This window comes from Aethina tumida, chromosome 1, assembly GCF_024364675.1.
Source record: "Aethina tumida isolate Nest 87 chromosome 1, icAetTumi1.1, whole genome shotgun sequence".
NCBI lineage: Eukaryota > Metazoa > Arthropoda > Insecta > Coleoptera > Nitidulidae > Aethina > Aethina tumida.
The window spans coordinates 17,249,214-17,310,161 of NC_065435.1; the positions used below are offsets into that span (position 1 = coordinate 17,249,214).

At 28.1% G+C, this 60,948-nt stretch overlaps 7 protein-coding genes and 1 long non-coding RNA gene across 13 annotated transcripts; 5 read left to right on the forward strand and 3 right to left on the reverse strand.

Annotated features, from left to right (window-relative positions):
• Positions 1-4,354: 4,354 nt before the first annotated feature.
• On the reverse strand, positions 4,355-6,930 carry LOC109608306 (protein C12orf4 homolog). Its single transcript, XM_049966716.1, has 8 exons — positions 6,723-6,930; positions 6,525-6,670; positions 5,974-6,155; positions 5,663-5,887; positions 5,238-5,539; positions 4,824-5,176; positions 4,643-4,768; positions 4,355-4,587 (listed from the first exon to the last, which is right to left on the reverse strand). The coding sequence occupies exons 1-8, from the start codon at positions 6,868-6,870 to the stop codon at positions 4,504-4,506; spliced, it is 1,566 nt and encodes a 521-aa protein (XP_049822673.1). The 5' UTR covers positions 6,871-6,930; the 3' UTR covers positions 4,355-4,503.
• A 4,702-nt stretch (positions 6,931-11,632) lies between these two features.
• Positions 11,633-13,186, forward strand: LOC126266550 (uncharacterized). The gene is made up of 5 exons (XR_007548868.1): positions 11,633-11,977; positions 12,039-12,226; positions 12,282-12,362; positions 12,413-12,643; positions 12,960-13,186. It is a non-coding gene; the product is annotated as an uncharacterized LOC126266550 (long non-coding RNA).
• A 38-nt stretch (positions 13,187-13,224) lies between these two features.
• On the forward strand, positions 13,225-14,399 carry LOC126264344 (uncharacterized). The gene is made up of 2 exons (XM_049961903.1): positions 13,225-13,246; positions 13,320-14,399. The coding sequence occupies exons 1-2, from the start codon at positions 13,225-13,227 to the stop codon at positions 14,366-14,368; spliced, it is 1,071 nt and encodes a 356-aa protein (XP_049817860.1). The 3' UTR covers positions 14,369-14,399.
• A 4,654-nt stretch (positions 14,400-19,053) lies between these two features.
• Positions 19,054-34,252, reverse strand: LOC109605590 (furin-like protease 1). Of its 3 annotated transcripts, none has more exons than XM_020022177.2 (12): positions 34,015-34,241; positions 29,704-29,772; positions 29,245-29,478; positions 28,841-29,035; positions 28,651-28,779; positions 28,422-28,584; positions 28,175-28,350; positions 27,581-28,116; positions 27,232-27,524; positions 25,393-25,514; positions 25,248-25,335; positions 19,054-19,485 (listed from the first exon to the last, which is right to left on the reverse strand). In XM_020022177.2, exons 3-12 carry the CDS (start codon positions 29,398-29,400, stop codon positions 19,067-19,069), a joined length of 2,277 nt encoding a protein of 758 aa, XP_019877736.2. In that variant the 5' UTR covers positions 29,401-29,478; positions 29,704-29,772; positions 34,015-34,241; the 3' UTR covers positions 19,054-19,066. The 3 variants fall into 3 exon arrangements, with proteins under 3 accessions (XP_019877736.2, XP_049818356.1, XP_049818358.1); XM_049962399.1 differs by lacking the exon at positions 34,015-34,241 and adding an exon at positions 29,850-29,895; XM_049962401.1 differs by lacking the exons at positions 19,054-19,485; positions 25,248-25,335; positions 25,393-25,514 and adding an exon at positions 25,628-26,344 and having other exon boundaries at positions 34,015-34,252.
• A 426-nt stretch (positions 34,253-34,678) lies between these two features.
• LOC109605594 (endoribonuclease Dcr-1) lies at positions 34,679-41,441 on the reverse strand. The gene is made up of 5 exons (XM_020022180.2): positions 39,882-41,441; positions 38,740-39,798; positions 38,457-38,670; positions 37,794-38,396; positions 34,679-37,734 (listed from the first exon to the last, which is right to left on the reverse strand). Exons 1-5 carry the CDS (start codon positions 41,160-41,162, stop codon positions 35,438-35,440), a joined length of 5,454 nt encoding a protein of 1,817 aa, XP_019877739.2. The 5' UTR covers positions 41,163-41,441; the 3' UTR covers positions 34,679-35,437.
• Positions 41,442-41,606: 165 nt separating this feature from the next.
• Positions 41,607-43,237, forward strand: LOC109605589 (Werner Syndrome-like exonuclease). The gene is made up of 6 exons (XM_020022175.2): positions 41,607-41,766; positions 41,831-41,946; positions 42,158-42,379; positions 42,509-42,650; positions 42,936-43,037; positions 43,095-43,237. The coding sequence occupies exons 1-6, from the start codon at positions 41,704-41,706 to the stop codon at positions 43,155-43,157; spliced, it is 708 nt and encodes a 235-aa protein (XP_019877734.1). The 5' UTR covers positions 41,607-41,703; the 3' UTR covers positions 43,158-43,237.
• Positions 43,238-43,518: 281 nt separating this feature from the next.
• On the forward strand, positions 43,519-50,186 carry LOC109605591 (dihydropyrimidinase). Of its 2 annotated transcripts, XM_020022178.2 has the most exons (8): positions 43,525-43,691; positions 46,178-46,457; positions 46,581-46,996; positions 47,436-47,668; positions 48,530-48,866; positions 48,918-49,124; positions 49,182-49,308; positions 49,365-50,186. In XM_020022178.2, the coding sequence occupies exons 1-8, from the start codon at positions 43,653-43,655 to the stop codon at positions 49,439-49,441; spliced, it is 1,716 nt and encodes a 571-aa protein (XP_019877737.1). In that variant the 5' UTR covers positions 43,525-43,652; the 3' UTR covers positions 49,442-50,186. The 2 variants fall into 2 exon arrangements, 1 of the variants encoding a protein (XP_019877737.1); XR_007548895.1 differs by lacking the exons at positions 48,918-49,124; positions 49,182-49,308; positions 49,365-50,186 and adding an exon at positions 47,991-48,202 and having other exon boundaries at positions 43,519-43,691; positions 48,530-48,671.
• Positions 50,187-51,000: 814 nt separating this feature from the next.
• LOC109605593 (palmitoyltransferase ZDHHC15B) lies at positions 51,001-59,617 on the forward strand. Of its 3 annotated transcripts, none has more exons than XM_049961125.1 (8): positions 51,003-51,149; positions 51,203-51,427; positions 51,485-51,606; positions 51,844-52,191; positions 52,244-52,373; positions 53,114-53,243; positions 56,699-56,779; positions 59,348-59,617. In XM_049961125.1, the coding sequence occupies exons 2-8, from the start codon at positions 51,298-51,300 to the stop codon at positions 59,463-59,465; spliced, it is 1,059 nt and encodes a 352-aa protein (XP_049817082.1). In that variant the 5' UTR covers positions 51,003-51,149; positions 51,203-51,297; the 3' UTR covers positions 59,466-59,617. The 3 variants fall into 3 exon arrangements, with proteins under 3 accessions (XP_049817084.1, XP_049817082.1, XP_049817083.1); XM_049961126.1 differs by lacking the exon at positions 59,348-59,617 and adding an exon at positions 57,047-57,179; XM_049961127.1 differs by lacking the exon at positions 56,699-56,779 and having other exon boundaries at positions 51,001-51,149.
• Positions 59,618-60,948: the final 1,331 nt, after the last annotated feature.

The following is a 60,948-nucleotide window of genomic DNA, read 5'->3' on the forward strand; positions in this document are numbered from 1 at the left end:
ATCTTAGAAATTAAGACGGCTCGCTTGCTATAGCAAATACCGGAGAGTTTGGTGATTAATTACATAAGATATCTCCTACCCGCAACACTACTGCTTTACTGCTTTGCTGCTGTACTGTTACACGCTCCTCTCTGTACATTTTCCTCATCCTGTCGCATTTCTTAGTAAATTTTACTCCCTTGAGCTGTAACAGTTATCCTATTGTAAGGGGTTTTGAACAGATTGTAATCATTAATTAGTGTGCCTTATTGTATTACTCTTTATGTTTGCATATCAAAATACACATTATACCACCGTATTATAATTTCCCTTAATAAACCTGTCGTCACACTAAATAAATTAAATCATTTTTACTTTTACTTTACTTTTTTTACTAAGAATAATAAAAAAAAATATTTTATATTTTTAATAATTATAATTATTTAATTAAATTATATATATTATTTAAACACCTCAATGCGTCCACATAAATTAAGTGAGGATAAGAAAATTAGGTGTTTTATAATTGTGAAATACAACTACCTCATCAATCCATCACCTCATCACCTCGTCACCTCATCCGCCATATACCATTAAGTTTAGAAAGAATTAAAATTATTTAGTGTGTCAGAGACGCTCAATTTTTGTATATGCGTGATGGACAGATAAGTCCTGACTGCAAAGACATGAAATTTGAATGCAGCACTTTTATAAAAATTTATATACTAGAAAAGTATACGTTGACTTCTGACTGTGATATTATCATGGAAATGGATAAATTCATAATCAATGCAATGAACTCATGCTCCATACAAACATCCACTGAAATTAGAGATAATTTAGATTAGAGGATTAACAGGATTTTTTTTAGCTTTTATAAAAATTAATTAAAGTATATTCTTGTCAAAATTAACTATTTATTAAAGCACAATATAAATAAATTTCGTTTTGTTTTTGACGTATTGTGTACAAGAGTATTATTTATTCATTATACTGACGTAAATGTTCAATATTATTTAAAAATCACGTTATTAACGTTCGATAGCAAAATTTGAAATTTAAAAATATTATTAATAAATCCTCGTATTAGAGTGGTTTATAACCACATGAAAAACATGAAAAAATTGTAAATTGTGATTGTCTGTGTTTCCCTATCAATATATGGAATTATTTTTGTCCTGCAGATGAAAACAAAAGACATCTGTGTCGTATGGCGTGTGTATTCTCGTGAAGGCTACAGTGAGGACCAGAATTTATGGGGTAATATTTCATAGGTATGTGCATATAAATCATATTGGTGAATTAATACTGAAATAACAGTCTGTTTTAAGACTACATAATCTCCATCACTCCGTTCTCAAACAAAATAATTCGTTATCTTTCCTCTAAGTAGGTTTAATCTGATCAATTTCATTTTGAACTATAATCCATTTAATACATTTATTCATTGACCACTTGATTAATCACCTGAAATATTACACATACAAAAAAGTACGTATATATTTATATGTATAAATGACCCTTTAACGTACCATTCTTAGGAATTTCAATTTTATTTTATAATTCTACACTAATACTGTTTTGTAAAAATAATATGTGATATCGTCATTTTGTATTGTTGTATTCTCTCTTTGAATGAATACCTTTCAAAGTAAGTAATCAAACATTGAACCCAGTTATAAATTATTATTATTATTTAATTATTATTATTATTATTATTACTTCTTCTTCTTCTTCTTCTTCTTCTTCTTATTATTATTATTATAATGAAACTCGTTATTTTTATACACTTAATGCATCAGTATTATAACAAATAGCTGAATGAAGCTGTGAATAATCTAATAAACAATAAACATTAATTTTTTTTAATTAGTTCAGATTGCGACTGCAAATTTTAAACAAAGAATACATAATAAGAATGGAATGAGTGAACGATATAAATTTGGAATTCGAACATAAAGATCAAACAATCAATTCTGTTCTATCTGGAAATTGCCAATATTACGTATTTTGGATTTATTTTTAACAATTGCGATAATAATTATTATAATATAATTATTATAAAGGTATATTATTATAAAGGTATAAAATTCCACATCTAGAAAATAATTTACTTGTTTATTTGTATGTTTGTTTGTAATAAATTTTGAATGAAATCAAATATACATCAAATATATAACCTACAAGAAATTTGTATCTTAACTATTAATATAATTTTTGTGATTAAATAAATACTGTAAGTAACAAAAAGTATAAATTGACGAACTTATTTAAGTTGTACATTTGGGTTAGCTTCTTATTTCAACAGTTTAATTGGTGTCAATAAAAGGTCAATTCTTATTAGAGATTGGGAACGTGAAAACAGTAACGTTACGTCATACAGTTCTAGATATTGCCAGATTTGTTTATTATATTTACATTACATTAGATACATACAGCTAACAAATTTACCACAATTCCACAATTTATTTATAATCTGTCTTCAAAAATTATTGATTTGTATCATTGTAATTTTAGAAAAAAATATTTATTATCTTTAACGGTCGATATAATACATCAATAATTATTGATACCTACATTTACTGAGTGCTAATAATTAATATAACCTAAAGAAACACAAATTTTAGTTTGTGTTTGTCAAAAAGTAATTTGTGAATTGTAATGATGATTTAATGAAATTTATTTATGTAGTAGTTTAAGAAATACAGTGACAATAACTTTTTGTTTTTAAAGAATTTAAATATGAAATTATAATATAATTATTACGTTGTAGAACAATTTTATTAAAATTTTTACGTAAACGGATTGGATAGATTTTGCTAATGAAAGGGGTATTAAAAGTAAGGGATTAATAATTTATGGGTATTCGAGTTGAGTATGGTTAACAATTCTCTTAGATTATCATAGACCGCATTATATTTGAAATAACGTTAGTACTTAACAAGTTTTAGGTAGGGTGCTCAAACATGCATTAAATATTAAAATTTTAAAAGCAGAGGCCATTCGTTTTATGATTACTTCAAACAAGTTTTACATCAGTAATTTCTATTAACTAATTAATTCAAATATCCATAGATGGAAAGTTTATTTTTTTATTTACTATTTAATTAAGACATATATTATAAGCTAAATATAAATTAATATTACCATATTCAAAATTTATTTAATTTAATTAGAAATAAGAGAAGTCTGCGCCAGTGATAGCAGAAATTTATTAATGGAGCAAACATGTTTTTAAATATTGCGAAAAATATGACGCAAAAAAACAGAAAGAAAAGTTATTAGATCATTGCATCATTTCAGGCTGTAGAATCATCGTGAATAGCAGCAGTCAAAATAGTGAAAACAAAAAAAATGTATCAGTTGTTGTTTGAGATAATAAAACTTTTATTTTCATTATTCCAACATTATTTAAAAAAAAAATAAACATTTAAAATTATTGTGTTTCTTAATACACATTTACCATTTTTCCCCTTACCTAAAAAGTACTAAGACTCTAAGTACCTTATGATTATCTGAACCTTTTCTTGTGAAAGTGACAAAAGTTGAATTAATAAAATAAATATTTCAAATGTCATAATTTATTGAAACATTTGATGACACAAGATCCAGTTTATACAATTTTAGACACACCGGAAAATATTTAATCTTAAAATAGGATATATGGAAAATATGTATAGACCATTATAAGCATATAGCAATATCAAACTATTTTAAATAGAATATAATAAACCTAGTATGATCTATGTGTTAACTCTGTATCTACGAATTACAAACCACAGAAATCTACCTATTTGTTTTATGAGGTAGGTGAAGAGGGCGTTGACTGTAGGCGACATCACAGAACACCCGCGACATTATACAATTCAAAATAATAATATTACTTATCTGCAACGTGGTGCATATGTAAGAATTTCTTTAAAACAGCTTTTAACTTTACTTTTATGATCAACGGACATACACTATCGCTCATATGTAGAGCAACTTTAGAAATTTTCATTTGTCTTAATAAAAGTGTACTATTACTATTACTATTCTATTACTATTTCTATTTCTGGTTTGTTTTTTTTTACTTATGCACCCTTCCCGAAATAAAATGTTGTATAAAAACTATGAAAATAAAAATATTCGTATATAAATTGAGGTACGAAATGTTTAAACACTTATTATACAATTAATTTTATTTAAGAATTGTTGTTTTAATAAAATGATGTTTTTTAATTTGTTAACCTATATATGAGCGATAGTGTATATCAAATTCATATATCTCAAAATTTGTAAATAACTAAAAAAATAGCTTTCATGATACTATTTATTTTATGTTTAATAATATAATAATTATCCTTTATTGTGAATATGAAATAATACAAATATAGAAAATAATAGTATATAATATTTTAAACATATTTTGAATGTAATATACAAATATAAATTTACAATTAGAATTATGTATCTATGCTAGCCGCGTAATGAAATATTTCTTACATAGTTTAGACAATCCAATCTCATTTTGCATAAATGAATTTATTTTAAAATTTTCGGATTAGATACTTTAAATATTCGGGGCAACATTTCCGTTAGTGACTGGAACACTTGACTAGATATTCCCTAAAAAGAAAAAAAATACTAATATACAATATATAATGTATGTATATTTAAATACTTGTGGCAACATGAATTGTAAATTGTTTAAATCAGATCCTCCCCATGACGCCATTTCAATCATGAATCCCTTAACACATTTGAACACAAGTTCCGCCCTTTTTTCACACCAAGAGATTGTCATTTCCTAAAAATAAACAAAGTCAAGCTTTTAATTAAAAATTACAATATTAAATAAATACTTCAGTCATTTCATACTGCAGTAGCAAAGGTATTGTGAGTGATGTGATATCATTTGAACAAGCTGTTTTTAAAATGTTCCTCAATCCCAAGACTACAGGATGTCTACTGTTAATTTCACCACCTCTTAAACTATCATCAGAAACCATGTGAAATATGACGTGAACCTGAGCTAGGTTTGAATGCCTGGTCATATAAAAGTCTCCAGGCAATAGAAGTTCACTATTTTTGTCTCTGTTTACACTTTTATCTTGCTCTTTCTTAAACTGATGGACTGTCATTGAAATTTTGTCCAACTGATCTTCAATGTGGGCAAAATGAAATTCTGTTGTATTTTGGCAAGTCTCCTGAAATTCTGTTAAATCATTATACACACTTATGTTCAGTCACAATTGAAATTTCTTTGGTTGTCTTACCTTGAGTAAGTCTTGAACCAATTTTATTATCGGTCATAAGAACTAATCCAGACAAATCATTAGAATATAAAGCTAAGGCGGTCTGTAATAATTGCGGAGTTGGTTCTGATGCTTCATCATTGTCATCAACTTTACATAAATTCATGACATTTGCTGATAAAATTCTAATGTTATGCATTTGTTTGAGTTGAGAACCAAGATGAATAGTAAAACTTTCTTCTAATAATGGAGTTTGTATTTCACTTCTACTCTTTTCAGAATACCTCGTCGGTGCCGGTAGAGGATTTGGAGTTAATGGACTACTGCAGAATTAAAAAGAATATTACCATTAGTAGAATTAGTATACTATATGTTTCTATATCATATAGTATACTATCTGAAGAAAATTACATATTTTAAAATGTCACCAAAACAGGATAACTTACGTTGGTGTAGGTAGAGAAGAATTAGCTTGGTTTTGTTCCAACATCTGCATTAACCATTCTCTATATTCTCTTCTCTGAGCTTCTTTTAATGTATCTAATTCACTAGTGAGTTGTCCTTGTAAAAATGTTAAATCCTCATAATGTTTAGCGACTAAATCATTTATTTTTGATTCTGTCATCCCTTGTTCCAATTTATCCACAGCCTTATTCATTTCTTCTGATTGTCTGCAAAGACATATGAATTTGAGTCAATCACTATGCTATATGACTAATATTTTGTCATAAAAGTATTAAAATGAAAAGCCAATTACCTTTCTGATAACTTTTTTACTTTCCCATTTTTATCAAAATTTTTTTGTCTCACTGTTTTTGAATACATATGTTCCAAATGAAGCATCGTCTCAAGAGCTGGTGAGTGAACCATCTTGTGATAGGCTGTAGCAAATAGTTCTTCATCAGAAGCACACCTTCTTTCTCCATATTCAGCCATTTCCTTGAACAAAATGAGGGTATCATTTCAAAAGCATAGTGTTCAGAAATTACTTAAATTTCATCTAGATTTTGCCAAATAATTTAAGTAAATTGATTAGATGATTAGCCTAATTGAAATGTCACATAAATAAAAAAACCTATTAAATCAAAATGATCAATTATAAACATTATAATTAAATTTCAGATTGTCATAACATTCAAAATATATTTCAGGTAATCATAAATAAATTGGACTAACCCCAGTACCTAATACTAGCAACATATATATATATATATATATATATATATATATATATATATATATATATATATATATATATATATATATAATCCTGAGATGAATTTTAATGTTTGTAATATTATTAATTACCTCCTTCATTAAATTTTCCCATTTCTTAGCGTAGATATCTAAAACTTGCTTTTTCTCTATTGCTTCATTTATAACTTGTGTAGTCTCATTATTACAATATTCAATGCTTCGATCATAAATAAACTTGCTTAAATCTTGAGTTAATTCTAAAATATACACGTATATATGTATACATTTGGTCTAAGATGTGTAAATTACCTTTTTCAGTATAAACAGGCAAATTATGTTGTGTTATAAGAATATGAGCTAATTCGGGAACAGATTCTTTGAAGGGAATTAAGATGTTTTTCTCAATGTCATATTTATCATTTCTGTATGTACAATATTTTTGCGAAAGATTCTGCATTTCTATCGATACTTTTTATTTATGTTGAAGTCACATAACCTATAAAATCAGAATCATCAAAAATTGTTTATCTGTCATACACAGTTTGGCCATTCAGGAAACCAACTTTCTATGAACTGGTTATTTTCATTAGACACATTCGGCGGGTCCATATCGTTCGCTTAAATCTCGACTTCAAACGAATAAATGCGAAGGCATCCGAAAGCCGACCGCGCCATGCCTCCGGGCGTTCAGCGGCTCGAGGGATTTGGACCGGGGCTGTCGACTAAAAACTGCGTCTCCCATAGAAAACCTAAGAAGTACCAACCCAATGTTATAAAAGAGAAACATTACTGGGCTCAAGGCTAAGTGGCGGATTGCCAAATGTAACAACACGCGGTGTTGCCATTTAATTTTATTACAGAAACCTTTTTTTGTGTCATTCAAAAAGAGCGGGAAAACTGCGATGGCGGGAGATCTTATAGCATTTAAATTTTACTAATATAGGTTAGGTTCAATTTATAATATATAAAAATAAAACGCTTATATATTTAACAAAAGTTTTATTATAAATACACAATGAGAATACACATTTGATATAAAATTGATACATATATTCCTAAAAACAAGAAACTTGTACAAAATAAATAACAATAATAATAATAATACAGTAAAAGACTTCACAATAATTAAAACATACTTTTTACTTTTGGCAACGTGCCTTTAACTCTCAGCATTATTTTTATCACAGATAGGAGATGTAGATTTGCAATAGGAATGATCTAACAGAACAATCAAGTGACAGTCTTTCGAAATATTAGAATTATTATTTGTATCTAAAAGAGAATTTGAACAAAGAGAAATACTTGAAGCCGAGGGAACATCAGGAACAGAAAAAGAATCAGAACATTTTAGTAAAACATTAGAATGTACAATAATTTGTTTATTAAGATTTATTAAATTATTTGATATCGAAGAGTAAGAACAACAATTAAAATCAGATATTAGACTTAGAACATTAGTCGAAGTGGAAGGAAATGCAGAACTTCAAATTTGACAAATAGAACGCCAGACTAGATTTACAATAGGAATTAATGGTGCTAAAAATAAAGACTTATTTTTAAAAGTGGGATCTTCGACATTAACTAAATAAGCATTGGAACATTTAGTATATCTACATCTTTTACTAATCCAACCAGGACGTAGAGATTGCTGAGGAAAAACCATTGTAAAATAATACTATATAAAACTATATCACAGAATATCACAGAAATAATAATTAAAATAGAAACTTACATGTTCCTACCACGCCACTCACACAAACACTATGCCATTTTACTGTCAATTTTAGGAATTTCTATAACCAAATTACTAAATGTAAATACTAAAATCCCCAGTTTTCTATGTTTTTCCCAGATGACAGAGGTTGACCTTTGACCCCACTTTCGTCCCAGAATCGTGCATTTCCGACGCCTCCGAACTAGTATGTTCGGCTGCTGCCCACTCGTCCCTATTCACTTGGCCCCCCATGGCGTCTCCAGTATAGCAAACCGTAGAATAAACAAATTTATCTTGGTAACTCTGGTGGAAATGAGTAGGTATTTTGTAATATGCGAAGTAGATATAAATCTGTTTTGGAGTAGGTACAGGGTTATTAATTTAGGTAACCTAAAATTAATTTCTAAAATAAATATGATAAACAATTTTATAATTTAATTAGATTCATTAATTTATTTAAATGTATATGATTTTACATTTGTTACAGGACTTATAGTCATCTTCGAGTACATAATAAAAATTAAGTATTGTTTATGTCAACAAAGGAAGAATCTTCGTTAAATTGATGACACGGTTTATGAAGTTTTTTAAATAATAATAATAATTTTAATAAAGAAATATTGAACTTGAATACTTTTAAAACATTATCTACAAACTGTCAAATATCTACAAACTTGTCTAAATTTGTCTTTAAAATAGCAAGTGTTTTATTTTTCAAATTTTGAAACAAATTAGTTATTAACAACACAACGTAACCAAGTAATTTTAGGTCACAATTTCTTTGAATAATTTTAATTATTATATATATATTAAGGAAGGTAATATCTCGTGAATTTTTCTCTGTTATTTTGTTAATATCTTATTTATATCCATATATTATCAATTTTCAAATCCATCAAATTAATCAAAATTAATATTCATTTTAAAAAACTATATTTTAAATATAAAAAACTACATTTTAAATATAATATTAAAAATTACACACGGGCTTGTAAATATATGTGATACAACAAACGTATATAAAATTAAAATATATGACTATTATTATCGTATATTCAGGATATATTAAATTAAAAAATTAATTGATATTTGTTACCTGTTTTAAAATTATCCAAAAATGTGGAACATTTTGGATTATGTTCTTTGTTTTTAACAGAAAATAGGAGCAGTTTAACCTTTTTAATTATGGATAGAAACATATTCTTTATTTTATGGATTGTACCATTAAACCTTACAAAATTATTTTGAGTATTCTTATTAGCATTGTAATGAATGTTTTACTATATATACATGAAAAATCTTTGTCAATTAATAACTATTAACACACATGTTTCTTCATAGAATGTCACGTGATTATAATAAATAAAATTTTAAACTTTAAGAGCGGCGTCTCCTTGTGTTAAATTCTCTATACAAACACCGTCGACGACTTGGAACAAATCTCAAAAACTTTGCAATCAATCTATTTCACATTTTGGGCGTGCATTAATATGTGTTGATCTAATACATGACATAGTTTTGAAGTCATAATATTCTTTAATAACAACAATAATGGTCAAACTTAGGTCATTTTCTACCATGTTTGTACAACAAATTCTAACCTAACCTAGCTTAACCTAACCTAACCTAACCTAACCTAACCTAACCTAACCTAACACATACATCTGTGACATCGAGATTAATTTCTATTTATATTTGATTGTGTACTAAGGATTAATCAAAACTACTATTGTGTATCGTATTTATTATATTTGTTTATATGATAAAATATGATTGGTTAACAATTAACCATACGACAAAAAATAAATAAATAAAAAGTTTAAACTGTATATATTATTGTATTTTTAATATATATTACTGTATTATGAATTTTTGGGTGGTATTTAAACTTTTAAACAAATAGTATATTTGAATTATTTATTACATTAATTAATTTACAATATATTTCATGTATCTTGATGAACAAAAATAAACAATATAAAATAAAAAATATAAAAAAATATTACTAAACCAATAATGAAAAATCAACATTACTTATTCCAAACTATTTTCAAAACATCTATGGCTTATGAGACTGTAGTTTTTTAATTCAAAATATCTTAATGGGACATTTTATTTAGTAAATCCAACATACAACCTCACTAAAATGTAAGACTCTTCCTTTTTAATACAATAGCAATTATATTTTATAATTTTGTATTTATATATCTCGTTTCATTTTAGTTGTTATTTATAGAATTATTTTGTATTATGTTACATGTTAAATGTACATTTAAGTTGTTATTTATATATATTTTACAATATATTTTGTTCAAATAGACATTTAATATTAACATTTTGTTTTGTTTAATATATTCTTATTTTTGAATTTATCTGTTTATTTTAATTATATATTTAACTTTTAATACGAATACGATATGGTAAAAACTATCGTATGATAGTGTATAATTCTTAATTACCAACATATAATATGATAATGGAGTAAAATACCTTTAGAATAAATATATTAGAATTAGGACAAGAATTATTACACGAATTAAACAATAAGAACTGTAACTATAAAAAAGTTTTAGACATTAATATTCGATTCAAAATACATAACGTGAACAAGCAATATTCTTAATTTGTCAAATTTAATGATGCGAATCTGTTGCAATAACACACTCGCCGCAAGCGAATATAGCCTTTGAAGGATGCAGATCTGACGCCGACCGTATATACATGAGATCTCAAATGCGGTCCGGTTCCATACAAAAAAATTTGCGCACGAACTGAATGTTTATTTGATTTTGTGGCGAAAGCGCACAAAGTGCGATCGATTCCTTTTCTAGTAACTGCCGCTCTTAAAAACATTTAAGTTGCGCATATAATTCATTGACAACTATTGTCAAACAGTTTGGTCAAAGTAGTACTTACAATCCCTTAAATATATACCGTCAAAATTAATCTCTATTTATATTTGTTTATTAAATTTAGGTTAAGTTGCATTACGAATGATTTCAGAACTACTATTGACTAGAATCCACATGATTAATAGTTGGCAACACTTAATTACTAGCAACCGGGCTCCCGAAATATAAACCTTAAATAACGAGGCGTTCTACCTTTCGCGCGATAATTTTGAATGGGAACACGAGAACTTCGGGCGCGTACGGGTACACTTCGCCTTTACTCGGATCATACTTTATTGGAATGATATGACACCCATTCGGCACATATGGACTCGGCACGGTTCGGTTTCTGAATCGGAACGCAACTGACGTAGACCCACATGTTTATATATGCTAATATTAGTAGCGAAGTAAGCAAGTGTTTTTTTTTGTCCTTTTCTCATATCATTATGTGGTACCCTGGTAATCGTGGTAAATAATACTCTAGATACTTTGGTAACCAAAACTTTGGTAAAGTTGCAGAATCCGTTACTCTAAGGAACATTATCTAGCGCATGCGTTGTGAGGCGCTAATTTCGCGCTTCTTGAACATTTTGAAGTGCAGTGCAGGAAACTCTAATGGGTAAAATGGTTCATGAATTTTTACTGCCATCTATCGGGACTGGCCATTACAATCATTTAAATTTCCACCAATCAGAAACAGGTCTCCCTTCTCTCGGTCTTCTATCCAGAAAGAAGCGTTATTCCCAAATTGAGTTAGCGTCGGTTTTGATAATCTTTGTTTAGCGTTGCTTATTTCCATCAGGTGCGCGTTTTTTAAGGATTTTCCCCTCTCAATTGTGTTATTTGTGTTGTTTGTGTTAGCGTCCTTTTTATTTACCGGTATATTTATATTTTATAACAATGGGAAGAGTAAAACCATGCTGTGTACCTGGGTGTAACGATAGAAAGACAAAAAGGTAATATTAACCATTAAATATTATATTCTGTAAATAGTAAACCATGTAATTTAAATTATAGATACAGCATTACTACTAATAAAAAAACTCGCCCTATTTGGCTTCAAAGAATTAATAATTAGAAACTTTTCCAATTGGATGATAAACAAATAGGAAATTACCTTATTTGTGGTTTACATTTTGAGGATAGCTGCAAAGAAGCTAATGAAAAACTACGAATTGGTGCCTTACCATCACTTCATTTACCTGGTAATTTTTAATATTAGAGTTAAGTTTTAATGTTCTTTAAATATATTTTTTGTAGGATACGTAAAAACGCAAAATGATAATTTTTTGCCTCCATCCCCTCCTGAAACCTTTACATCAACTCCTAAAAAAATAAAAGGTAACTTTTTTTTTCAAAGACATGACATAAATTAATCATATTTATTTTAGAAAATGTGGGTACTACTTCTAATGTAGAATTTAGTCCTGTAAAATCAGTATTAAAACCTACAAAAATTTATAGCAGAAAACGGGTATTCAGAATTATGGAAAATGATACAGAGTTAAATGTTATCCAAGAATCTGAAAATACTTCAACTTCAAATACTTCAATGGCATCCTCCATGCTGAATTATGATACAACAATGGCAGCAGAATATCAGCAAATTCTTCCCAAAAGAAGTAAGTGTAAAATATATTAATGGCAGGGGTAGATTGTAGATACCAATGTGTTTTTATGATTTGTCTCATTTTTCATTTTTTTTTTTTTATTTTTATTTTTGCAGCCTTAAACCACATTGTATAACAACTTTTTTGTTTACATTCTTAAAAATATTGGTATGTTAAGAAAAGTTTTTTCATAAAAATCATATAAATTAAATTTAAAGCCATAGATTAGTTAAATTTGTCAGTTGATCAGCTATAATTATCACATAATATTTTTGCTTCATTTAAAAATTTCTTATTAATTTTTTGTTAATTTAAAACTTATTTTCAGGTCCAAGGAGAGCAACCAAATTAAATAAGAAATACATTGAGTTGAAGTGCACAGTACAAAAAATTACAAGAGCAGCTAAGAGGGCACACAAAAAACATTTAGAAACAGACCATCGAGGGGTTGAAGAAAAATGATTTGGTGCAGGCGTCTGCAGTATGTGATCAAGGAGCAACAAATAATGCTGCCATTAATGTTTTATTAAATGAGACGAATACTTATTGTATAAAAGAAAATATTGAAAACAAATTTCAAGGGTATTTAATTGATGGCAAAGAAATCGTCCATTTGTTTGATCCCCTCCCCATTTGCTAAAAGGTGTCCGAAATTCTTTATTAAATAAATTATTATATTTTAAGCAAGATGGGTTGGATAAAGTTTCTTCTTGGTCACATATTATAGATATTTATAAAATGGACCAGAAAATGGGGAATTTTAGTCAGTTTTCAAAGTTAACAGACGAACATGTCTTACCTCACAAAATAAGAAAAATGAGGGTAAAAAACTGTACACAAGTGTTTAGTAGCACTGTTGCTACAGCTCTGAAAATTAGGGCTGAAATCAGTAAGGAACTGACACCAACTTCTCAATATTTTGTGAGCCCTAAGGCAACAGAAACAGCAGATCTTTTACTATTTTTTGATCAACTCTTTGATAGTGTCAATGGCAGTGCGATAAATTCTCATGTAGGAAAAGATTTAAGAAGTGTGGTGACATTCAAATCTAAGGATTTCATGTTTTGGCAACAATCCCTTCCAATTCTAAAATCAATGTATTTTAATTCCCATCAAATTTTCACACCATCACTAAAAAATTGGCATTTTACACTTCGTGGCTTCATATATTTATCGAAAAAGTTATTAGGCATGGGATTTAAATTCATTAGTCCCAGGTCTTTTAACCAAGACCCTCTTGAAAACTTCTTCGGTCAAATAAGAAGTCATGGAGTAAGAAATGTCAATCCAACGTGCACTTCCTTTATCTCCTCAACCAAAGCTTTAATAGTAAACAATTTTATGTCATCACACTCCCCAAGTTTTAACTGTGAAGAGGATTTATCGACTGGGGCATTGGATAGTTTAAAAGACCTTATTGCACAGGAAGACACTAGTGAGTCAAACAGCGAAATTGATTTTGTTTCAGAACACCATCACACTCTGTATAAAACATCAGATTTATCTACACCATATGTAGCTGGTGCAGTTATTAAAAAAATGTTTAAAAAACTATCATGTCTTAATTGTAGAAAGTTAATGGTAACTGAAAAAAATCTTCCGCAAAATAGGTTCATTAGGCGAAAACGTATAGTTTTTAACATCCTTCCAAACATAATTCATAAAATTCATTTAAAAAAAATTATATTATGTTCAAACAAGAAATTCAGTAGAAACTTTATTTTGTACGAGGCATAAAAATTTAAAATTGTTTTTTTATAAAATTGTTATAAATATTTGTTTATTTTATTATATAAAAATTATAAATAATTTATTAAAAGGAAAAGATAGTAGGCATAAGAATTTAGACAATTTAGCAATTAAAGCTTTTACTAAATGTTTAAAAATGAAAAAATAAAAAATGTGTATTAATAGTCTGAGTTTTTTATTAAAAATATTATTTTAATAAATAAAAATAAAAAATTAATATAAACCTAGACCTATGGGATTCCCCTAATACTTGGCGGGTTATTTTAGAACTGTTCAGTCCCAATAGATGGCGCTGTCCACGTTTATTTGGTTACCAAAATTTACTACAGAGTTAGCAATCTATATGTGTATATAGTCTTTGGTGCAGTGTTGTCGGTTTGCAACGGTCAAAATATTCGAATCATTTTTTATAGTTGAATTATTGTTGTGTTGTTGTGTATGTATTATACTTTTTATTTTTTTGGTAAGTATATTATTTTTTCTAATTTGATGATTATTGCTCATTATTAAAATATTATACTTTACAGATTATATTCTCATGGCGTTTTTAAAAACAATATATTATTCCTATTCTTCTGCTAATTACTTTCTTAATTGATTGGTATGCTCATTTAATATATTTTACTTTATAGATCTTTCTCATTTTTAAAATATTATACTTTTATTCCTTTAGTAAGATTATTTTTAATTTGTTAGCAGCCATATTTTAAGTTATCTTACTTTATAGATTATTTGTGTGCTGCATTTATTATTTTTTTTTGTACAATCTTAATTTATTGATATGAGTCGTTAATTAATTAATATATTTTACTATATATATATATATATATATATATATATATATATATATATATATATATATATATATATATGAGCATTTTAAATTGTATTAGGGAGCACTATCCAATGGAATAGATTTTTTTGTTTTAATTGATTTTGTTTTTTATTATAAAATATATAAATATATCTTTTTTGTTAATTTTATATTAATGTTGTAAATTTACCTAATTTACCATTGTAAATTTACTTAATTATTTAATAAAGAACTTTTAATTAGATAGTTAAACTACCAAAGAAATATAGAGTAAATAAAAAATGAATATACTAATTAATAAAGTGATTTGCCGAATTTCATCTCTTTTCGAATTCAACCACATAAATAATATAAGTCATACATGAAAAACATAATAAATTACATATATATCTTTCTAAAAATCATTTCTCTACATATTTCGTTAAAAATGAAATCTGGCAACTATGCTGTCTAAAATATCCGAAACAGACGATTTCAAATCAAGTTGACGCATGCGCTAAAAATATTCCTTAGAGTAACGGATTCTGCAACTTACCAAAACTTTTTTATTCAAATAATAATAATACAGATCAACAATATGTTATAATAATTAAATAACAACTCTAACCGTGTTATGTCTTCACCATGTGAGAATTGCCGTCTGAATGACTCGCCTTCAGTTTAGTAGCTCAGCGTTAGTTATCATTCATTATCGTTAGGTCTCCACATTCCCTCCATCTTTTTTAGCTTCAAAGAAGTAATCTTTGGAGTTTCTTCTTCAGGGCCCTGCTCTCTTTTTCGGGGGTCCTGGTTTCTTCTTCGGGGATTCTGGTTTCTTCTGGGTGACTGATGAATATCACAACTGCTCCGCTGGTCGATGTTTGATTGGGTCTAACTTCAGAATCGGTTGGGTTTTCTTGTGGAGTTGGAACTTTCTTAACATGAGTCACATGTTAACAACGTTAACTCGTTTCCTTCTCTTTTGGTAAGTTCGTATTCCTCCTTTCCAAATTTGCTTATGAATTTATTTAGTATAATTAAATTCTGTAGTAGTACTTGATCTGTATCTTATCTCGGATAGTTCTTCTAAACATTATTTGAGATGATGTTTTCCCCGTTGTACTATGTGATGTTACGTTGTACATGAGTACAAATTTTTGAAATTCCTTCTTATGGTCAGCTTCATTGGCATATGAAATCAGAAGTCTTTTTAAAGTGGACCTGTTCATCATTTCTACCTCTCCGTTTGTTTGAGGCCAATACGGTGTGGTTTGTATTAGCTTTTTGTTATTGTTTTCACAAAATTCCCTAAATTCCTTACTTGCGAACTGTTTTCCATTGTCCGATTGTGTACTCTTTGGGAAGCCAAGTCTAAAAAATAATTCTGTCGAAGTTGAAGATTTTAGAAATCTTCTTTCTTGGTATCGTGAAAAGTAAGTAGTCTATTATTACCGCTATTTCCTTGGCGGGAAGAGGATTCATTAAATCTAAGGCCAATATCCATATGCAATGCCTCCTTTAATTTCGTTCTATGAACGTTTCAATTGCTATTGGGACTCTTCTCGCTGTTTGACATACTGGTTTTACATGAGGATTTATTGTGAGTTTAACTTCAATATTATATTTTTCACCTTTGGGAATTGGCTTTTCTTTTCTATGTTGTTTATGTTAATTCCCAGCCTTAAGAATCCTAGTTGCTTTGAAGTTTCTTTACTTAGTAGGGAAATATTTCCCTGCTCTACCACATAAAATGTTATTATATCTTGACGACATGAAATGCATTTCATCATCGTGGTCTGGAATCTAATTTCAATTTGTACTGGCTCTCTAGAAGCATATGGTTTTAATAATCATTTGTTTCTAACACAAAATTCCATATCGCTGCATGTTACCACCGTTAAGATGTTTACCTTTGATCCCGAATTAATAAGTAATTTAATTGGAATTCCTCCTACTGAACAAATAATTTTACCATCATCCATGTTTGAACATTGGTTGTGCGTTATTTTAAAGTCCTCGAAATTATTTTTGCTATTATCTTCAGAGTCAGATTCTCGTGCCGCAAGTCGATTTTGTTCATTTTCTTTTTTATTTGATTTTCTAGATTCGCAACACTTATTCCCGATATTCTTGGTCCATCAGACGAGGTAAAGTTCAATTACCGTATAACTTTAATGAACGTAACCACTTCTCCCATTCGGATCGGATTGACGCTTTGTCAATGTTGTCGCATAGGAATGGCGTCTTATTATTAATTATTATTACTTTAGAGATTGTGTTTTTGTTTTGATGTATTTCGGGGCTTTTCCCCACTCGTATTCCTGGCCTATAGCCACTTATTTTTAAGTTCTCTGCCCTTTTTTGACTTTTTATAGAGGTTTACTACTATGTTACCTTGGTTCGAGTAAAATCCACGTCACCACTTGTGGTACTCTGATAATCGTGGTAAATAATACTCTAGGTACTTTGGTAACTAAAACGTGTTTATACAAATAACAATAATACATTATCAACAATATAATAATTAAACTATAACACGGTCTTCTCTTTGCGAGACTTGCCGTTTGAATGACTTGCCTTCAACTTATTACGTAGCTCAGCGTTTGTCATCATTCATTATCGATAGGTCTCCACACGTAGATAAACTTGAATATATGGATAGAATCTCCAACATTGTTCGACTAATACTAAAAAACTGGATGCGGCATTCGCGTTCAATTCATTCCGAACGTAGTAAACGAAAACGAGTACTCCAAAATCGTCTTAGACTCCAGAAAGTCGATTTACTGAATGGCCACATTGGTCACACATATACACATACACTTACACATAGTAAATCTACCACTTAAGAAGTACCAAACCATGTTAACACACTATAAGCGGGTCGGGTAAAAATACCCGTCTCGAGGACTGTTGATTGTTAGCGGGCTGGGTAATTTTTATCTTTTTGAATGTACTTACTTTAAAAGCGGGGTGAGATAACTTTACTCTATTGGTTTACATACGGAATTGAAAGAATTATTTCTTATTTTTTGTTATCATTCAACAACTTAGTTTGGACTATTTTGCTACCCGCCTATAGTGTGTTAACTGAAATATTGATATAGTCATGGTGCCTCTCCGATTTAACTTTTTTAAATTAGAAAAATACTAATTGTGATTGAGTAATTGCAACCCTATATTAAATTATATTATTATATCATTCTAAATGCTTGAATACGTTCCTAAAACATATTCACAACCTTTTCAATTATGAAATAAATATTTTAAGGCGCATTACAATGCAGAATACATAAATATGTTTGTTGAATATAACTAGAAACAATAATAATTAATAATAAAATTACATTTCGGCATCGATTTTAGGATAAGTAAAGTAAATAAGACAATTTAAAATATTTGATTTATAATAAAAGAGTCCTACCTTGAGTGTCAGCAGTGTTTCTAATAGAGTATGTGGGGTGAGCGCACCACCAGGTACCGACCGATCGATACGCGGATCAATAACAAACAGAGCATATTTTCATTAAATATCTGATTTTATATTAACAAATATTACCTACCACTTCCATCATCAATATCAATCAATAAATAATTGTTTAAACAATATATAAATAAAATTAGTATAGTACAACTACTTATACAACGCGCTTGTAAAAAGATTGTTTGATTCATCCTTACGTTAACTGTCTTAGCGTGTGGATGTGTTACTGAGATTATTTTGTCTACACAATTTGTAGCATTATTTAATTATTATTAACGAAGTGTATCAAATAAAAAAGGATCAAAAATACCATCCTTTTTAGAAGAAAAATATATTATTAATGCATCAATTGATCACTTAAATAAGTAAATTGCTTGTGTAATAAAAAACTTTTTAAAAATATTTGAATTTATTCAATTATATTGTTTACATCTTTTATATTACCTATAGTAATATCGCTGGGAACTTTTTTATAATAATATTCACCATATCTTCTATATTTACAATAAAAATAAGCTAATATAATAACAGTTAATAGAATAATAACAATAGTAAGAGCTTCGGACCACTTTTCTTCTATTATATTTGAAATTATTTTAATAGGGAAACAATAATTCTCTTCTGAGGATAAACTAAATATTGTACTGTCATTAAAACATTGACTACAGTGATAATCCAGCGGACCTATGCATTTCCTGCAAGTGTAATGACAAGGTAAACATCTGTTAGAACTTCGTTTTATAGGACCATTATTTGTCGAATAGTAAAATTTCTCTGGACATTCCTTCACGCAGTTTCCTTCAGAAATGACGTATCCCTTATTACATTCTGAAATATGTCACGTAAATAAATTAGTATTTATTAAATTATATTCCATTTGTAATAATAATAAAAATTAAGCAGACAAATTTCGTCTTAAAATATATATGAGGTTTGTTTTTTGCTGTTGCTGTTATAATTAATTAAGGTCATTAACTGATCGTCGTCATCATTCTATATACACAATAATATTTCGGTTTTAGTATTAGGAAACAGGGCATCTAGAGGTAAGTGCAATGAGCAATGAACAATGAACAATGAGCAATGACTTTTAGACTAGTGCCACACCGCCTTGGTATTTGTTACCAGGTTTGCGCATATATATATATATATATATATATATATATATATATATATATATATATATATATATATATATATATATAATAACATAAACATATGCATATGTCAGAGGTGGCCAATCTGCGGCTCTTTGAAGGATTATTTGTGGCTCTCGATAAATGTACCCGAGTTCCCTTTTCATTCCAGAATTATCAAGACAAGTAAAATAAATGTGCTTAATTTTTAATATTTAAATTCAATACACATATTTTGTACTTTTATTAATGTTTTCAATAAATATAATTTCTGTAAACAATGTATTTTAATACCTTTTTGCGTACCTTTTAAATACGTATTTAATTGCGGCTCGCGAAACATTCAAATTTTGACAAATGGCTCGGATTATCGAGGAGCTTGGCCACCCCTGGCATATGTAATTAAGCACAGAAAAACGTAAAACTGAAAATAAGATAAAAGTTTTACGTACAGTTTTATCTGTACACTTTTTTAAAATGACTTTCTATTTCTTAATAGGATAAAATCAAAAGCTATTAATTTTACGTAATCCTACAAATTCGTCAAGTAATTAGGCAAAAATTCAATGAAATAGAAAAAGTAATGTCTAATTGTAACTTCCTTCTTGTTCCTTGCACATACCAATGCATTTTTTGCAGTATGTTGGTTCTTAAAGATATTCTCGGAAAGTCAAAAGAACATTTTTTTCATAATTCTTTCAATATTTCAAAATTACAAACTACTTAAGACTTAAATAGAACAGAGATGATGTAGTTTACCAGTTGTATCCTGGATGAAGTGTATAAAATAACGTTAACATAAACCCCACCGAAATGTCGTCGAACAATCCTGGAAAACTAAACGCGTTTACTAAAAATAAGTGATAAGTGAATAATATTCATTAAAAACGGGAAAGCTAAATGATGATGAAACTAGAAATTTATGGAAGAAACTGCCAAACTCCCATACCAACAAGAAAAAGTTAATTAACATAGATTGAAGTAAAACAATAAATCAACTTCAGTCAAATTTTGACTAGCATTTAATATTAGATGATAGGTTATTTCATTAAATCATGTCGACAATTGTTGATAGATGTTTATCATTTAATCAAAAGACTGCAGTTATTGAAGATTAACGTTCAAACATATCGTGCAGATACTATAAGGCAATGTCTAACAACTCTGTTAAATGCTGTTTAAATAGATTTTAGTTGTCACACTGTCACACAAAGAAACACATAAAATACTGATGAACCGGACTAGAATAGGTACATGTAATTGAATATCAAATAATAATTGTTCTAGAACTAAGCTCGTTCTAACTATCCTTATTTGCATGCACCAGTAATTCTTTACGAATCATTTTTACACGGTATTAATCCTATTTTACTTAGGATATTAAAACATAAAAATAGATGACATAGAAAAACGGAAAAACAGATAACTAATGACAACCAATAAATAAATGAAAATCACTATCTATAATCTACTAATATGCTACTATAACATCTCAAATAAATCTGACAACAATTTTAACAAAACATGCATTTTACACTAACAAACTTACCTATAAAGTCTTGTATATTATTATATGTTAAGGTACCATATGTATATATGTATGTATTTATAATTAGGTGTGTCTGATTAGATCTTCCACATATTATGTTGGTATGAATAAGGTTTTTATGGCTTGGTTAAATTAGCAAGGTATTTGACATAATTTATTGTTAATAGCTTACAAACAATGTCTTACATTTTATTATAACATATTGATAGCAATCACATGGATATGGAAAATTTCATTTAAACAATATTATTAAGTAATGTTTCAATTTAAATATTCTAGGCCTTTCGGCATAAATAAATAAATAATATTGATAATACAATGTGTTTTTTGTTGTGAGATCACAAAAAGGACCAAACCGTATTTAACATAATTGCTTTTTCACGATTAAGAAATTGATTTATTAAATCATCAATAAATCCATCAACAGTTACAGTACTTCCCAATTGTAGGCCAGAACCAGCACAACAACTGGGATAGTAGTCAAATGCGAACCCGTATAAAAAGATTATCTAACTCTTAACTCTCCGAATAACTTACGACTTATAATATAACTAAATCTAAAACATCATGTTTAAAATAAGTACACCACTTTTTGAAATTGCCAAAATATGTTAAATATTCAAATGCGAAAATATTTTAATTAAAAAATATCTTCTTTGTACGCGCTCAATCAACATATTTATATTGAATATGTTATTAATAAATCAGACCCCAATATAAACGAACGATCCCTTTTTTCTGTTTATAATACTAAAATAATAAAATCCTCAATTATGCACAATGAATAATTTATTTGTAGAACATTTGGTATATTTTTGTATTATATTTTTTGACTAGAAAGAAAGGGCCTTAATTACATACATACACAGATTCATAGTTTAAATATAATTTTTTTACAATATCATTGACTCGACTACTGATTTATATTTTTCCTGTTTGTATATCGAAAATGGAAATTATTTTAATTATTATTGGTAAGAAGTACTCTAATTTATATGACTATATGAACAAATAAAAATATTGTCCTTAATATTGTCATCATTGTTGTGGTTGTACAACAAAAAACATTTTGTACAAAAGAACATATTACATTAATTTTAAGTATTTTACATTCACCCAATAATGTGCTGGAATAATTTTATCATTTCATTATAGCTCGGCATTTCCAATGGAAAAATATTTCGCAAGACATAAGACAATTTTATGTCCCAGATCTTAGGCTTAAAGACTAGAAGGCCGTACTTAAAGTTAAAAGCTATAACTTATAAAAGTATTTTTACAGAGGAAATACTGAACAACAATGAGTTAAAACATTGTTTAAAATAAATTATTTATAATTAAAGACTTGTGTATCCCTTATATTCCTTAAAATTAGTGGTTAACATATTTTAGGAACTACTTTTGAATAAAAACGTAAGATTCAAAGTCTATGTACAATAAATAATCACAGTAAAAATTACCATACTAGAAATAACTAAACTATGTATACTAAACAACAAATAAATGATTAGTGGTTGCTGAGATACGGTAATTGCACTTATAAATTCATTTTATTCTAACATACAACTGTTGTGCTACTTCACCCATAATCATAATCATTTGGCACACTTTCAACCAGTGTCGCGTGTTTACGCATAAACTAAATTTACCAACTAATTAATTGTGTCATTACTTGTAAATTACTGATGACATTTGGCACCTTGATTTAAGGCTTTCAATTCAATGAATATTTTCCAATAGGTAATAAGTAATAATTAACCACTTCCAAGTATTCGAAATTAAATTGTAATGCAGAAACCACGCCACATTTTATTTTAATTAGTATTTATGTTAACAGTAATATCACATTCTTCTTATTATTGTATAACTAGTTATAGTCTACCCGCAAAATACAATGTCGTGCACAAGTAAACCTTCACCTTGCTATGAGTGATGCAAAAATTTCAATCAACCACTTGATTTATGATGATCTTAACAAATAATTAACTCTCAAATAAATAAACTTAATCCAAAAGAGTTTTGGTTAGGTTGGTATTTTGATTTGATATTTAGGATAGCAACAAATTGTTGTTGAAATTTCTACACTTTTGATTAATGGCACCTATTAATATACAAAATTTAACTTATGCAGTGGGTAAATTCTTTCAATTTATTTATATCTTGGTGAATCACAATTCCATTGAGCATCTTGCAGAATTATTAGTTACAGTGACAACAAATTCCATTGTGAATTAATTGTAATGTAACTGCCACAAAATACTAAAATTCGCTTATTATGTTTTGAATATTGCTAGGGTAGATAATTCCCACCACTGTAAACTTATATATTGGATATTCTAAGTGAAATCATAACAATTAATAATTTTTAATAATAAATGAAGAAAGAATTTCATTTCGAAAATCAAATAAAGTTGACAAATTGCTGAATGTGAATATAATACATTTAAATTAATGAAAGTAGGTATTAAAAATTGTCAAATTGTGTAACATATTCCTATTTCGGACGTATTCCATTTCAAATTTTGAAGTCTATTCAATATATGACTTTATTTTTTAATAGAATTGATTGATATATGTATTGATGTATGCATTTTGTGAATAAAATTTTCAATGAAAAATTATTTTCTAGCCTCCGTCGAAGCAAATATAACTAACCTATTTTAGTGAGGAAAATAATATAAGATAAAAGAGTCTGTACATGTAGAATGCAATTTTTTTTTTGATTTTGAATCGTAGTTAGTAAAAATTTATTAAAATACATTTTACGAAAAAAATAAGTAAGCCAACAAATTTCACATCAGCAATCAAACTGTCAAATAAAAAATACATACGAATAAAAAATTATTTTAACATTTTCATATCCGAAGAACTTATTTTTTTTCACATTTTTTGTTATGGGCCACTTATAAGTATGCAATATAAGTATTACTCATGACACATTTAAAGACGTTTCCTCCTTCAAATTGTGGATGAAGTAATTATCCAGAATATGTTGTGCCTAGTTAAATGAAACATCTTTGTACGCATCGTGAGTATAATTAACTATGTGAATAAAATAAAATGTTTGATGATTGATAGTGTAAAAGTATTTTGGTTTATGCGTAAACTATTATTATTGTAATATATTATTGTCTACAACACTGATCCAAATAATATTTTCATTTGAAAACGAATTATAACCGCGTACCTTCAGTTTCTCTTAATAAATATCAAATATCATACTGTGAAGACGATTTTACTCTAAGAACTTATTATATCGACGCTTAACCAGATTTTAGGTATTCTAAGATATTTTGGCAGTGAAGTAATTAATGTACTTCTTAATCTCAAATTACTATCCATAAAAACAATAAAATAAAATATTTTAAACAAATAACAAATCTTAAAATTAAATAAGTAACTATAGGGCAGGTATATTCTTCTTTTGCGTATGAAACGTATGAACTAAATTTACTTAAAATAATAAGTTGAAATGAGAATTTACAATCTTGTTTTTAATTGCCGACCTTTAATACATATATGTATATGTATATACATCCATACATATATATATGTACATATATGTATAGACACATAACTTTTTACAAAAGATTTTGTCTTATTCAAAATAATTTCACTGTTGATTTTAAAATTACTGCAAAAATTGTTGTCAGAATTTAGTTGGTCTTGTAATACTAAATGAGGGTTATTCGTATTCGTATTTGTATTCGTATTCGTTTTCGTTTTGCACTTTTCAACTAGATTTAAGGCATCCCACAAGGTTCTAATGATCAAAATTACATAATTCAAATTGAATAAATTAATAAACAAAATTAGCAGAATAATTAAGAAGTTTGAAATATCGATAAAGAATTCATAAAAATGATAAGACGTTAAGATTAAAGTGGTAAGTGCGAAACACAAACCTAAACACACATTCCCATTCAACGTAATACATCCCGATTTAGTTATGCTCTTCTCTTCTTCGTCCACTTCTAACGTGTCCTTGCGATTCTGAAATTTATTTTATTCATTTTCAATATGAATTTCAAGAAATTTTTGTCAACTTACCTCGGCGCCCATTTTCCATGTCGATGATATTTCGTCAACAGAATTGGACCAGTGATCTACTAAATCGATTGCGGGAGGGGTGGCAGTGCCGTACAGCGTCATATTCCAGTTTCTGATTTCAGCTACAATTTCAACAGATTTATTTCATTTACTGTTCGTTTCTAAGCAACACAAAAGAAATTGTTCTAGCAATAAAACACTTAATACTTATATACAACAAACCTACCAAAATAAATAATTTTCTAGACAATTATGAGAATTGGTGAAAATTATATCTATAATAACATTGTGCTTTATTCAGTGACACTTTCATCAACAATAAATATAAGCAAATAATCGATTCATGCAAAATAAACCAAGGAAAGAAAATAGAAAATATACCAAATCATGCAATTAAAATTACCAGTGGTTATTCCTTTAACAGTTGGTTTTTTCGAAGTAGTGGTCAATACTGTAGTTTTTTGCACATAAGCATTTGAATTTCTATTTAAATTAATATCTCGACTTTTCTCTTTCATTTTTTGATTTTTTTTATACGTATTATAAGTTTTAATTACGTCTCTATGGGGAGTCATAACGGGATAAGTTATTGTATAATTTTTAACATTTTTAAAATATTTTACAACACTATCTTGATCAATTATGTGTTTATTGTTTGAAGTCGCATAAAAATATGGAGATATGTCTGTTGTGCTAGTTTGGGCGTCTTTTTTATTTTTGGTGTTCACACTAAAAGAAGTGGATACTTCTTTAAAAATATTTTTTGTTTTGGGTTTTTTTATTTTTTTAACTATTTTGCTGACGGTTAAAACATTTTTGCTTTTCAGTTTTTTATTCTTTTTTTTGGACATACTATTTTTCGACTTATTATTTATGTTGTTTCTATTGTGAACTGAAAGAAATGCTTTTGTACCATACAGTACTAACGACCAGTTTTGAAGAGTTGCCCTTCCTAAAAAATTAGTATATTGTTAGAATGTAAAACCTAAAAAAAATATGAAGCTGTAATAGATTGAAACCTGCAGTATAAGTCGACATATAGAAATTTATATCATGTCCTACAATCAATAAATTTTATTATTTTATATGGTATACAGTGCGAAAAATGCTCTCCGTATCTGAATGTTGTAAGAGATGGATGCACGACAAAGAGAGTAAAATTTTGCCCGGTAGTAGGAATCCCCACTCTCAGAGAAAATGCACAGTGCTAATGCGCGTTAGCGCACAATATAAATTAATCTTTGAGAATACACTTAGTAACTCTCCATATGCGTAGGGATGGAGTTCGAGTTCTTCGGATGCTTCATTTAAATTCCGTAACTTTGTATAAATTTCAATCTGTAAAAAGAAATATTTTTTGAGGGTATATTAAAAATAAAAATAAGTATTCCAAAAATAAACTTCTTTTTTCAAAATAAAAATGTATCCCAAAAATTAAATAAAATAAATAAATGCATAAATAAAAAAAAAAAAACTAAAAACAGTTAAATAAGGTATTCAATGACCTCAATACACCGACTCGTCTGTGGAGATGAACCGCATGCTAAACGCAGCAAAACCAAATGATTCCCTCCAGTCAGTCCGGCCCGCCCACTTAATTGCATGTATATCTTTCTTTTTTGTTTACAAAGGGGTATTGATGTTCCGTCTCAATACGCGAGTAGATACGTTCATCATTTTTGGCGCTGTATAGATATTCTTGAATGAAACAGCTTCATAGCAAAAACATTAGTAATTTAGTACAATTAGTAAAGGTTAATTTTATTATTATTATTATTATTATTATTATTATTATTATTATTATTATTATTATTATTATTAATATGCAACTTAACTTACCCAATAGTCGACCATCGTTATGGACATCCAGCTGCCAAACGCCTATAGGTGACTCACCCCACGAGTGTACAGACATAAACGGCCAAAAGTTGAAACCCTGCCTCGAAGTATCATGTTGTCTGTGGGCGAGAAGAGTCACATTGGTTCCCATAGGAGATGTCAACTGAATCTTTAGATCACCACGTCGATGAGAATTTATAGTCAACTTTGCTTGTACGTGTTCAAGAATTTCCACGCCAGGACAATCTGTTACTTTTAGATGCAATGTAACCTTACTCTTGGCAGGAATACTCCTAAATTAATTAATTAATATACTGTTTGTTCAAAATTGGTCTGCAATTTAACTTACTTGGCAGCGGATGACGCAGAGATTTCGCATTTATGTTGTTCAGGCACGGTTATCCATCGTTTAGCTAACTTGACCATCGCATGAGCGTCCATAAGTCCATATCCAAAGCTATGGGACACATTTCTGCCAACACCATTAGTTTGCCAGTCGTTGGCGTATAAATTTTCTGGTCGGGCAGTCCTAACCACGATATGCTGCATGTCTCTCCACGTTAAATTTTGATTGGCCTCAAGAGCTAAAGCGCAAATTCCCGCGGCTAAAGGAGCGGAAGCACTGGTACCCGTATGGCTACTCGTACAAGAATGTTTCAAATCCGTCGTAACAACTTGACGTTCTCCTAACGCACCACTACTATACGTTGTAGCCAAAGTTGAACTACAAGCTTCACTATACCACGGCACCGAACCCTTTTCAGTTGCACTAGATATTGACAAACTGTATATTGAATTCGTATAACCATCACAATTGCAATTATCAAAGTCCCTGCCGCCATTTCCAGAAGCCCAAACAAATATGGAGCCTTTACCGTTGCGTCCCTTAAACAATATATTCTATTTATAGACACAAAATACCATATTATCTGAGTACACTCACTCTTGTAACTCCTTCCATGAAAGCTCTGGTAGCAAGTTCTCCAGGACCATCTACAGTTTTACCGTCGTCGTCTGGGCCCCATGAGGCACTATAAATATCAATATGTTGGGGATTTAAACTAAGAGATCTTGCCTCTACTGCATCTGTTACGTCTCCATCTAACATTCTTACACCACCTATACGAAATCACAAGAGAAGATTAATTATGTCAATTATTGTGAAGTAATTATTGTGTGGTGTTACTAACCTACTTGCGCTCCGTGAGCAATCCCAAGAGCACAAATCGAATTATTGCTAGTAGCAGCCACTTCACCAGCACATCTAGTACCGTGTCTATTGGAATCTACAATGTCATATCGAGGACTTGGGTCCGAGTCCTGGTTGTTAACGTCATACGAAGCTAATGGGTCCTGTAAAATGCAAATTACGAATTTCGATATACTTTGATATACTTTGATTTTGTGTGTTGTACTCACATAATTCTGAATTAAATCTGGATGGTCTTTTTCCAATCCGTCGTCTAAAATGGTAACAACAGCTCCTTTACCAGTTATTCCCTCATTCCATGCGGGAATGACGTTCATATCTAAACCATTACCTCTATTCTATAAATAATGGACATGGTTAATACCATACTTATTATATGATGTATATACAAATACTAACCAAATACCACATTTTTGGCCATACTGGATCAGATACAACATAGTGTATATCTCGTTTAACTCGTGCTTTAGCTTTTTGCTGTTTAGCCCATTTTACCCTGGTATCTATAGCTAATCTAGCTTTCGTTTCCATATGTGGTTCTACTGAGCGTTTTGCTACTTTGTTATGAGAAAACATATATAAGTCTTCGAATATCTAAAACGATTAATTGTAATTACTGTCAAAATATTTAGATGCTCTAAATAACAAAAATAATTAATATTAATTGAATGTTTCAATTGATTAGTAGGTTTAAACAATCATGTATAAATATTTTAATTTTTATTTAAATTAAGTAAAAAATATTTGTTCATTTAACTGCAAAAACAACTTTATTTTATTTATCAGTACTATACTATACTTACCAATCCGTGATTTGTAAAGCCATGATCCCTAGCTACTTCCTCAGCGACTTGTTCGCCTCCTTCAATATGAACAGCCCATTGATGAGTGTAGTGAGTATTAATAACGTGTGGAATTATGAAGACATAAACTGCGTACAAAAATAATTTCATCGTCATCTAAATATTTTCTGTGGGGTCTTGGTGCACAAAAGAGTCTCAGCTAAAATGATTACAGATTGAAAAATCAGTCCCTCTCTGAAACAAAAAAAAAATTGATAAACGATTTAATTGGTTGATGATTCATTACATCACTTGACCATTGTACAGTCAAATGAAATAAATTCAAAATCCCAAAACACTTTGGATCTGATTAGTTAGTTAAGTAAACAAGAAAAGTTTTCTTCTTTAAAAGGATATCCTAAATATTTAGAATATCCTTTTATTTTTAACTATGTATTTTTTAATAATCAAAATACTTACCCAATCAAATTCGTATTTTATATTCTCTTGTTCCAAATGAACGATCAAAGAGACCATCATTTTTTAGTCCTATAAGAAAAAATATATTTATTACTACTATTTAATTATTAACAATATGTATATACATGTAACATATACACACTCACATTGTTGTGATTGTAATTTTTTAAATGTTAGCCACAAAATCAAAAACAAATAAAATAAAAATTTAAATTATTCTGATGGAATTTGTAGTCGCATGCCTTCTAGAAACACCGACTACGACTAGATATTTGCAATTAAATGTTAAATAGTTAATTAAAACCTATTACACGTTACGTGTTATTTTATATAAATTATGTTTACTTTAAACAAAATGTATTTACGTTTCTTTTTGTTTTTTATCAGAAGCTAATGATAGATATACATATACATATAGATGTTTAATCTTAAAGTTAAAAATGTAATTTGTAAATTTAAGCATTTATACTATACTATATAAATAGTTACGATTAGATTTATTAGTGGTCAATAATTTTTGTTAAAACAGAAGATATTGTATTTAAAAGAATTTAAATCAGAAGTTTTAAATTTTCTAATAGGTTAATTTAAACTCAACTTCCATTTTTATATATATATATATATATATATATATATATATATTTCAATTTTCAGAAATTACACTTTTATAATATGATATGTTTATTATTAATATTGCAGTTTGTAAAAAATGTTCTTATTTGGACTATTGTGATAATTCATTTTAATTGAATACAATTCAGTGATGTTGATGGCAACAATCCAAATCAACAAATCAAATATAAATAATATATATATATATATATATATATATATATTATTTATATTTATATATATATATATATATATATATATATATATATTATTTATATTTATATATATATATATATATATATATATATATATATATATATATATATATATATATATAAATAAATTTCCCTAAGGAAATAACCACTGATTTTCGGATTCGCAATTAGTTATTATCTTAAAGAGTACGACGAAGAATTTTATATTCAATTATTAACATTATTTTAAAATACTGTTGGGAATTGAATGTATACCGATAAAAACTTACCACATTATGCACCTATGACTATTTGATTGGAGAAGAGAAATGAATTTACTTTTATTTTTTATATTTATTTCTTTGTGATTTATTTTATAATTTGTCATATCGCTTTATCCACTTATTAAATGTATGTGTGTGTTTTTTATGATAAAAATTATTGCTACACACTCCTACACATACAATCAAATGTAAAATAAAATTAATTAAAACTATATCATTTTTAATCAAAATGAAAAAATGCAATTCATTCGAGTTTTATTTTATCTATGTCGTAAGCAAAATAAAATTTATATTAATAGTAATTGTACAACATGACATTTTGACTTTGACTGACAGTCAGATGTTGGGTTCCTATTCTAGTGGTATGAAAAACTAAACGTTTCAATAAACCAATCTGGGATATCTTGGACTTCGATTATAAACATATTATTTTCATTTTCTTTTGACAAATATCAATATTTGTATTTATTAAAAAAACATTTAATAGTGTTAATTTTCATTGTACTAGTATTTATTCCGCCTGCAAATTATGTAGGAAGTGGTCACAAATAAACAGACAATATTTTACATATCAAATTGCTATACTACTTATCACTTTCATGACGTAGGACTAATTTAACCAAAGACGATGATAAACGGGAAATTATGATTAAATTGTGGTTAATATAATTGCGCATCCAAATCATATCATACGTACTCCCAATGTTAGTTTATACTTAGTGACAATAAAGAATTTTTAAAAATACTCAAACTCCATTTGAAATATCGAAGCAAATTAAAATAAAAATAGAACAGTCTCTTCAACACAAACACAAACATGATCGTTTCAGAAAATTCTTCAAAAAACAATACAACAAACTCATTTTACATCCGTATATGACGCAATGGCTCGTCCATATTAAGAAAAATTGTTGTTGATATTCATCATTATTTCCTTAATATAGAGAAAATAATAATTTTTAACGGCCGTCCAGTAGGTCCAAAATTTCCATTAAAAAAGTAACAAAACAAAACAGTGTTGAATCAGTAAAATTCTAACTCATTTTAAACCTTTACATACAACAATTTTAAGTAAGTGATTAGCATCCAACAATTAACTATACTACGTTAATTTTGTAATGGTTGTCATACTTAACGGCACTGCCTGCTACCAAATAGAAACATCAAATATAAGACTGAATTGTAACTGTACATCTAATTGTATATACACGTCAATAGGAGTAACAACAATTAGAAAAACTAGTTATTAACATCAATGGCTTCAATTTCAGTGAGAGAAATATAAATAGGTTAGGTTTAAATATATTCGCCCCCTATTCAAATATTGCGCTAAGAACTCTATAATTGTATAATACCCTTTCCAATTTTAATTGATGATTATAAAGATGTACTTCTCCATAAAACTACATCATATATTTGACTAACGGATTGTTTAGGTATACATAAAACATTTGGCAACAGAGCTTATATTATAAATAGGAAGCAAATTTTCAAATATATATTAAAGAACATTTTTACAAAATAAAATTAACAGATTTTCAAATATAAAAAGATCGTCTGATATTTAAAAAATAAGATTTGGTATTAAATAAGTTTCTTATTTTATAATAAACGATATTCTTAATAATTTATTGCAATGGAGAGTACATTTTTGACTTAAAGAACGATTACAAAAAATGTATTTGTTTAATAGAAAAATTCATTTCAATAGATTTTAGAACTTATTTGCTATATTTAAAATTGTTTTAAATTTCTAATAGGTTAATTTAAACTCAACTTCCATTTTTATATCTATATATATATATTTCAATTTTCAGAAATTACACTTTTATAATATGATATGTTTATTATTAATATTGCAGTTTGTAAAAAATGTTCTTATTTGGACTATTGTGATAATTCATTTTAATTGAATACAATTCAGTGATGTTGATGGCAACAATCCAAATCAACAAATCAAATATAAATAATATATATTATATATATATATATATATATATATATATATATATATATATGTATATATATATATATATATATATATATATATATATATATATATATATATATATATATACATATATATATATATATATATATATACATATATATATATATATATATATATATATATATATATATATATATATAAATAAATTTCCCTAAGGAAATAACCACTGATTTTCGGATTCGCAATTAGTTATTATTTTGCTATATTTAAAATTGTTTCTAATTTTATGAATTATATATAAAACTAAAAAATATATTGAAAGCTCTAGAAAGATAAAAGATACTTTAGCAAATTGTGAGAGATTTAAATTTAAATAAAAACAATTATGTGTGTTATTTCAGTAGAGATTATTACGTGTCTTTTTAAACTTGGTGATTCACATTGACGGGGGGATTTTTATTTATTTAACATTAAAAACGTTTGTTAAACAATAAAACCACAGAGAGGACGAATTTATCTATGGATACATTATTAAAGTACAAGAGGGTATGATTAATGTTTTTCTTAATAATTAAATCATGCAAAATATCTCAGCAACAGAAATAATACGTACGTAAACATATTTTATTATAAACAATGGAGAGTACATTTTTAACTTAAAGAACGATTACAAAAAGGAGTTATTTAATAGAATAATTTATTTCAATAGATTTTAGAACTTTTATTTGCTATATTTAAAAAATTGTTTAAATTATAATTGTTTCTAATTTTATGAATTATATGTAAAACTAAAAAATATATTGGAAGCTTTAGAGAGATTCTTTAACAAATTGATATATAAGATAACATATAAATATTGATATTGATATAAATTTAAATATAAACAATTATGTGTGTTATTTCAGTAGAGATTATTACGTGTATTTTAATATTAAAAACGTTTGTTAAACAATAAAACTACAGAGATGACGAATTTATCTATGGATAAAAGTACATAAATTAAGTAAACAAGAGGGTACGATTAATGTTTTTCTTAATAATTAAATCATGTAAAATATCTTAGCAACAAAAATAATACGTACGTAAACATATTTTATTGTAAATAATGTTGCATGTACAAAATTACAATTACAGTTAAAATTATCGCTATTTATATTTTTATACATTTGACAAATTTAACTTTTTTAAAAAACATTAGTTACGCTTACTTAAATATAAATATTTTCACAATTTTCAATATTGTTTATGTAATAAGATGTAGATTACTTACGAGATACAATTTGTATATTAAACGCAGCATCCTAGTTCGTTAACAATCTCGGAGTAAAAATATATACTATTATTCTACCGGATATTATAGCATATCATTATCAAACAAAATATTACACAACGTCACATTTAAAACATAAACCACTTAATCACATGTGCGAGTAACATCAAAGTCTATTGCAACCGTATCACCCTACATTTCTCATCAAAAACAACTAAATGTCAAATGTTTTAGGAAAACTGGTGTTCTATTGTGGTGACACTGTCGTGTGATATGTGCGGTATGTTTCTGTTTGTCGATATAGTAGTTTTCTACTTGTTCGCTTTTTCTTTAGTCTTGTTGCGGCACTAATTTGATATTTACTACAGTGGATTATTACGAAATAATAATAATAATATATTTAACTAGCACATTGTCAAAGATTAAACATATATATTATAACATATTTATTTAATCTTTGCCATTATTAAATTAAAATTTACTTCATATTTTATATTTCATCAAATTGTATATATATATATATATATATATATATATATATATATATATATATATATATATATATATATATATATAATAAAAATGTTACACCTTAATTATATTTTTTTCTTTGAGAAATAAATATATGTGATTTATTTTAAAACTAACTTAAATAAAAATGCAATTAATTTTTATGCGTATATTTAAACAAATAAAAAGTATCATCGAACTGAAAAGAACATTGTATAGAAATTAATCATTATTTAATCTCGTATCAACGAGAGATTACATACATTATTTATTATTGATTTATAATACATATTCTTTAATCAATTTATATTTTATAAATCACAGTTTTACATTTAATATTTGGTCAACCTTAACTTAAATACCCATTTAATGGTTTATTTTTTTAATTAAATTAAAAAAATTACAATTGTACTACATTTAAAACCAAATATTTAATATATTGCATTACAAAAAAGGAAAATAATCATAAAGGAACTTATTGACACTTACGACACTCACGTCAATGTTTCGAATATGAGTGCCAATGCCAGTGTCAATGCCAATGCCAACGCCATGACATGGGATGTAATACACTAAGTACTCAAGACTAGATGTGCTTGCAAGTGCAAACATGAGATCAATACTGAAAATAATAATAAAAAATGTTTTTCCACATACATATAACACAATTTGTAAATAAAATTGACAAGTTTTCACATTTGATCAACACTCATTTCCTTTTCCAGAGGATGAATATACCCTTTGTGCGGCAAAGTTTTAGTTCTTTCATGTCAGATTGCAAATGAAAATCACACTAAGTAAAGCGTATACGACTTAAATTCATGCCGATATGAGGAGAAAGATTATAGTGAACATTTACATATATGCAAGTATAATACATTGTGATAAGAAGATGTTGAATTGTTAAACAATATTATACGTCAAGTCGTTTAATTAAGCCACGCCTTTTTAGATATTTAAGAGCGCATTTTGCGGCAGTACATTTAGCTATACGATAATTTCTACCTATACCCCTAAATATTCCTTTGCCGAAAATTTCCACGGTCACCCTGACTCTCCTTCCGTCTGCTAATTTTTCTGGTTTACCAAATTTGGCAGTTTCTGGTTCTAGTTCGAGTAGTTCCCTAATAGGAGACTTCGGTACCCTATTACTAAATTGTTCAATTTCTTTCTTCATCATTTTATAATAAACTTTCCAAACTGCATCTAAGGACATACCGGAATCCAAAAAGATGGCACCAGCAACTGATTCAAAGACGTCGCCAAGCGCCTTTGGCACTTCCACATCTTCAACTTCATCAGATTCCGTTTCAACAACCAAATACAATTCGTCACAAAGTGCATGTCCACTTTCTTCTTGAAGTCTTATAAATTTTTCAATAACTTCATTTAATCCTGGCGATAAATGTTTAAAATATTTATGAAAGCCATTTCGAACGGCCAACGATGCAAATATTGTATTATTCACTAATGCCGAACGCAAGTCTGTAAGAGCTCCAGGAGAATGCATTCGACGATCTTCATATAAATGTCTAGTAATTAAATAGTCCAACACTGCATCGCCAAGGAACTCTAATCTTTGATAACAATCAGTCAATTGATTTGGTGAATATGAAGCGTGTGTTAAAGCTTGTAGCAAATAAGATCTATCCCGAAATTTATATCCGATATGTTTTTCAAATTTATCATAACCATCTAAGAGTCTTTCCAATTGTTCCTCGGGATTATTGATGTTTCTTCTAAGAGGAGAATTTGGAACGAGTACTTCTCCATAACTTCCATCTGGTTTTTTGGGGAGAACTCTAATTCCTAACCACGCCATAAAAAGATGGGCACCTCTAGGGCCACATTCAATTAAATATGCTCCAATTAATGCTTCAACACAATCTGCTATGCTTTTGTCTGGTATACTGTGCTGCGTAACTAAATTATATGGTATAATGCTTGTTAAAGACATGGATGCTCCCTTTTTTCTTACCATAGAGCAAACTTCATCCAGTGACATGTCTCTTGTAGCAGCCCTATCTGCAACAGTCCAACAATTTGCAGGATACTGTGCTTCCATTAAAGCCTCCTCTAATTGTTTAGGTACATAAAAACAAGGAGGAAGCCAATTGTCATGAGGATCAAACTTTGTAGCAATCATGAAATCACCTAGTTTCTTTCTTTTGCCTAATCTATACAAATTTAAATTACTGACTTGTTTTGAACGGAGGTGAGAAAGCTTTCCTTCATGAACATTCTCATAATTGGCATAGAGGTAATTTGTTATGGCGTATTTCAAAAATGAATCGCCTATAGTCTCTAATCTCTCTAAATTAATGCCATCATTGGCATTGGACATTGTCAAAGCTTGCAATAATACGTTTGGACTAGGTCCTGGATGATCTTGTAAGTCGGGTTGGAAATCAAAACTAAACTTAAGTGGTTCAGATATGTCATAGCTGTTATAATATTCCTTGTCATGATCTTCTCTTGTAGTTTCAGTTAATAAAATATTATCCACATATAAGCTGTTTAGGTATTTCAAATCAATATCAATAACTACATTTTGCATGTTATTCATAAAAACTTGATCATGATGTTTTGTGAAATTTGATTCTGGTGGTACAACTAATCCACTTTTAAGAATGTGTTCTTTATTTTTAGCACAAGCTTCATGAAATTGGCGTTTTAATTTTTCCGTGTATTCACTGTCATCGTTGTCTTTCCAAGCTTGCAAACCACCTACTAATTTGAAATCATTATTTTCGCTGTATTCGTCGTCATCCAAAGCTTCAGCAACATTATCCTTAAATTCAATTCGCAAACCTCCCAAATGAAAACCAGATCCATCACTAATTGTGTCCTCCGAATCGCTAAAATCATCGTCATCAGCGTAATTTGGCAGCCAACTTGTCGGAGAGTGGTATCTTATTTCGTTTGTTCCAAGATTAGATTTACTATCAGCCATTTCATTGGACCATGTTCCTATAGACCATTTAGTTTCATCGTCATTGTCATCATCATCATCATCATCATCATCATCTTCATCCTCGATGACACTAGATTCAATACTGTTACTCACGTCTTGATGTATTAAATTCTCAGACTTCAATAATTCTTCCAATTTCATCGCTTTAGTTTCTAATTTCTTCATTTCTTCCTCTCTAGATTTTTTTAGAACATCTGACAAACTCCATCCAAAATTTAAGGCAGGCCATTTGTAATCTGAAATTTGATGTTGATAATAATGACATTGAAATGAATACAATGTTTAATGTACGTACCCGACTTTAGATCTCGTCGTCCCAGATTTAAATCTATAGCTACAGTCTTTCGAATTTCATCCGTTAATAGAAGGGCGTTTATTCTATACAAAATACAAGGAAGACAGACGGCTTTTCTCCATAAGGATGCTGGAAATGGGTGTATAGCACATAATTCTGGAACTAATATCTGTTTTTGTTCTAGATTTTCTCTCTTTGCCTTTTTCGTTTCTTCACTGCTTGTGGGTAACGCGACACCTTTTCTATTAACGTATCTTGGAGTTAAAAAGTTCAGTCTAGCCGATGTGTGATCTACATCTAACAACTGTTGCTCAAAATTTTGTATCTGTATGTTATATTTTCTTTTATAATATTCCTCAAACGTAGCATATTCAGATCCTGGGAATGCTGATTTCGGATGCAAATTTGAGCAGATTTGAGCTACATAAAAATATTGTGGCTGGTCTTGATTTCTATACCAGGGCATAACTACTGCATCTGTGTAATCACTTACGTTAAACTTGTAGTTTTTTCGAGTTTCATTGGGTATAAACTCGGGCAAAACATTTATCTTTTCAAAAATCAAATCTAAAAACGTCCAATCTACCAACGTCTCATTGTTATCTAAAAATGAGAATATATGTATTTGGAATATTGGAATATATTATACATGTATGTACATACCTTGTTTGGTTGGCACTATAAGGTAATTATTAGATGATTCTGACGCGTCGAATAACATCAAGTATTTTTGTAGTCTTAAAACACTAGTGAATGTATAATTGACAAACTCTCTAATCTTTTCTATTTGTTTTGTTGATAATACTAAATTATTATTACATAACTCTAGATCCACACTAACTTCTCCTGATCTAGTAAATATCGGAAATGCGCTGACCTGTGATATAATAAATATAATAATATGTAAATAATATATATTAATTTATTTAAGTAAATAATAACTTGCCTTTGGAATCTGTTTAGATGTAAGGATGCCGAAACCTTGAGGAGAATCTTCTGGAGGGTAAATTTTTCTACCTCGAGTATTCTGTTCTTCAGGAAGCGGACATGTGAGGGTCATAACGATTTTGTAAAAATAAGTTTTCTCACCCGGAGTTGGATGACAATCTGTTAAAGCATCTGCCATCCTCTTATAATAATACTGACGTCTTTTCGTAGTTCCAGGTCGTATTTCTAAATTCTCATCATCACTTTCCTCTAAAGCGAAATTAATCCAATCCTCTTCGTTGGCCTTAAAATTTTCCTTGCCCACTGGTTGCAAATTATCATCTAGTTCTCCAGCTTTATGTAGTAACTGACACATCATAAACGCAGATGCTGCTCTACTAATTAACGGATTTGGCATGGGAGGACCAGTAATTGTTTGTTTTACTGGAGAATTAATTGGAAGTCTTAGGGAGCATACATAATTTCCATCATCTTCTTTTTCATACCACCAAAGTGGTGTTAGTCTTGTAAACGTGTCGCTGGGTAACTTGGCACAATATTTATTGATTAAAGCTATAGAGTTTGTTAATGTTACAGCTGGTGCACCTTCATCTTGTAACGGTTGGTATGGTTTACATTTCGAAGAATATGCTTCAGCCAAAAATATTTCTTCAGCACTAGGCTCAAGACTACAGCACCTTTTTAATAAAGTATTTTCAACTTCATTATATTCAGCTAAATTATTTACAAATATTTCTAGTTCACTTTCATTAGAGAAAAGTATATAATGGGCATCATTGGCTCTGGCCCTAGCTTTGCACTGTATGTAACTATGGAAACTTTTAGGTAAATCAAATCGAATAACCAAGTTACATTTTGGTAAATCACATCCCTGTTCAAGTAAAGAGGTAGCTACTAAAATATTGCATTCATGACTACGAAATTTTCTAAGGACCTCTTCTTGCATCTTATGCTCTTGTTCAGCCTCTCTAACTTCTTTAACAGGGTCTGCAACTTTTTCTACAGCAAAAAGTGCTGATAACCACCAATAATTATCTGCATCACATTGTGTTAATGTCTAAAAATAAAAATTATAATTAATAATAATATTAGAGCAAAATTAAAAGTAATAATGGATATTTCAAACTAAATTACACTTACACATAATAAAGCAAAAATAGCCTTAGCTGTAAACCTGTTATTTACAAATACCAGTGCACATAGAGCATCATCAAAATTGTTTCTAGGTACAAATTGCCTTCTGGGACCTTTGTAACCTTTTCCTTTTGTTTTTGGAATGTTTGGAGGATTCAATTCTGTTTCTACTTTCTCTGGAGGCTTTTCACCAGGTGGCTTAAATTGTTTAAGTACTTCAATAAATTTCAATACTTTTGGAGAGGAATATTGTAAAATCTTTTCTGATTCAGTCAGATTTGCAAACTCACTTTCACATTCTGCTCTAATTCTAATAAAAGTTGTAGATGTCATACAGTATAAAAGATAATGTCTTTCATATGGAACCTTTACTTTTAATTTTTCTATCTTTGATAATATGTTAAATGTTGCTTTATCAGCACACCATGGTCCTAAATCTTCTAATATATTTAAAAATATATTTAACAATTCTATTGGTTGTACTGTTGGGTCAGGAACATCATTGAATTCTTCTACTAGTTCATCACCATATATTTCACTTGGATCATAACGGTGATCTGACAAAAATTTCCTAGTTTCAAGTATAGTTAATTTAATTGTCTCACTTAATGTGAGTGACATCATTCGTGGACATACCATTATTGTTTCTTTAGGTCTGCATGAAAGTCTAATTAATGTGACTATTTCACTTGAGGTATCCACAGTTGAGTGAACTAATTTTTCTAATCTACATAGCTCAGCTTCTAATCGATCATGTTGCAAATCACAGCCCAATAAACCAGTAGCTAAGCCTAGAACACGTATATCATTGTGATCCACACTAATATAATAATTCATAATAGTGTTTATCAGTTCTTGTCGTTCTCCATAAAGACAATCATCAATAACAAGTAGATTGCATGTTACTAGATCTATGATGTGTTCATCTAAGAATTCTACACATAATTCGGCAGTTGTTATTATAACATGATTGCTTTTAAACACCTCTTCCATATCTTGGGTTTTCTCGATAGTGCTTTGCACATTCAGATCTGTCAACAATCTAATATGACAAGTCATGATTTCAACATTCAGTTCGTCCATAATTAACAATGCTTTCTTTCCCTTTTTTGTTCGCATTTGCCATGAAAATTCTTGCAATAATTTGACGACTAAAAAGGCTTTTGAGGAGCTTGTAGTTGAGCATACTACCGTGTTTTTCTTTTTAGCAGAATCCAAAAGTTCCACTTGATATTCTCTAGGTGTAAATGTGTGTGTGTAAACATTTTCATTTAAATAACAAGCCATTATTGAAATTATTTACCAGTTTTTAAGGTTATATTTACACCACATACACCATTAAAAGTTAAATGTTCGCAAGTTCATTTTTTATAATGAAAAATTATAAATTAATTTAGCCATCGTCAGTAAATTGTTAACGTAAATTCTATTTAATCACACCACAATACACTATTAAACATTTCATAAACAGTCTTAACATATCACAATTAATATGAGAAATAACAGAACTCTGCTAAACACAATTACTTAATGTGAGTTCTACAATTTTAGGAACGTTTTTTTAAATCAGTCATCCTGGACCTGTGGTGTGGTTTAATAATTTTTTCTACCATCAACTTTTAAAAATTATCGAATATGTTTTGAAAGATACACATTTTAAAGTCTTTTAGCAAATGAACCGTTGTACTTGGCAACGCCGTCTGTCAAAATGTTGCCGCCAAAACAATATATTGTATTTATATTTTGTAATACACGTATTTTCATATTTAGCAAAAAATTAGAATAAAATACTACTTCATTCAGTAAGATCTATAATATATATGTAAATATGTTACCTACACGTATGAGTTTAAGATCATCAGTGGATCCTCAAGAAAAAATTGAATTAGCGGTGAGTAAAAAAGTTAAAGATTTCATTTTTGATTAAATAACATAAATAAATATAACATTTTCAGAAAAAACAAAAATTGGAAAAAGAAGCTTATGAGAATAGACCGTTTGTTGAATATAATGGTGAAATAGTTTATTATACCACATTGATGGATTGTGCAATTGTTTGTGACAAGCTATTGTAAGTAATTATGCCTTTAGTGTCATTAATTTATCAATGTTATGTGAAATGGAATCATTCTATGAACTGATTAGTAAAAGGCTTGTTTAAACTGGACTTTAACTGTAGTTGTTATTGTTTAGATTGATCGAAGTTTAGTTAATGATCCAGGGAGATGCACTGCACTCCACTTTATTTTATTTATTTATTATAAAACATAAACGTATTTTAGGTCAGAGGCAGCAGCTTCTAATGAAAATTATATAGTGGGTTTTGATTTGGAATGGCCATTCAGTTTCAAAACTGGACCTGGAAAGGTGGCTGTGATTCAAATAAGTCCTACATTAAATAAATGTTATGTGTTACATGTTAGTACATTAAAAAAATTACCCAAAGCTCTTATAGAATTTTTACAACATCCAAATGTTAGACTGTCTGGAGTAAACATTAAAAAGTAAGTACAGAATACAAGAATATATGTTACATTTAAGGAAATATTTTATAATGTCAAATGTTTTGAATAAGGTGTTGAAGAAGAAAATAAACATGGTGTTAATGTCCTTTATTATTTTTTTAATTTCAGCGACGTTCGCAAATTAGCTCGTGATTTTAGTGGATTTAATTCTGACATATTAGTTGAGAGATGTATTGATATTGGAGTCATGGCAAATAGAATAATACCAACAGCAGGAAGATATAGTATGGAAAAATTGGTAGATAGAGTTGTAAGTAATATTATTTATTATTGATGGTTTACTAATTTAGACTTTTGGGAGACGCATGCCTTGTGTGATTAGTTGGTGACTAAAAAGTTCACAACATAAATAAATGGGAAATTTTTATCTATCAACCATGAAGTACCATCTTACCATAATTTAGATGAGCTAATTGAATTTGATGACATTATTAACAGCATTGATATTATTTTTTTGATACTGCGTCATTGAGGGAATTGTCGAGACAATTAGATTTAGAATAAAGTAATATTCTTATAACTTATAAAATTTTAGCTCGTGATGAAAATTAACAAAGACAGAAAAATAAGGATGAGTCAGTGGCATGTAATTCCTCTGAGCAAAGAACAACAAATTTATGCCGCTATAGATGCATACGTAAGTTTATTGACAAACAGAACAATTATATTAGTAATAATATATTCTAAATTTTAGATGTCTTTGTTATTATATTATAAATTAAAGGAAATGCAGGAGAAACTTCCAAAAGAAGAGTAATTTTATATATTTTATTACTTATTGTGTTAATTGTGCATGTTAGTGTAAGATATAACAATAAAATTTTATAAACATTTGAATATGTAGTTTGTTTAAATGTTTAAGATTACCAGGTAAAAGAGAATGTTTCCTGTTTTATATTTGTAATCGTTGAAATATAGTAAATTTACTGTGTGTAAATAGATAAAAGTACAATTAATTATTTATTATTGTAAAAGCACTAGCTGTAGACCTTCGTGGTGTACAAATCGGTTCAAATGTGCTGCCAACAGAAAGTCCCGTTTCGAGATAGTCGAAAGCACCAGACCAATAAGAAACAAGGTCGATGAATTGACAGTGACGAGGGACCGACACAGCGGTGGAGTAGCGTGGTGTGGTTGGTTATCTTTGTTTTATTCGGTATATCCTCACTACATAATATCCGCACAGTTCAAAACATTATAGAGGCATCGGTACGATCTTCATTGACGTCATTGTCGTCGAGTGTTTTGCACAATGAGTACTCCAGTGAAAAAAGTTCCAATTCATTTACAGGTACGTTAGAATATATTCCGATTGAATAAATGCGCTTAAACTGAAGTTGAAATTAAATATTTTATTTAAAAACTTTTGTGTAGCGTTGTAGCGGTTTAGCTGAGTACGCTAAAGAAATTTATTTGACATACTACACACTCCCTCTGATCTCTGTTTAACGCAACGCAGTATTGATTTTTATTCTAGATTTCGTATGTTAATTTAGAAACTGAGAATTGCTATCTCTAAAATTAGATCGCGTACGTGGGTTTTATTTTCAAATTATAATTGTCGGCATACATTCTGTGTAATTACAAATATAAATTTAAAATTCTGCGTAATTAATTAAAGTAGACTGTATAATTATTATGTGCGTGTTTGTTCTTTTATTCAATGAATATAAATATTTAAATAGTATTTAAAATAAATTTTAAGATATTCAATTCGTCAATCAATTTTTAAAAAACTACATTTTTCAATTAAGTATCCACTAAATATTCTAATAAATATTACAGTCAAATAAAAAATGCAAATAGTTATAATTAATTATATATACAAATTTAAATGTATGCTGAACACGTCAGTATTAAAATGATATGAATTTACTGTTGCTGCGATTAGAGGAAGTACTTTTAAAGCGTTCTTCCTATAAGAATTGAATATACTTATTATAGTATGGAAACCATACCACATATTATTTACATTTATTAAAACTACCGTTGACAAATAAAATAATTTAATTATATAATTAGTTATATATTTAAATTTGCTGCTTGGGTTTTTATATTTATTTATTTTTATTAAGGTTTTTAAAAAACAACCACGCCCTATAAATTTCACCGCATTTTCACGCAAGACATTTTATAAAAAATAATGGATATCAACATAGGAGAGATGAGATTTTTATTAAATCTTATATGATGTTTTCCTTTTTCTTATTGTTCAATCAAAATCGGTTGCTACGAAAACGGAAAATGTCAATCTCAAAAAGCATAAAGAATTCAAATGTTCAGTAATTAACGGCGATACCTACCTATTGGTATATACCAATAGATAGGTATCGTATATAATTTAATATTATATTTAATATTAATAAAATTTTAACATTTCGTAAAAAAAAATTAAAATTTTACAATAAATGGAAGGTATATGAAAAAAATATTAATATTGCATTGAAAGTTATTTAATATAAAACTAATTTTTGGAAAAAATGGTTAATTTTTTTCTAAAAATTCATGATGAATTTGTTGTTTATCCAATAAATTTGTCAATGAATATACAATGCGAACAATATTATTTGCGTTATTCAGGAAAATATAATATATATATATATATATATATATATATATATATATATATATATATATACAAAATTTTATAAGAAAAATATAAAATATGTTAATTATTGTATAATAAATGCTAAAGATATACAAAAAATGTAAATATTATAAAAAATGTCGTTTCTAGTGTAAAATTATAAAAAATGGTAAAAGTTTTAAAATTTCGTAAAAAAATAGAAAAAATATTTATGTTTATTATAAAATTATACAATAAATAGTAAAGATACATGAATAAAATTGTAAAAATTACAAAAAGTGTTTCTATTTCAAAATTATTAAAAATGGTAAAAATTAATAATTTCGTAAAAAAATACAAAAATATTTATATTTATTATAAAATTATACAACAAATGTCGTTTCTATTATAAAATTATTAAAAATAATAATAAAAAAAATATTTTTATATTTTATTTATTATAACATTTTACAATAAATTGAAGATATACGAAAAAAATTGTAAAAATTACAAAAAGGGTCGAAAGACGTTTTTTATAAAATTTTATAATTTTTATCATTTTAAGTGGTTTTCCACTGAGACAACATGTTTTTCATATAAATTTTTACTATTTTTATAATAATTTTATTATAACAATAATAATTGTTGACATTTTTTATAAAATTTCACAAATTCTAATTATTTCTATTCTATTTTTGTAACTGTATTTTAAATTTTTATTATTTTTGGATAATTTTATAAAGAGACAACCTATTTTTTTAATATTAAAAATGTCACCATTTAATTATATTAACTAATTTTTTAAATTTCTATTTATTATTATATTTTTTTATTATAAAAGTAGAAAACTCATGTAATATAAATGGCTTTGAACGCTTTAAAAGACCGTCTCAAGATTTGAACAATTTGAAAAATTGTTAAAATAAAATGTTATTTATGTTCCCTGAGTTTATTAAAACATTTTTCATTTTGTATTAATTATCACACTTATGCCTACAATACAGAATAGTTTGTAATTTTACTTACATATTTAAGGTATTTTGTTTATCCAAGGTATAGATTGTATTATCCATAAAAATTATATGATTTAATTTTGTTTGATATTTTTATATTAATCAAATATTTGAATAAAAAATAAGTTCCCAATATATGAAAACAATCGTAACTTTAAGTAAGGATTTAAGGATTTTGTACATGGTTGTGTTTTACAGAGCGCACAAAATCGATTACTTATTAAAAATGGTAAACTTGTTAACGACGATGAAATTGCCGAAGACGACATCTACATCGAAGATGGGGTAATTAAACAGATAGGAAAAAATCTCATTATACCCGGCGGTACCAGGGTAATCGATGCTAGGGGACGCTACATTCTCCCAGGAGGTATCGACCCCCACACTCATTTCGAATTCGAATTTATGGGTACCGTGTCTGCTGACGATTTCTATCAGGGTACGAAAGCTGCAGTTGCAGGAGGCACCACCACTGTCAGTAAGTTTTAAATAAATAATAGATGACTATTTTTATGTTATTAAAAGGGTCGTTTTGATCTGAATACCATTGATACCATTAGACACTGGAATATGGAAACTTATTTTCGTTTTTTTCTTTCAGTTGATTTTGCCTTTCCAAAAAAAGGGGAGTCCTTATTGGATTGCTTCTATAAATACAGGCAAAAGGCTGACGGCAAAGTATGCTGTGATTATTCTCTACACGTTTGCCTTAATCATTGGTCGGAACAAGTTAAACATGATATGGAAGTTTTGTGCAAAGAGCATGGCGTTAACTCATTTAAAATGTTCATGGCGTATGATTTTATGCTAAATGATGGAGACTTGTATAGTGCTTTTGACCATATTCGAACATTAGGAGGTGTTGCTCAAGTTCATGCAGAAAATGGTTCCATTATTGCCAAGAACGTAGAAAAACTTAAAGCCAAAGGCATTACAGGCCCCGAGGGTCATGAAATGTCTAGACCAGAAGATGTGGAAGCTGAAGCTGTTAATAGAGCGTGTGTTATTGCAAACCAGGTTCGTTACGATTATGTCTTTGTTGTATGTTTCTTGAAAGCCTTTTATTTTTCTTTTCTACAGTCCGTTTATACATTACGTTCTTATGTTATAATTTCATTTATTATTAAGTAATCCATTTTTATTTATTTTCATTGTGCGATTTTTTCTATTTATAAAAATGTGACAAAACTGTTTCTTATTGTATCTGTATTGTTAAGTTTGAAGATAAATTTAAATTGGATTACAACTATTGTTTCTTTAGCTGTATTCTGGCCTTTGGTGCAGTTTTTCCCACTCTCCCCTACATTAAGTCTTTTTTAAACTATATAACAAAGTAAATGCTTTCCCGTTCGTCCGTCCGACCGTTGTTTTAAAATTCTTCAAAAGCCATATCCATCCATATCTTATATAAGTCATCTGGAACAACAAATATTTTTAGTTCTGGTGTGATTTATAGGTAGATTGTCCGTTGTATATAGTGCATGTGATGAGTAAATCTGCGGGATTAGCATTAGATCAGGCATGCAAAAGGGGGACCCGCGTATATGGAGAGACTTTAGCTGCCGGATTGGCAACAGATGGGAGACATTATAAACACGAATGTTTCCATCACTCTGCTGGCCATATACTTAGCCCCCCTCTTCGACCAGATCCCCAAACACCGTTTCATTTAATGAATTTCTTAGCACAGTAAGTTTTATTTTTATTTCTTTCTTCTTTGTATTGCTATTTATTTTATGTTGCACCAATATTTTTCATAAAATGATTAACCTGCTGTTGCATTTCTGACGTTTGTGCTTATATCCATTCCTTTATGATTTAAAGTCATTGAGTCATTTTGAATTGATTGAATTGATTTTTTTATTGAATTTTCAATAAATAAATTTGATACGCTAAAAATGTTAAACTTTAAATCAAAGGAATTATTATTTCACTTCGAGCAGTGTTGAACTAACAAAAATCAACTAAGCTCAACAACAATTAGCAGTATCCAAACTATTGTTAAGTATAGGTAAAAGCTCCATTGTACGTGGTCCGTATATCTTCGGAAAAATCTGCCAGTATTATAAACGAAAAACGTTTAAATGGTCAAGTAATATTTGGAGAGGTAGAAGCTTCGTCTATAGGAGCTATTGGACAACCTCATAATATCTACACGACAACAAGCCCTCCAATTAGATCTAATTCAGATACGTCATCCGAGCTTTTGGGATCGCTTGCATCGTAAGTGTGAATTAACAACTAACCATATTTTATTAATAATATTATTAATATTAATATTTTCATCTTTATGGTAATTTAACATGTGGTTTTCATATATTCACATCAACACAGCACATCATCATCAAAACATTCATTTGTAAATCCACATACCATATTGCATGATCTCAATTTGTTCTACAAAGAAACGATGAATGATAAATTATCATAAAGACAAAATATTTGTTTCTTTCTTCTGGATGACAATCCCATAACTAACAAACACATATGTTTGTGTTCTATTAAAAGGGCACACGAAATTAAACATTCAATATTGTTCATATATTTTAGAGATGTACTGCAAGTAACAGGCAGTGATAATTGCACGTTTACCAAAGAACAAAAAGAGCTGGGTAAAAATGATTTTACAATGATTCCAAACGGCGTGAATGGAGTAGAAGATCGTATGAGCATTGTTTGGGAGAAAGGAGTCCAAAGTGGTATCATAGATCCATGTCGATTTGTTGCTATTACAAGTACAAATGCTGCCAAAATATTCAACTTATACCCCAGAAAAGGCTGTATAGCTGTCGGATCAGATGCTGATGTTGTTATTTGGAATCCAAACGCTACAAGAGTTATATCTGCCAAAACACATCACCATGCAATCGATTATAACATATTTGAGGTTGGTAAATAAAAATCGTGTCGGAAAATATATAAATATTTTCTTCTTTAGGGTATGGAATGTCATGGAGTTCCAGAGTATGTCATAGTAAACGGAAGAGTTTGTGTCGACGAGGGGCAGCTCAGAGCTGTACAGGGTCATGGTCGTTTTGTAGAAACACCCATTTATCCACCCTTTATTTATGAACCTAATAAAGTTCAATATTTAAAGCCAGAGAAAAATGGAACTTCTGAAGTGGACCATTTAGATTTATATAAGGCATTTATAATTGTCTAATTATAATCATATACATTCAAATTTAAACGTGGTTTGTAGGTTGAGATTGAAGAAAAGGTATGTCCGACACCCACTCTTCCAGAGTCTCAAGTGAGCACTCCATCATGTAGAGCACCTAGACCAGAGGGGCAAAGAAACATCCAAGATTCTACGTTTTCTATAAGCGGTAATTGTTCCTTAAAAATTTTACGAAATATTTGAAATAATTCATTTCCGTTACAGAGGAGCTAGATGTGGAAAGAAAGTCGTGTATCCGTGTAAAAAATCCTCCTGGTGGAAAGTCTTCTGGATTTTGGTAAAAAAAATCAACCACCACAATGTGTTCGCTTATGTAATGCTTTACAGTAATATCATTATTATTAAAAAAAATACCAAAGTTATAAAACAATTTTTCTATAATTTTCTTATAGTAGTCACTTATTTCATGAATATAGATAATTATTTTAAACTAACTTTTTATAGGCATTATAGCGATTGACTTTTAGAATTAATATAATTTAATCAAATTATTTATTTCGTTGTTTTATATTGATGTTATGTAGATTATTCTGGAAGGTTGTTTATATGATAAACGTAAAAAAAATAATTGCTTTAATAATTTCATTTTCAAATCAGTTTATCTATCAAATAGATAGAATAACATATAACATACAGTTTATTAAAGCTAGTGTCTGTTAAATTTAATTAAAGAAACATGGTGGAGTTAAATGTTGCTTGAGCTGATATAGTAATTTAAAAATTAGAATTAATATGAATATTAAATTAATTAATTTTATTATAGTAATATGTTAAGTGTTTATTATTTTATATTATGATTTAAGTTGTCATTAAATTATGGTACAAATCAAGATATTTTATGTCTGCAATAGCTGCTCTATAACCTATAAATTTTAATAATTTTTAGAGGACTTTTGTACATTAATTATGACATTTCTTTTCACAGTAATTGCCTAAGCATTATAAATGCTTAACAGGTCGATCAAATTGAAAATTTAGGATATAGTGACTTTGTATGTCAACTCTGACTATATATTATTAACAAATTGGTATTCCATACTTCACATTATATAAAAAAAATTTAGGCATACCCCATATAGGGTGTTTCGATCTTGAAATATAAATTTAAATGATATATTATTTTCGAAATATCATTATTAATAATGTTAATTTTTTGAATTGTTTCTAATTTAAAATTTAAAACTTAGGTATTAATAAATATTTGTTTAAATTAAAATTCCATTCTAATTCTTTCTTTTAAATTTTTAATTCAAATTCGGAATCACCCTGTGTCTTGAATAAAAAGAATAATATAATCTACTAATATTCATTTATTCATTTTTCTTTTTCACAACTTATTTGTATAATCGTGAAAAATAAAATTGTAAGTTTAAATTTGTTTTTTTTTTCCCGTCTTGTTCTATTAAGAAAATAATAAAAATGTAATTTTAACATTTAAAGATGCATTAAAGAAGAGTTTATATTGTTTCTCTGGAATTTGTCAAAATAAGGCTCTTGAATTATTTAATGAAGTGAAAAATCACTAACCGTTAAATACTTTGATCAGAAATTAGTTTAATGGTAATCAGAAAACCATCAATAAAAGTCTGATTTTGATTTGAGTTATCGAAGTTCGAATGAATTTGTATTAATATATCCTGATCTGTCTTTAATCTAAATCCTTTGGTATTTTTTGCAATTATTGTGTTTCGCCCTAGTTACTAGAAATAAGGTTTCTTTTTTAGACATATGTATTGTATTAATCTACATCGACTATAGATAGCGCTGATGTTAGAATCTATTGAATCTATTGTATGAACATTTCCGTTGAAAACCATCTTTATTATGTGGCTGCAAACCGTACCTTTATAACTACAGTCATGCAACATATTAGTCAGAAAATAACTATTTGAATGTCTAGGTATACATGTTATAAATAATTTGTCATGTATTTATAGGTTTAAGTAACAAATTTTCTTCAATTATGAAGATATTATTTGGAATTTAAATGTATGTATATATAATATTTAAAATATCCATAACTTGTTTGTTTATTATTTTAGGTTATTTTTACAACCCCGCCCCATAAACGAATTCAACTTACATTAGGATGATAATTTTTATAAAAATTTTATTACGAAATTAATAAAAATATAGAATGGCAGTCCCTAATGAAAGTAAAAGTACATGTTATTGGTGTTTTAAAGCAGTTAAATGGTTTCCAGTTTTGTTTATAGTAGCATTTGTTATTTGGTCGTACTATGCATATGTGATACAACTATGCTTTTGTAAGTTTAATAATAACATATTTAAAGAAAATTTTAACTAGTTGAGTACCATTTTAGTAACTGTTGACAGTACCATAAAACAGATTTTGTATTTGATGTTCTATCATGTGTCATTCTTCATGTTTTGTTGGTCTTACTGGCAGACTATATTTACAGACATAGGAAGAGTTCCAACTAAGGTAAGTATTCTTTATTTAATTGTGTTCATTTAAATTTAACTACCATTTATTTTTGCTATAAGAAAATTAACTTAAAATATATGAACATTTATGAACAAACTGAGTTAAAATTGTTTAAGAAACACACAAACTGTACTACCTATTATTGGATAATTAAAGAAACATTCACAATTAATATTTGTTCATTTTAGAAATAATAATTAGTAGTGTTTAATTAATATAACATATACATTTCAGTTTAAAATACCTGATGGAGATTTTGAAGCAATCATGGGTGAAACGGATTCGCCAGAAGTTCAAAATACAATTCTTTCAAACATTGCTAGGTTTTTACCAATTTCCAATGTGACTGCTGGTGGGGGATTTCGATTTTGTGAAAAGTGTAGAGTTATAAAACCAGATCGGGCTCATCATTGTTCAGTATGTGGAGTGTGTGTGTTAAAAATGGACCATCATTGTCCATGGATAAACAATTGTGTGTCTTTTACTAATTACAAATATTTTGTACTATTTTTGGGATATGCATTACTATATTGTTTATATGTCTCTTTGACATCTCTTCCATACTTCATTTCATTTTGGAGGGTAAGTTTTTAAGAACATAAATATTTAAATATAAAATGTGAATATTTTTTAGGGTGAACTCCAAGGAGTCAGTAGATTTCACATTTTATTTTTATTTTTTGTTGCTATTATGTTTGGAGTAAGTTTAATGTCATTATTTTCGTATCACTGTTACTTAGTCAGTGAGAACAGAACAACTTTGGGTAAGTTATTAAACAAGAAATTGTTGTATTAATCATACTACATACTGTTAGGATATTTTATTTTAAAATACAAATTTCATTTATAAATTGTGATTAGATAGCTACCAGAAATTGCCTAATCTTAACAAAGTTTGGCCTCATTTAACATGAGCATGCAGTTGTCATCAAATTAATTAAAAATTGAACGAAATTTTTGATTTCAGTACCTTTATTTACATATTTAATTTTGCAATATTTCTTGGCAAAGAAAATGAATATTATGTCAGGAAATAAGTGCCTAAATATTTTTTTATTTTTTCAAATAAATATTTTCGAAAATTTTTATTTGTTTTTGTTATTAGAAGTATTTTTTAGGAGAATTAAAAGTAATAGCAAAAATTCCTGAAAGTTTGAGATTTTTCGAAAAAATGTATTTGAAAAAAATTTTAATTTGAAATACGTATATAAAATTTTTCCGACATCAGAGTGCTTCTCATATAAACCAATATACAGTGACTTGTAATTATTAAGGTATATAATGTTAATACTGTTAATATTAAACAGTGGTATTCTACACTTCTCTAACCAAATTGCATTGTTATTAATTAATATTATATATTACTAATAATACAGTACAATGTATAGGTTTTATTTTGTGTTCAAATTTAAACAGAAAATATTTCTGTGAAGAATATTTACTTACTTTTTTGGTCAATACTGTACCAGGTTAATTAATATTCAGTTTCTTCTTAATCTTATAGAAGCATTTCACCCGCCCAACTTTCGTGGAGTTGGACCTGATAAATATGGCTTTCATATTGGAAGGTACAACAATTTTCAAGAAGTATTTGGTGATGATCTCAGAACTTGGTTTCTTCCTATTCAAACAAGGTAACTATTGTAGTTATGGCTTTTTAATTGTACATTTTATGCTTTTCGTGTTATCAAAACTAATTACATAATTATAATCATCGACATTTTCTCTTTCATTTCATTACTGATGCCTATTATCACTTAATTTTGAGTAACACCCTGTAAATCTTACTTGCAATGTTATGTTTTTTTAGGTGATCTGATTACAAAAATTTCGCGAATTTTTAATTGTGATCTTAGAATGCATCAACAAATTTATTTAGTTATTAAAAATATTTGATTGTCATAAAATGGATCAACTAATATGTGACATAAAAGTTATTATCATATTTCACTTAAAAGAAAATGTTTGATACATGCAATCATATAAATAACAATATTCATACTATGCAAATGCTAAATAAATATATTTACTCAAATGAGTACACGATATGCCACTTAACTATCGCAGGACCGATTTAGTGAAAGATCTTGTGCGAGGGGAGTTAGTGTTTGATATAGTAGACCATAAAGTTATCATTCATTTATTTAATATATGAATAATCATATGGTTTATATGTTAAAAGCTTATTTTATTATTATATTTAAATCCAACGAAATCATACTGACCATCATGCATAGACCGACAGCGACCGTACAAACAAAACATTCAAGACATTTCAAAGATGTGTGCGGATTTCTTAATATTTTGTCGTTATGTTACATGTCGGTGGGTACAGGTCGATATATGTGAATCATATTTTTTATTTAACTGTGAAAATGTTGGTTGCTGGCAATTCTGACTCTAGAATGTCCTCGCATCGTGTGCAGATTCGGATTCAAATATTAAAATCAGTTTATTTAATTTTCATAATAACCTTAATAATTAAATTATTATTTGATCACTGAGTGTCATTTGTATTGAATATTTCGTTAGCAATGCACATAATTTTTGACGCACATTGGACATCGAATAACGCGTACATTACGGTGATTATGAATAATTGTCTATAATATACAAATATGACTATTTATTATTAAAAAGTAAATAGTACCAAAAATATTAATGATAATTAGCAAAATAATAAAACAAAATGACGTTTCCAAATTCTATTTATGGTTTGACTACAAAGTATTTATGTTGAAAACAAAGTAGTTTTAAAATATCGCTTTGAATTTTATTTACTAGGACGACGTTATTTCGGAAAGTACTCATAGTGGCTGTTACTATTACTAGTAGTGTTCAATGCGGTTAAATGAAGATTACCAGTTGATACATTATATTTCTAATTTTATTTTATTGAAAAGACACGGTCGCGACGGTGTCAAAGACAGTTGGTTAATGATACAAGCGTTTATTGATTGTACTATATGAATTATAGAATAAATTAGATCATTATATATACTATCATTTTTTATTCCTGAAATTAAATAACTAACTAATTGTATAGCAAATTTAAATATAAAACTGACGGTTGTTATGTTCATCCCACATTTTGATTAATTTTTATTTACATCATTTTAAAAAGTTACAGGAAAATTTAATTTAATGGAAATGTTCATGCGACCGATTTTGATTAGATAAAAGTGTAGAATTAGTTAAATAATGTTGATTTTGAATAATCAATCAGTCATATTCATAATATGTATATCGGGGTATCTGTTATTTGCCAAGTTGCCCATCATTATTATTAAATTATTTGCTCTCGGTCTAAAATCAATTAAAATCAATCCCATGCTGTGTAACCTACTTTACATGACTATTATTAAATATGGAAATTTATTAAACTGTTCTTTCTTGATTAATACGAGAGTGGTCCGATAAGTACTTAACCTCATCGCCGCCACTGAGGCCTACTTTGCAGACCTCGAGAAAACGTATTTTTCAACTAAAAGGAGACATTGAAAAATAAATCATCATTTTTCGGAAATTTTTGTTTTTCTTTTGTAGACTAAGTGCTTATTGGATCACCCTCGTATATTTATATGTATAATGAAAATTTTAGTTTAAATATAATTATTAATTTTTAATAAACTCTTTAATGAATTTCACATTTTAAACAATTTTTCAAACAATTAGAAAGGAATTATTATCATAACACAAAATTGTTTTCACTTTATTGTTCACCCTAATACTGAAATTTGTATATATAAATAGTTTTTGAAAGGTGAGTTTTTTTCAAAATTAATTTTTAATTGTGAAATTGGTGGTGGACAAGCGATAAAAGCGATTAAAACGATAACGAACATACTAATATATACCATATATATTTATATATATACAGGGTGTTTCATAATCGAAATTTTTTGACCAGATATGCACTTCTAAGTCAGTTTCTTAAAGAAAATTCTAATAAAAGTCCAACAGAACGAGATAAAAAATGTTCAAGTTTGTAACAAACCTTACTCTACATTTTCCAGTTTTCCCATTTTACAATTGTCAATTTTTTCAATTTTCAAATTTTCCAAATTTATAAATTTACGATTTTCCAATTCAATTCAAATTTTCCATTTTTCCTTTTTTCTTTTTCTTTTTTCCTTTTTCTCTTTTTCCTTTTTTCCTTTTTCTCTTTTTCCCTTTTTCCTTTTTTATTTTCCTTTTTTCCTTTTTCCTTTTTTCAAATTTATAAATTTACGATTTTCCAATTCTCCAATATTCTATTTTTCCATTTTCCTATTTTCCCTTTTTTCTTTTTCCTTTTTTCCATTTTTCCTTTTTTCATTTTTCCTTTTTTAGAAATTTTTCAGTTTTCTATTTTTCATTTTCCAATTCTTCAATTTTCCAATTCTCTACTTTTCCAAATTTCCAATTCTCCACTTTCACAAATTACCAGTATTACAAATTAACATTTTTCTAATTTTCTATTTTTTCAATGTTTACTTTTGTTTCCAATTTTTCATTTTTCCATTTTATCATTTTTCCAATTGTACAATATATCTATTCTCCACCTTTCAAAATTTTTAATTCTAAATAATAAGTTGATTTCTTAAAAAAAATTCTAATGAAAGGAACTAGTGGAACTAGTACGACGAAATTGGATAAGAATAAATAAAAGTCCAACAGAAAACAAGATAAAAAATGTTTGTAACAAACCTTACTCTACAAAAGCTGTTGTTAGTTTTCTCCATGGACATGAAAGCAAATTTGCACCCGTTTTATCAATTTCGTCGCACTAGTTCCAACGTTCCTCCTTGCTGCTGTTCCCGGAGACGCAGATTATAGGCAGCTGTTGTGATCCGTTCACCGATATTTTGTACTTCCGTACAGTATACTTCGGTTGAAACAACAAAAACCAAATAAAAATTGTTTGTGTTACAATAATTGAAAATATTAAGAAATAAACACTGCATAAAAAAGTTATAGACTTATTATTTAGAAGTGCATATCTAGTTAAAAAATTTCGGATATGAAACACCCTGTATATATATATATATATATATACATATATATAAATATCTAATAAGTGAGTACATACTGAATTCTGTTTTTATAGTTCGGGTGACGGGATTCAATATCCGTTACGGTCACTCCTTCAAGGCAGTACGTATCATTCTATGGACAACACACAGAACAGGTTAGGAAATAACATTGTGTAGGCGCTGCTATTTAGCAAAATATTTGTTATTGCATTTTTACTTCATTTTGGATTTAAATCAATATTATAAGTGATTCATAGTTTTCAATCTAACAAATGCGTTTAAATGTATTTTGTACTTTTTTATACTAACTTTTCTTCATGTTTGGTTCATATTGCTAAATAGTAGAAATTTGTGCATGAAAAAAAAGCTTTATTGCAGCTAACGTCATTTGCAAAATATACTGATAGGGTTTTTTAAAACAGCACGAGAGAGACTGAGACAGAAATGAGCAAGTTGAACCCTACCCAAACTGAGATTTCGGTAGTATAAATTGCATACTGTACTTAATACAACCAAATTGTTTTAATTTTTAATAAAATAAATGCTTTATGTTCCGTTTTGTTTATAATTTTCTATCCTTCACTTTTTCTTTTTAGTTTAATCTTTAATTAGAATAATCATATTAATGATTGGCCATAGAAGTACGGGTATGTAATTATACCAATTTTAATTTATTCACTGCAATTATAATGGGAATTATCAACTGTGGTGATTATGATGATTTGTTTTCATTCATTGTACTTCAAATTCAAATCAAACATATATACAACAAATTTCAATAAATATTGATTATGAAATTGTGAACTTGTATTTTTAATTGAAAATTCTATTTTAATAAGTACATTAAATAGTAAGAACGGTAAGTAAGTTAAGTATATGACACATATTATGATTGACAATTGTACACGATTGTAAAATATTTTAATCTTTTTGATCGTTTTAGAAAAGTGTGTTTAAGCTCTTATTATCGTCATCCCAAGTTATTAAGGATTCTTATATCAATTAAAACTGTGACATTAAACCTCATCATCTATCTTGCTACATAATAAAATCTGAGTTCCAGATCATACCAAGGTGCGACAATGTGAAATAGATTATAACTTTTAACTCTTTGTCATCTCAAAATCAGTTGACATGGCAGACATGACAACACCTAGGTATGTCGATTCAGTATTAGTAGTTTTATTTAATCTCAGTCATTAGTCAAAAGTTACGCGAATGCACGACATAGACTTCTTTGTGGCAGTTTTGGTTTTGGTCTTGATCTTGCATGACTTGGGATTGGTGCTATTATTGCTATATTATATACAGAGTGTCCCAATTAATACTTTTATGTTTATAAATAATAGATCAACAAATATTCGTACAATAAGAATAAGTTCGTTAAGTACTAGACCAGAAATACTATATTGAAAATAAAATAATTATTGGAAATTATTTTTTATTGGTTTACAAAATAAAAAAAATGGAATTATACTATTTATATTTACTGTATAATTGTTATTTTTTATTTGAAAGAGATGTTGAGTGTTTCCTTATATTGTAACGGTATCCTTCTGACTATTTTCCACTTGTATAGTGGGGTTCAATTCAGAGAACTTCAGAATATCTTATTCACTTATACCACTTTATTAAAATGTTGTAGGTGGAAGCGGGTAAGCACTATTTTAAGGTCTATTCTTCTTATTTATTTTATTACTAACTTCACCCTTCCAAAGTGACTCAATTTAAATGATAAAAGACATACATTTGTTAACCATAACCGTTATGCCTGTCTGTGTCAATCCTACTTCTTATACAATCCTTGATGAACTTTCTACTAATTCTAAATATAAATAAGTACTGTTATTATTACATTTAGTACTAAATTAAGTGACAATTTTGCTGTGTTATTTAATATAGGACTGTAAACAGTGTAATATTAATTAAAATAAAACAATATTTTAGTAACAATATATGTTTTTCTTTACATTTTCACTAATATATGAACTTAAAACGTACAATTCAAAAATAAGGAATTTTATAACTTGCTTTAGCAAGTCATTTTTTATATTATTATGACATATTCTATACGAATCTTGTGATAATCCACTTTTTTTGAAACATCCTATAGATAACGCAGGTTGATCAGGATGATTTTCAACTTCAATCTTCATTTGTTGTTTAAGGAATAACGCAAACTGAATTAAACATTAAATAAAATGTACCACCGATCTCACCGCAGAGTACTACTCCACTACATGCTTATACTCAATAGTTTACTTTGAAAAGTTGAATATTCGAATACAAATTATAAATGTATTCAATTTTGAAGTGTATTTAGTTAAGCATTCTATTAACAACAAAATAATGTCAAAACTAATTGAGAATGAAGCATCGTTTGGGAAACAAAATGACAAGCTACCAATGATATTTGACAGAATTATAACGACTTGGTGGAGAATTATTTCTGCAAATTATGTTTACTTTTACCAGCTGTCTATCTATCTGTCCACCCATGTAAAAAGTGAGACAGTGAATAGATGTACGAGACATACAGATATAATACCTATACATATAATGTTTATAATGTTGTCATGTTGTAATGTTTTCCTCATATATCTTCCCGCTATTGCATCAGATTCACCTAATAAAAGTTTAACAGTTGGTGTATTTAACACAGTTGCTATAACAGTTTCACACTAATATTGAACCGTCTTATTTAACTGATTTTTTTCCTACAGTTTGGGAGATGGAGTGAATTATCCTCAAAGAAATTTGGATGAAGATAGGGAAGGCCTTTTGTATGGTAATAACATGGACGAAGAATCGTGTCGTGACAATTATTATTGCAACCCGTGAACTAACAGTTGTTGTGAGAATTTTACAAAACTTTCAGTTATAAAGTGACACCAAAAAGTAGATCGTAAAATATTCTAGACATGTATATAAGTATTTTATTTTATGTAAATATAAAATTTTGTATATATTAACAATAAACTTATTATATGTTATTGTTACTATTTATTTAAAGACCTATGTATAATAATACAGAGATGGACATGGAACAGAAAAAATTATACTTTCAAGTTTCCATGAAATACTGCGTTAAAATCATACATAATAATTAAAATGAAACAAAAATTATTAGTTTTTATTTTCCACTTTAAGATATATAGTATATATAGTAAAATTTAAGGATTAATTAATACTTAATAAAATATGTGTTAAATAAATAATAATATAGAAAATCCAAGAAAAAACAATAATTGTAAATATAATAATCAAAAGTAAATTATATAAATATTAATTAAATTAAATTAATAAACTATAAATAAATAAATTTATTGAGCATTAAAAATTACAAATTCGAGAAATTCAATTCGAAAATTGTATATTTCAATGGTATATTGATTGTAATATTTAATTTATATTTAATTAAGAATATATCATTTTCATTTACCATTGAATGTTTTTGAATGTTAAATAAATAGATAAATTTAACACATTTATATGACACATTTACAAAAACAATACAATAAAAATCGCGGACCTCTCTTATTCTTATCAGAATTTTTTATTTTCCGCTTTAATATAATATAATTCAAAGAGTAATTAATACTGATTAAAATATAGGTTAAATAAATAATATTATAGAAATATACGAAATTCTGAAATATATCGTAAACATAAGCATATCTAATAATTACCCCGCTCTTCTTTCTCTAAAAGTTTTGAACGCATATGGTGTGAATTACTTTGAACTACACTATGGGTTAATTAGTCGAAATTAATTTCAAATATTAGTTAAGGTGCCGTCGTATCTATTCAGAGCCAATTTTCTAGGAAATGTGTGGCTAAAATTTTACAATATTTGTTTTATTTATTAGAGTTATATTTAAATAATCGATTTAGTTAATAAAAAGGTAAGTATGTACACTACACTAACTGAACCACACACAAACAAACGGTCGCAATTTCTCATTGAAAATTATTAAAAATGCACTTAACACACTATAAGCGGGTCGGGTAAAAATACCCATCTCAAGAACTGTTGATTGTTAGCGGGCCGGGTAATTTTTACCTTTTTGAATGTACTTACTTCAAAAGCGGGGTGAGATAATTTTACTCTATTGGTTTACATACAGAACTGAAAGAATTATCTCTTATTTTTCGTTATTATTCAACATCTTAGTTAGGACTATTTTGCTGCCCGCCTGTAGTGTGTTAATACTCATTCAATATGGTATGTAAAGAGAAGAACATGGAATAAAAAAAACTATATTTTCAAGTTTAGATACACTAATTGAACTATACACCAACAAATTCGGAAGAGTTGTCGAAA

What these genes read in the sequence shown, in the direction of transcription:
- LOC126264344 (XM_049961903.1), top strand. Translation starts at nt 13,225, where the DNA reads ATGGCAAAGAAATCGTCCATTT. An exon ending in GGCAAAGAAATCGTCCATTT is followed by an intron (nt 13,247 to 13,319) that starts GTTTGATCCCCT and finishes ATTTTAAGCAAG; the next exon opens with ATGGGTTGGATAAAGTTTCT.
- LOC109608306 (XM_049966716.1), bottom strand. Translation starts at nt 6,870, where the DNA reads ATGCAGAATCTTTCGCAAAAATATTGTACATACAGAAATGATAAATAT. An exon ending in TGCAGTATGAAATGACTGAA is followed by an intron (nt 4,769 to 4,823) that starts GTATTTATTTAA and finishes GTTTATTTTTAG; the next exon opens with GAAATGACAATCTCTTGGTG. An exon ending in TACAATTCATGTTGCCACAA is followed by an intron (nt 4,588 to 4,642) that starts GTATTTAAATAT and finishes TTTTCTTTTTAG; the next exon opens with GGAATATCTAGTCAAGTGTT.
- LOC109605589 (XM_020022175.2), top strand. Translation starts at nt 41,704, where the DNA reads ATGTTACCTACACGTATGAGTTTAAGATCATCAGTGGATCCTCAAGAA. An exon ending in TCTGGAGTAAACATTAAAAA is followed by an intron (nt 42,380 to 42,508) that starts GTAAGTACAGAA and finishes TTTTAATTTCAG; the next exon opens with CGACGTTCGCAAATTAGCTC. An exon ending in ATGCCGCTATAGATGCATAC is followed by an intron (nt 43,038 to 43,094) that starts GTAAGTTTATTG and finishes TCTAAATTTTAG; the next exon opens with ATGTCTTTGTTATTATATTA.
- LOC109605594 (XM_020022180.2), bottom strand. Translation starts at nt 41,162, where the DNA reads ATGGCTTGTTATTTAAATGAAAATGTTTACACACACACATTTACACCT. An exon ending in TATAGTGCCAACCAAACAAG is followed by an intron (nt 38,397 to 38,456) that starts GTATGTACATAC and finishes TCTCATTTTTAG; the next exon opens with ATAACAATGAGACGTTGGTA. An exon ending in ACGACGAGATCTAAAGTCGG is followed by an intron (nt 37,735 to 37,793) that starts GTACGTACATTA and finishes ATCAAATTTCAG; the next exon opens with ATTACAAATGGCCTGCCTTA.
- LOC109605591 (XM_020022178.2), top strand. Translation starts at nt 43,653, where the DNA reads ATGAGTACTCCAGTGAAAAAAGTTCCAATTCATTTACAG. An exon ending in TCGATTATAACATATTTGAG is followed by an intron (nt 48,867 to 48,917) that starts GTTGGTAAATAA and finishes TTTCTTCTTTAG; the next exon opens with GGTATGGAATGTCATGGAGT. An exon ending in ACCATTTAGATTTATATAAG is followed by an intron (nt 49,125 to 49,181) that starts GCATTTATAATT and finishes CGTGGTTTGTAG; the next exon opens with GTTGAGATTGAAGAAAAGGT.
- LOC109605590 (XM_020022177.2), bottom strand. Translation starts at nt 29,400, where the DNA reads ATGACGATGAAATTATTTTTGTACGCAGTTTATGTCTTCATAATTCCA. An exon ending in TAACGATGGTCGACTATTGG is followed by an intron (nt 25,515 to 27,231) that starts GTAAGTTAAGTT and finishes TTGAAATTGTAG; the next exon opens with CTGAAATCAGAAACTGGAAT. An exon ending in CATGGAAAATGGGCGCCGAG is followed by an intron (nt 25,336 to 25,392) that starts GTAAGTTGACAA and finishes AATAAATTTCAG; the next exon opens with AATCGCAAGGACACGTTAGA.
- LOC109605593 (XM_049961125.1), top strand. Translation starts at nt 51,298, where the DNA reads ATGGCAGTCCCTAATGAAAGTAAAAGTACATGTTATTGGTGTTTTAAA. An exon ending in TAGGAAGAGTTCCAACTAAG is followed by an intron (nt 51,607 to 51,843) that starts GTAAGTATTCTT and finishes TATACATTTCAG; the next exon opens with TTTAAAATACCTGATGGAGA. An exon ending in TTTCTTCCTATTCAAACAAG is followed by an intron (nt 53,244 to 56,698) that starts GTAACTATTGTA and finishes CTGTTTTTATAG; the next exon opens with TTCGGGTGACGGGATTCAAT.